Below are 63410 nucleotides of genomic sequence, written 5' to 3'. Positions count from 1 at the left end.
ATAATTAAAAAAAATTGGATAGATTGATTTGCTCCCATAAATTAAGACAAAAAGGAAAAAAACAAAAATAATCTAAAAGATACGGGTAACCAATGCAGGGATTTGAGAGGGAAGATCATGTCTCAGAGGCAAACTCAATCAGTATTGAAGATACACTGGGCTGCCAGCCGATCCAGTGGGTGCCTGGGGTCACAGGCTGATGAGGCCATCAGGGCCCCATCACCTGCTACTAGCAGTGATGAGATCCTCAGATCACCCCACAAAGGTCGACTATGCCTCAATATCCTATCCATGAATATCACAAACTGGATTGGGAACTAAGTGCAGGCCTGGCAAAGACCAACACCCACCGGGAACAAAACTGACTTTCTGCCAAGAACGCGGACACAGCTGCACCCAATCTGTTCAGGGTTCAAAATTAATAAATTCAAATGATTTCAAAGTATTGTATCGTTAGCGAAGGAAGGAACCACACGGGAGACAGGTTTCAGACGTGAACTGCAGCGCTCGCGCCAAAGGGGAACTGCCTTTATTGTTCACAACACAACAGAACACACAACAAACACGGGTCTTTTTCCAGAGCACTAAGCATCTCGGTGACGCTGCCTGTTTTCCCCCAAAACTCCAGCAGGTGTCCACTGATAACTGAACCACTGCGACCACCTCATGTCAGTAGTACCGTAAAGGACCCAGGAGGGCGGGAAGGTCCAACTAATAATGGTCTCTCCCAGGATCCTTTGCGGCACTCTGGACGGGCGTTTGCACCCACAGTCGCCACCCAGCCCCAACCTAAGAGGTCGATCGTCCTGACGACCCCACAACACTGCCAGAGTGTTCAGGGGCCGGTGGTGACGGCCAGGCTGCCTGGGCAGCGTCAAGACCGCCGGTGACGCCTGGCCCCGTTCTTCTCCCCCTGCCCGGACTGGAGCCTCACGGTCTCTGTCCCGAGGGTGATGGCCGCCCCGGCCACGTCCACGCGGGCCCCCCCAACGCGTCAGCAGGTCCAGGCCGATGATGCACGGGTCCTGGAGGTCGGCGAGCCAAAACCCGTGCGCCAGCTCCTGTTCCCCCCGCCCGACGGCAAGCCGCCTCCTGCCCCTCATTCTGGCCCCCGTCTCCCGTCGCCGCCGCCAGCCGGACGCTGGTCGGCGTCCGACCCCCCCGGGAGGTCGCCGGGACGCACTAGGGAGACCGTCGACCCGGTGTCCACCAGGGCGCGGCAGGGTCGGCCGTCGAGGCTGCACTCCGGGAACAGCCCACGGGCGCGACCCGGACCATGGGGGAGGGTGGGGGGTCCCCCCCCCCCCCTAACTGGACCACATCGCCGTAGTGCTCCGTCTCGGGGTGCGGGCGCGGGGCAGTCACGGGGCCGGGTGGCCGGGCTCGCCACACCGGAAACAGCAGCGGCCGCTTGTCCCAGACGCACGTCGGTCAGGTGGTGGTGGGGGACGCTTGGGCGGAGTCCAGGCCTCCTCCAGCAACGCCTCTGCGTGTTCCGCCACGTCGAGAGCCCCATCGAGGGCCCCATCGAGGGCCCCATTGAGGGCCCCATCGAGTGTCTGGGGCCCGCTGAGCCGGACGTGCTGCCGCAGACACTCCGGCGCAAGACCCCGGAGGAACGCGTCTAGGGCCAGCTCCTCTCTAGCGGTAGCAGGAAACTGGGGGTACCCACGGTTGGCGTAGAGCTGGACGTCCGCGCCCCAAGGCGCTCTCCCTCCTGGGGCCAAGTCGAGGGGTACACACACTCCCATGGGTTGCCGACTCCTTCGCATCCCATCCGTTATGCCAAGCAGCGAGCCAGAACTGCGCCAGGTAAGGCTCTAGGGGTGTCGCCGCAGAAAACTTCGGCAGTTTCACGGGAGTCCTGAGCATCAGATGGCGTTCGACCGCCACTGCTTCCATAAGTGCAGTTTAGATTCACAATATTGGAGAGTTGTCTCCGCTTGTCCCCTACGCAGACAGCCAATAAGCCAATATTTACTTAAGTCATTGAAACATTGTTAGCAATTGTTCATATCTCAGGTGATCAGTTCGTTATCCTGCTTCTATGGCTGCAACACTCTGTAGCTGTGTGCGCCGATTTGTTTCTTCTCCTTCTCCTTCTCCTTCTCCTTCTTCTTCTTCTTCTTCTTCCTCTTCTTCTTTAGGGTTTATTGGCGGTTGAAAAACAACAACTTGTAGGTGCATTACCGCCACCTACTGGACTGGGGTGTGAACGAGCGATATTGCAGCTAATAAAAAGGAAAAAATTAAATGAAATATAAAATAAATATGAAATAAAATAAAACAAACAAACAAAAAAAACTCGATTCTTTCTGCTACATCAATTTCGCTCTGGAACTTAATAATGCTGTGATAGGCATTGCCTGCTGTTTTCCCCAAAAGCCCTGATAAGGAAAAGTTGTTGTGTTCTGCCTTGCTTAGTGTCTGAAAAAGGTGGTCTCTCTGGATATTGTACTCATTACAATTAACTAATAAATGCTCAACAGTTTCTGGCTGGTAACAGTGTTGGCATTTCCCAGTTGGATGCTTGCCTATTTTATATATTGTAAGGAAGTATATTGTATATTGTATATTGTACAAATGTCTATCTGTTTCACTCATGCCCCAATGCTCCTGCCATGTATTTGGTTTATATGTCCTGATGACGGATTTTACTTCAGCTTTGCTCAGAGGAACCTGTAGGTACATCATCTTGAGTGCTTGTTTGGCCAGAATATCCACTTGCTCATTTCACTTCACATCAACATGAGCAGGAACCCAGATAAAACGTGTGAATATGCCCTTAATTTGCAGTCTGTACATTATAAGAAATACTTTATTTATTAGATCCATTCTAAATAACGACCTTCCTGACCTAATGCTAGATAGAGCTGAAAAACTCTTAGGATAGGAATCACAACAAACAAGCCAAAACAAAGACAAACGTACCGACCCGGAACGTAAGCTATTTATATGGATAACATTGCCATTCAACATGTTTCTTTAATCTATGATGATAATGGTTAATTAATAATTTAGTAAAATACATTTGTTACATATATAGCGCCTGTAAAACAAAAACAAATATATAAACAATATATTATGATATATGAGAAAAATAAGTATATTATAATATTTTCTGTGTTTCTGAATATTAAGTATCATAAAGTAGTAGACTATTTAGGTAAAATCGACAAATGCTCCTCCTGAGTCATTGGCAATGACTGCGCAGCTTTTCGGGTTTAGTTTTATCAGGACGTTCTCCTGCGTAGCAGGAACTTTAGAAGGGGAAGAATTATGAAGGAGGACAGGGATTCAATTATGTCCGATGTCCCCAGCAATGCGCCAGAACGTGAGTATTAAATGCAATTGTTTGTATTATTTAATGTCCAAAGGAGAGCGTCTTTTGTTTTTGGGAGATTTTAATTAATTGTTAACATTTTGTAGTTTACTTTGCCGGTTTCACAGATCAGCAAATTATAGCGATATGTCATTTCTCTTGCGTCATCTCCAAGCGTTTCGAGAAAGTTATTGTTGAAGCTTGCTGTGAAGTATACACCTGTAATACATGTGTGTATATATATATACATTGAATAATAGCCTAACCCTAATGTTATAATGTGAAATAAATTCGGCCAGTTGTCAATGACCTCAAAAGTTATTCATGATGGCTTACTTAGGAAGATGATGTTACGTATGAACGTATAACGTTATTGCCTCTCTGTCTATAAATAACGTATGAAGTTATTTAAACATTTTATTTAAGGGTCTAAAATAATAAATCTGTGATCTAACTAACCCTACAGTTTAGTTTATCTGGCTTCTCTAAAAATGTTCATTCAAATGTTTTCAGACTGTCCTGGAACTACCAGTGAAAAGGCAGGGAAGGGCTCAGCATGCCAGGGCTGCCCGAACCAGACGCTCTGTGCCTCCGGTGCCACCAAGGCTCCTGACCCCGGTAAGACTACGGACTCTTTCTTCGGCCTATAGGGCTTCACTCTCACAATAATGCAGCCGTTGTTGTCAGTGGTACATATGCGATGTGCCGTTATTGATCATAAATCCTATTTAATTGTAATCTTAACCAGTCTCCTCCACCATGAGTAACCTGTTGTTTGAATGCAACTTCGGTTTCTGCGTAAGCCAAAGTACATTAGTACATAATTGGCCCGCCAACGGCATTATATTTAAAAATCGCCTATGATACTACTTTTCTGGTCTTCATTTCTTATTAATGCCTCCTATAGAGCAACCTGACACGGATCAGAGCACAAAAAACAATGTAGATTTTCGGGAAACTCTTCCTCTCATCTGGGCGCTTTCAGCATTCTCTGTCGACACTCCGACCCCTCGCCCCCCATTATTTGACACTTTAGTAGGGTTAAACATGACTCTAAATCATTATAACAACGTTTATAGGTCATAAAAGTCGATGTGCGCTTTAAATTAAAATCACAAAATTGCGTAAGCTCTGTGTGTCCATGACGTCGGAACATTTTAAAAGGCAAAAGAGATTTTTCTTTGAGGGCCCGACCCACCGGGTCCCTAACCCACTCCCTCTCTGTCCCCCCAGCCATCGCGGAGATAGCGGAGAAGATGCTGACGGTGAAGCACAAGATCCTGGTGCTCTCTGGGAAAGGCGGGGTGGGGAAGAGCACCTTCAGCGCCCACCTGGCCCACGCTCTGGCCAGCGACGTCAGCAAGGAGGTGAGGGGGAGCACGGCCGGCCTGGGCCTTTATACAAATAAACGTGAACAACAACATTAACATTATCTCCAGATTAACTCAGGCTGCCTTTAAATGATGACGGTCTGAACAGAAGACGCAAAAGTGGCGTCGCGTCTTCACTTTTTATTCCGCGTTTAGACGAACGTTTTCGGGAGGAAATCTGCGTGCATACGGTGACGCAGAAGTGTGGAATTCGATTGGGTGTGCATGCCAGGCGGCTAGGTGGTGCTGGGATACACTATCACACAACACCGCCATGTCTGAGCGCATGCGTAGAATCTTCCTTCTTTTATCTGCGCCGCGAAAACCAAAACATAATTACAGATCCTTCTCTGTTCAGTAATACTACACATATCCACATATCGTACATTTCGTGGAAAGACTCCTGTAAGTTTATTAGAGCTGCCAGAGCAGCTTGACGGTCCGACGCATGGAAATAATCCCAACATGTATGTGACGTAAACGCGTACACGACGTGAGCAGATCCGAGCAGAGTTTTGCGTCTTGGCAGTGCAGACGGAAACGCTACGGCGGAGCGTATTCAAGTTTTGCACTCTGGAGGGTGGTTTCAGATTTTTGCGTTTTCAAGCCCAAAAAACGCATCACCGTCTAAACAAAAGGCACTTCCGATCAAGTATTTTGTCGTTTTTAGCCGCAAGCGTCCTCGTGTAAACGGGGCCTTAATCGGTCACTGTGCACTGAACTCTAGCTGGCAGCCTAGAGGACACGTAAGACCTGTTCGGATTCAGATCCACTCCTGCTCCGAGTCTGACTCGGTTACGGCAGAGCCTCATTGTATAGCGGGTCACACCAGACGCACCAGGGTCACATAGTAGAACGACAACACGTCTGAACATTAGATTCTAGGTTCTGTTCTGTGTTCAATATTATCAGTCCCAGTGGACGATGCTGCGAGGCGTGCCAAGGTGCGTTTGTCTTTTAGCGGGCGTGTGCCCCCCTGGCCATGAAAACAATAGAAGTCTCCCTTTGGCAGCAGCATGCTACTGCTTGCCTCCTCGTACACTAATTCAAACTGATGTTACTTTATGCTTTTGGTAGCCCGCAGGGAAGGTTAAAGAAGGAATTTTAATAACTCAACATTGTAGAAATGTCACACAAAAAAGTGCTGCTGCTATTGCAAATATCATTCTGCAAGTCATGGTGAGTATGCTAGCCAGCATTGGGATAAGATGCAAAACATTTGTCTTTCGTCACAGGAAGTTCAGGCTTTATTGTCTCATTGTTAAATGTTCTACTGACAAAATGGTTAAGTGTGTCTACAGACTAAAATCATGCTTGATCTGAATAGCGTATCCTTTTTTAGGTTATAATGGTACGGCAATTGTTGCTGCATGGTCTGTCTTCATGCATCACTGATGTATTCACCACACACCTACCAAATATTCTGTTAGATAACCTGGAATTATGTGAGATTGCAGTGGAGGTTTCGAACGTGAGGTTCGGGTGCTTAATGCACACCCAGATCAACCTTAATATTTTAATTGTAAGTAAAGTACAGATCTCTGTTGTCCATTACTTTAAGTAACAAATCCCTCTGTGGACCTTAATGGGGACGGCCTTGGTCTGGTTTATTATCTCATCATGAAGACAGAGAGGCAGTTATTGTGTTTTTTGTCATCAAGTAAGAAAATGACAGCAAACGGTGAGAAGAACAGACATTGACCCCCCCCCCCCCCCCCCCACGCATGGTCCTCTCTCCCCCATCTCTTCCATCCTCTTCTTGGGAGGGCATGGGAGAATGGATGAAGGGTCAAATACATCCGTCTGTTGTGAGATAGCAGCCGACCGTTGGGAGGACACACCCACGCCACACACAGCTTCAGTGGGAGGGAAACCGACTTTTGGTGGCTTTTGAGCTGGTGTGTGGTGTGGTGACTTCCTCGCGTGTAGCTAGAGTTTTCCAAGGAACGCTCAGCGCGTGGAACTGTTTATTCAAATAGACTTGTGTGAGCCATATCATCTTGGTTATCTTAGCTATTGCAGTAACATATTTACGCAGCACAATGTGTAAACCTGTGCAAAATCTTTGCTTACTTATGAAAAGACTGTTGGGGCAAAAGCCAGTCAAGCAACTTTTGTTTCATTTCATTCCTTCATAGCGCTGAGCTTGCTGCTGTTGTGGCTTATTGGCCCTCCAAAAGAAAAAGTCCCCATTTCCTGTCCAGACCAAATGCTACGGTTACAAGTTGGATCTGCTTGTGACCTAGTTCTTTACTCTCCCAATAGTTCCACTGTGTACACACACACACACACACACACACGCTCACGCTGGAACTTTTTAATAACTTGAAATAAAAAATAAATTGGCAGCCGGTCGTTGCAGTCTGAGGACCAACTTGTTCTTAGACACACTCTGCATCACTCTGCCTCCCTCTAGTGCTGCTCCTTCCATGTAGCACAAGAACACATCCACGTTTACATTTATATTTTTGTCATTTAGCAGACGCTTTTATCAAATGTGACTTACATCCACATGCACAAAAAAGACTACAATCCTACATGCATGTATACTGTATGTAAACAAAAAGGATAATAATAGTCCTATAATGCACAGTTACAATGAATTAAGAACAAGGGTATTCATTGAATACCTCATTTGGGAAAAATCACTTGGATCTCTGTGTCTCTCTCTCTCTCTCTCTCTCTCTCTCTCTCTCTCTCTCTCTCTCTCTCTCTCTCTCTCTCTCTCTCTCTCTCTCTCTCTCTCTCTCTCTCTCTCTCTCTCTCTCTCTCTCTCTCTCTCTCTCTCTCTGTGTCTCTCTCTCTCTCTCTTCCCCCTCCCCCCCTCCCTCTGTGTCACTGCGACTCCCTCTGTCTCCCTCTCTCCCCCTCTGTCTCCCCTCTGTCTCCCCTCTGTCTCCCCTCCGTCTCTCCCCCCCTCCCTCTGTGTCACTGCGACTCCCTCTGTCTCCCTCTCTCCCCCTCTGTCTCCCCTCCGTCTCACCCCCTCTCCCCTGTGTGCCAGGTGGCCGTGCTTGACGTGGACATCTGTGGGCCCTCTATCCCGAGGATCATGGGTCTGGACGGAGAACAGGTCAGTGCCGGGACGCCCACACCACCGTGCACAGGGCAGGCTACCTCCGTGCACCAAGCCTGACGAGAAACGTAACATGTTCCTTTGTCGACATAGTCTTCTAGGTTTTCCCGTCTACATGTATCGGGCGGAAATGGTATGATCTCAGTTACAGAAAGTATCCTCGATGAGATCACGTATAGTACCATTACCATCATTATTGAAATGTACTTAAAATGTGTGAAAGAATAAAATGAATTTTAGGTAAATCAAAATATTTGACAAGTCCCCCCTGGAAGCTCCTCACGTGCCCCCCTAGTTTGAACGGAGCTGATCTTAACCTCTTTGTTTCACCTCCAGGTCCATCAGAGTGGCTCGGGTTGGTCCCCTGTGGTGAGTCTTCCCCATCCCCCCAGAAACTGTAGCAAAGCCTTCTCAATGGGGGGTTCTCTGTGCTAAACCTCTGCGTCTGATTGGTGTCCCAGTACGTGGAGGAGAACCTGGCCGTCATGTCCATCGGCTTCCTGCTCAGCAGCCCGGACGACGCCGTCATCTGGAGAGGGCCCAAGAAGAACGGTACTGTCACGCTCAGAGTCATACACGTTGATTCACGTGTGTGTGTGTGTGTGTGTGTGTGTGTGTGTGTGTGTGTGTGTGTGTGTGTGTGTGTGTGTGTGTGTGTGTGTGTGTGTGTGTGTGTGTGTGTGTGTGTGTGTGTGTGTGTGTGTGCCTACCAGTTATTCTCTGTGGCCGCCCCCCTGTTCGACCAATCAGGCATGATCAAGCAGTTCTTGAGGGATGTTGATTGGGGGGACCTGGATTACCTCATCGTGGACACGCCCCCTGGCACCTCAGACGAGCATCTGTCCATCGTCCAGTACCTGAGCACTGCTGGCATTGATGGGGCTGTTATCATCACCACACCTCAGGTAACACAGACACAGACACAGACACACACACACACAGACACACACACACACACAGTCACACAGTCACACTCCGTGCTTCCCTCTTCGATGTCCTTCAGGAGGTGTCGCTGCAGGACGTGCGCAAGGAGATCCGGTTCTGCCAGAAGGTCAAGCTGCCAATCATAGGCGTGGTGGAGAACATGAGTGGCTTCGTCTGCCCCAAGTGCAAGGTGATTGGTGCCCTTTGGACACTAGGGCCCCGCCCCCAACCCCTCAGTCCTGTCGTTTTCACTCATCCACCTTTTTTACTCAATATGTATTTTTGTATATGTATATGTATATTGTATCTACACATTACCAGCCTATCGATAAACGCCTGCACGCACGCACGGGTGAAAAAACGACAACGTTTGCCAAGCCAAAGGAGGGTTAATCGCGCGATAACATTATTAACGCCGTTAAAATTGGTTTGCGTCAACGCCATTAATAACACGTTAAACTGACAGCACTAGTATTGTTATAGGATACACGGCCCTGTCAGTTCTAGTAAGTAGTAGTGAGGCTTCTCACCCTCGTGAAGAAGACACGGCCCTGTCAGTTCTAGGTACGTAGTAGTGAGGCTTCTCACCCTCGTGAAGAAGACAAAGAGACAATGAACTGATGTCATGGTTCATTGTCTCCCATCACCTCCTCCATGGCTATCAGACCCGTGTCACGCTTCTATTATTGACCTTAATGCAGATTTGATCATGCATACAACATATGATAATATAATGTACATAAATCTTATGCATTGCATGTCATGCGTAGAACCCCATCAAATTCTTGAATGACAAAGCTTAAATGACCTCTGACCCCCCCCGTGTCTCGCTCTCCTGCCCCAGAACACGTCGCAGATCTTCCCTCCGACCACCGGGGGCGCTGAGCGTATGTGCGAGGAGCTGGGGCTCCGCCTGCTGGGCAAGGTGCCCCTGGACCCCAGGATCGGGCGCAGCTGCGACGAGGGGCGGTCCTTCCTCGCCGAGGTGCCCGACTCCCCCGCAGCCCTGGCCTACAGCCGCATCGTGAAGAGTGAGTCACGCCAACGCCGCTCGCCTCAAGTGTCGACTCGCAGCTAGAGCGTCCGACCGTGAGGAGAGCTCCACTGTGGTTCTCGATGGTCACCTCCCAGCTTGTGTCTGATATCCCGATGAGAAGACGATAGGCTCTTTGTTCCTGCGTGTGGCCGCAAGAGGCCGGCCACATGATGGTATGCATGTTCTGCATATCGGACCATCCGTCGTGACTTTGTATTAATAATAGGTGCTGCACACTACTTATTCAAGAAGTACGAGCAACGGAGCTCTAATTATGAAAAAGTTGCGTGGAAATGCAGTACCATCAAAAGTTGAACGGGTCCATTTGGTCATCGTCTCTGTGTCTGTGTCTGTGTCTCTCTCTGTCTGTCTGTCTGTCTGTCTGTCTGTCTGTCTGTCTGTCTGTCTGTCTGTCTGTCTGTCTGTCTGTCTGTCTGTCTGTCTGTCTGTCTGTCTGTCTGTCTGTCTGTCTGTCTGTCTGTCTGTCTGTCTGTCTGTCTGTCTGTCTGTCTGTCTGTCTGTCTGTCTGTCTGTGTCTCTCTCTCTCTCTCTCTGTCTGTGTGTCTCTCTCTCTCTCCAGGCATTCAGGAATATTGTTCCAACCTCCTCACCGAGGAGCAGAGACTGGACTGACACAGCGGGCCTATTGCACTGGTAAAGAACACACGACATGGACACGCATGTTAAAACAAACGCCAGAAAAGAAAAAATATTGGCGTCCTGGCAATGCATTGGCTTCCGTCATGGCGATGCATTCTCAAACATAGACAGAGTTGTTGTCATGGCAGCCTTGGCGTAGCTGTGAATTGATTGGTTGAATATCAGGGCTGGGTACTGCCAGGTACCTCACAATTAAATTCCATTCTTTAGGTCTTGATTCGATTCGATTTTGATTCGATATTGATCCAATTGCTTCGATATCGATTCAATAATACTCGCAGATGACATAAATGCCTAAATATTATTTAGAATGAACCATTTCAAAATGAATTAACCATTTCATTGTGCTTTAACTAGCAAAAAGGGAATACACCATTGTATAGTATTGTTCCTGAGCTAAACCTGCAGCATTAAAGTAATAATCATAACATGGACAAATGTAAAAAGGCATGTACATTTAGACAAATTCACTTCTAGATTACAATGACTGAGTATGCTTTCTGAATCAAAATTGAATCGAGAACAAATAAATCGCAGTGCATTGATGAATCGATATTTTTTCCCAGCCCTATTGATTATATGTTGTTCCAGGACCCAGGGTTTGATTCCCTGGACTCGGTAGGAGGGGACTACAGTGCAGCTCAGTCATTGGCCGAGAGAAGACGAGACTCATCGATAAGCTTCAGCAATAGACGGATAGATGGACATTCCTTTATTACATGGATGGTAAATGTTTTTTAAGGATACTTGCTGGCTGTGAATCCATTTTGATCAGTGTTCTAAAGTGACACACACTAGTGTTTATGTCACTTTAATTATGTCTATCATTCTTCATATTTTTATATGAATTTGTGTATAGGTTTTTTTTTTTGTATGATTCACCTGTAATTACTGATCAATAAAGATATTGTATGATTTATCTAATGTATTTAGCTTCATTTTTTTTTGCGGAATAAAATACCTATAGCTTTTGACAATTAGAACTAAGCCTACCCATTGAAATGACTCAGCTTGAGGCACATATACAGTAGGTCTAATTGGATCATCAAGGAGACTTTTAGTCTGTCGTGACGTTGGATCGAAATGATTGCCACCATTTCTGGAGAAATGGAATACTGGTTATTAAATTGGTAGCAATGTTTTTTCATGTTTGGATTCCCCGGGAGGACTAAACCAGAATGTCCTCAAATCTAGTTATCCCCCTGGTAATTACCGCGTCTAGTAATCTTTTTATTATTTTCTACCATTGAGTTTCGTTTTCAGTGAATGCGGTGCCTTCCAGGAATTCCGGGTTTATAGTTTACATACATTATATTTTTACGATAACTTACAATTCAAAATTAAATATTATCTGTCCAACTTAAACATACACTCAGCCGTATATAGACAAAAATTATAGCAGCAACCTTAATAGTGTGCATTGAACTATTTTAACACACTTTGAAGGACCAGGCCAGGATTCACGTGTTTGATTATTTTAAGAGTATGACCCGATTTTTATAATCATGTCGCCTAGAAGGGGTAGCGTCCAGGGTCAAGGGGTATGTTGTGTTCAGGTTCACCTATCTGGCATAAAAAATGGCAGGAGTGGTGCGGTTTGGCGGTTTGTATCCCTGGAGGGGCCCCGGTGTTCTTATGAGACAATGGAACGGTAGTTAGGTACTTACCAGCCCAACAGCCATATACGGCTATGCGCACCGTTCACTCACATACTCTTCTCAACCAATATGAAGTAAGTAACAACTATCAGTATGACTTTTTCGTGAGCTGCAAATACAGTTCGAACCCATTGACATGATGTCCCTTTTTGTATACGCGATATTTCAATAGTTTATAAGTTGACATTTCTTTCCAAATATCTATAACCATGCCCTTTGTCTGAAAGGAAACCGAAAGTAGCCCGGTGTTTGTGTCAGTGCGCTGCCTCGCTCCTCCGCAGAAGCCGTTTGAGGACAGCATAGAGGGGAGCGCCTCGGCCGGATGACAACATACAGGATCGATCATATAGCGCAGCCATGCAGGACTGCCCGGCAGGTGATAAACTTACACATTACATACACATAAACGTTGCAAACGCTAGTGGCCAGTAGCGCTCGGTTTCTTCCCTTGGCGCAAACAGTCATTGTCCAGTCTGCGTCACTGTAAATGTATTATTTATTGAGACATTTCATATCGCCTACTCGTATGTGAATTGATTATGAAAGTATCTATAAGTTTTAGTTTCATGTTTTATATTTTTATTCGATTTACAAAATACAACGTGAATAATCTCCCACACATGTGCTTTTGCATTGGTCTACCTATATAAATATTTTTAATGAGGTCTTAAAATAATACCAACACACAGAAAGTGTGATGAGCCCACACACCTAACAAACTAAGAATTCAATTGCTCAAATAGTAACATAAGACCGCCAAAATCAATAGATGTGAAAAATATTGCAATATATTAGTGGAAAATAATGTCACAACACAATGCACCTTCTCAACGACTGCTGTTGGAGGAAGTTAGAAACGGAAATGTATTCGACAGAGTGTGTGCATAATGTTTTGACTATCTTGAAATCTTGTAACCGAAAGGTTGCTAGTTCGATCCCCAGCTCCTCCTAGCTGAGTGTCGATGTGTCCCAGAGCAACACACTTAACCCTAACTGCTCCTGACGAGCTGGTTGTCCCCTTGCATGGTTGACTCTGCCGTCGGTGTGTCAATGTGTGTATCAAGTATCAACCGATCTAAGTCGCTTTGGGTAAAAGCATCTGCTAAATGCCTGCTAAATCTTGAGTTTCCTTTAATTTTTGACCTTCTTGAACCTTTTACCTTATGCCCCTTGTGTATATACTGCTCTGCTATTGCTGCTATTCTTTGTTCAGCACTTAAAAATAGCTAGATAGATAGATAAATATAATTAAAAGGTGCTATAGAAATAAAGATATGCTAACTTATTATAGCCCTTCTCTAACTTGATAGGATAGGGTAAGGGCTCGCAGTGATCGAGAGGCACAGGACTGTGGTCTGATCAATTACTATTTACAATTCATGAGTTTAAATTGTATCAGTAGTCTGCTGGTGCAAAGGCTACTCCAAGTTGCATTTGATGTCAATATGAAGTTGAAGCTGGCCTTGAATTGGCTATTTAAGTACACGTGTGTGTTGTCTTGAGTGTTTGAGCATTACCTGCAGCCTCATCATCCAAATGATTAGTGGGTGTTCACATTGGGTTATGGGTTTAGACTTCTTCATTTGCAGCTTCCGGTTGGTTTCCCCTGATATCCGATGTAGCGTGTAAAGAATGAGACTGAACCCTCTGAATGAAGTCATACTTATTTCAGGGCTCAGCGTTCATGTCGTTACATGTGGCCAAGGAAGCCTGTTGAGACATTGAGGGCTTTGCAAATGTGTAAATACAGCTCAATCAGAGGGATAGCAGAGTATTGACCCTCCAACATGCCCTCGAGGTCTTTAACTCTGAGCCTAAGAAGGTCTGAGGTAACTTTGCTTATGGTTTGAAAGTGAAGCCCCTCATTCTGAATGAAAGGCGTTCCCTCTCTCCCACCAGGGGATGGGGAGCACGGAGGAGAACCAAACCAGCCCTCTGACATCGAAGAGCTTCCAGGTAAACACAGCAACAAACAAAAGGGAACATCCCTATCGTCCACAATGGTTGGCAGCTAACCTCAAGTTCTGCTCTGTGTTTTTATTGTGTCAGCGGTCAAGGTCTCTGCACGAAATGGTGTCGACTTTAATCTGACCGTAGCCCTCACTTCCGTGATGATTAAAACGATGATCCGTACATTCATTTTAGTTGACTGGGGTAAATTAAAAATCTAACTTCATTTTCTATCGTCTCTTCAGCATTTGAATGCTATAATCGAAAAGTGCTAGATATAGCACAGGAGTAGGATGTTCCAGCAAAAGAGGAGGCAGTTTCAGTCGTATTAGGGTGGAAAAACCACAGGCACCTTATACCTAAAAGTTATTTGACAAAGTAGCATTTAAATCTATAAAAAATAATGGGGTCCCGGTTATGCAGTCCTAAATCCTCATACCGCAGAACTTAGTTGAAGAGTGAATGATGATAAACGTAGTGTGAGGTAACCAGAAAGCAGAGACTATACTACAACAACTGTTTTGATATTACAACACTTGCCTTCATCATGTTCTTCCTCTCCTCCTACCTAGATGTTGAAGAAATGGAAGAATTCCTGGCTACATTCACAGGTGAGTGGAAATTACACACACACACACACACACACACACACACACACACACACACACACACACACACACACACACACACACACACACACACACACACACACACACACACACACACACACACACACACACACACACACACACACACACAGAGAGTCGAAACACATTACTCACAAGTAATTTCTTCTTTCACCCTAGACCAAGATTCCCTCTTTGAGTTGGCCAAGAGCAACTCTGTCTCCACAGAAGTCCAAGAAACCCCAGACGCCAACGGTAAGCATCTCTTTCACTTTCGTTTCCTCCCCGTTACTTTGCTCAGCAGTGACGTTACCCCAGAGGAAGCGCATTGTGTTAAAGGAACGGAGCCCACCTTCCTAGCAGGTCTCGCCGGCGGAGATGCAGTGGTTTCGGCGTCCGATCCAGAGAGTGCATCGACTACCTCCACGCCTCCCTCTAGTAGCCTGCCGCTCCATCCACCCCTCCAGATGCCTCTTCAGTTCATCACCCTGGGTCACGCAGATGGATGTCAGCGTCCCACTTTGACCATTTCTCAGCATTCCCTGATTGCCCTTGCACTGTCCGGTTCGGCCGCGAGCACAACAACATACATTTTGGGTGAGTGCTTCGTTGCTGTGTGAGGAGTTGTATATAATGTGACTCTGTGTGAGCACTCTGCAGGATATATGAATACTAATATGTTAAATGGATCCCGATGGAGCTAAATTACCGCAAAATTGTCTTGGCCTGGTCTTGAAGTCTGCGGTGCGGAACAAATATACCTTTCAGGACTTTCATTTATTAGCGGTGTCCTGCTTATAACTAATTATAACTGCAAAGAAAACAATCTTTGTTTGATTACAAAGTTGATTCAGCGCCTCAGATAGGTTTCATGTGTCATGCTGTACTCTCGTATGTTTTAAGGTTCTTGAAACCTGTCCTTTTCATACTAATCAAAAAGGTAAAGGTATGCATGAGGCCACATTGTTTCCTTTCTTCAACATGTATTTCCCTCCTCAGTGCCGACTACATCACCGCCCCCTGTCCCGACCCCTTCCCCCGGTGAGTACAGACGCGTGACGGTATTGAATACCACACATGGATTTTGATAACGTCAATCTGGAGCACAAACGAAAGACGTCGTAGATCTGATGCTTTGCTGCACACCACTACATTATCATTGTCCGCTGATAACAGGGAACCTAAACAAGTATACTACAGTACGGCAAAGTCACAGCTGTTTGAAATGTGATCTACAAGCCACGTCAGGCCTGGTTCTACCGCCGACATACGGCGCCGACACGAAACAGCAGCATGCTGTTCTCCTTGGCCTCTGTGGATGACAGAGTGAAGGCGTGCTCCTAACACGGGTTTCCCTCCGTGTATAGCGAGTGATGCGGTGGCTCCACTCCTCCTGGTGTCCGCTCCACAAGGGTCCATCTCAGGCGATGCTGGGGCAGGCCCGGCCCCCCAGTTCCCCCCCACTGGTGGGTCCAACATCCAGCCTCATCTCCTCTTTGGAATAAAGACGGGAGCAACGTTTCAAAGGGTTTCGTTCCAACCTGTACTTGTGTTCTAAAAAGTATAAATTATTATAATCAGCTATTATTGATTTATTACCTAGTAATGGTAGTAGAGATTGAGGATACAATATTATTGGCTTGGCAACAAATGAAATCACAGTGTGCTTGTGAAGCGAACGTCATAACCTCTGTCTTATTGCCTCAATTTAATTTTCTCTTAAATACATTGCACTTTCTATTTTACTCATTTCTTGCATATGTTTTCTTTTACTTATCTATTATTTTATTTTATTGTATGACAATGTTTATATGTGAAGCACTTTGAGTCTGACTTGTGTATGAAAAGTGCTATATAAATAAAGTTGCCTTGCCTTGCCTTGCCTAGAACGCGTTGAGGATTACATCGTTAAGGCAAAAGCTCAGATGGAGAAAACCTGCCTGCAACTGGAGGGGGGTCTCAACCTGCGCTCCCATTACGTGGACACACTCCTGGTCCGGAGGGACGTCCTGCGCTTGAAGAAGAAGGGCAGCGCGTGCCTGGAGGAGCTGCTGGCCCACATGGGGGACACGGCCAGGCAGAAGGCCTCCCTCCGGCGGAGTCAGGTGAAGTCCTGGAGGATCACATGTTGAGACCGAAATGTGGCATGTATCAAATTTAAGCTTTTAAAAAAATACCTCTTTGGCACCTCAACACTATCGCTTTTTAAAATGTAACATTTTGAAGGTTTATAATTTGACATTTTTATTAGCTGCTATGTTGGGATAAGCAAGGTGTAGGTGACTTTTAGAGATAGTGTTGGTCAGAACGGTGGAAGGTTTCTATTGTGTTCTCAATTTTCTACAATGTTTCACCTCAGGGGTGGGGCTGGCAAAGTAATTCGGGCCCTGGACTGACGCACACTGACTGGCCAGGGGCCGGTCAGTGTGCGCCAGTTAGGTTGGGAATATACGTGATCATGCCAATCAACATGTGCCTCTTTTCCTCTGTCCGTTCCTCAGATCTTTGGGAGCTCGGCTGGATCCAAACCCAACCGTTCGGTACTGGTCCTTGGCCACGCCGGGACAGGGAAGACGGCCCTGATCCAGAGCCTGGGCCTCGACTGGTCCACTGGCTCCTTCCCCCAGTTTGACTTCTTCTTCGTGTTGGACGGTAAAGGCCTCGCTCTGACCAAGCCCGCCTTCAGTCTGCCGACCATGCTGCTGGGGGGTCTCTTCCCGGGGAGAGCCTTATGCCTGGACCCCCATCAGGTCTTCAGTCGGGTCGCCGCGGCCCCCGAACGGGTCCTCGTTGTTTTCGACGGTTTCCAAGAGGCTTGGCACCTGGAATCTCTGCTGCAGCCTCTTGACAAGAGCCTCGTGGCCGACCTCCAGAAGGACTCCAGGAAACAGGCCTTCACCGTGAGGGAGTTGTACTGCGCCCTGCTCCAGAGGGCTCTGCTGCCCGGCTGCACCCTGATGATCGCGGCTCGGCCACGGGGAGCCACCGGCAATCTCAGGCGCTGGGCTGACAGTCTCTTTGAGCTCGGCGGATTCAGCCCTACAGAGGCAGACGGAGCTCTGTCCCGGTACTTCAGCGAACCCACCAGCCACGACAACGCCCTGACCCGGCTACGGAGCAGTCCGTATTTGTCCAGCCTTTGCTGGAACCCGGCCCTCTTTCGTCTGGTGTGTTTTGTGCTGGAACATTGCGACCATCGCGAGACCCTTCCCGACACACTCAGCGGACTTTGCCATCGAGCCTTGAGAATAAAGTTGGCGCGGCAGTTTGAGGACAGGAGTAGCCACGATCCGTCGCCGGCCCCCTCGCGGGTCAAGCTCGAGAGCGCCGTACCGGGGGGAAGCGGGAGTCTCAAACACGGCAAAGTTAAGAAAGTCAACCAAAAGAGGCTTACCCGCTCCTGCAACCGAGAGGCCGGGACTACAGGCGACAAAGTAAAAGAGAAGGGGACGTCGGAGCGAAAGAAGATAAAATCGAACGGCGGAAGAGACGAGGAAGGGCTGTTGGCTGAACTGAGCCGCTTGGCGTGGGAAGGGGTCCGACAGAATGACCTTCCTCCAGGAGGAGGCTCCACGGCTACAGCGAGGGAGGTCGGCCTGAAGGCTGAACTCTTCCACGCCCTCCATCTAGGGGGGAAGCCGAAGGGAGACTCACGACAGGGGGAGGGAGGAGTGCAGGCAGGGCAGATGGAGAGTGCAGATACAGAGGGCAATGCAGGAGGGGAAGTAGGAAGAAGGGGGAGCGAAGAAAGGAAAAACCCCAGACGAAGGGCGAAGAGCGATGAGGATTTTGAGGATGTGAGTGATGGTAGCCACGTTCTGTCATGGTCGAACCCTTTCCTCCAGAGCTTCCTGGCAGGTCTTCACATATCATCCACAAGGTAAATTGGAAATTAAGAGCTCCAACGATAAAGGAGATTTGTTTGTAGGTTGTTTAAGTTAATCCATTGATATTGCTCCACAAAGACGTCAAAGTGTGGGTGGACAACAGAATCTAAACACATGAAATAATCAACATATCACACAGGGATGTATCTAATCCACACTTATCAAATATCTTGTCCTTAATTATTGTACATGTCAAAGTCAGCTTATAGACTTGAAAGGACTCATAGTTCTATGGGTATGGCCTGAATCCCCACTCTCGCTGTTTTGAATAATATTTTTCTGATGCTTAATACAAACCTTGATAACCCTTAATAACATAATAAGAAGTAGATTCTCGATGTCAGATGTTCATCCCTTTATTTAAGTGGTTTGTGGCACATTTGCATTATTTGGATAAGGGTAAGATCCCTCTCTCCTTGTCTCCCTCGCTCTCCTTCTCTCTCTCTCTCTCTCTCGCTCTCGCTCTCTCGCTCTCTCGCTCTCGCTCTCCTTCTCTCTCTCTCGCTCTCGCTCTCTCGCTCTCTCGCTCTCCTTCTCTCTCTCTCTCTATCTCTCTCTCTCTCTCTCTCTCTCGCTCTCTCTCTCTCTCTCTCTCTCTCTCTCTCTCTCTCTCTCTCTCTCTCTCTCTCTCTCTCTCTCTCTCTCTCTCTCTCTCTCTCTCTCTGTTTTCCTGTCACCTTAGGAAGACGTCTGGACTCCTGAAGACCTTCCCCATGCAGGTCGGCCTGGGGAGGGGTCGGCGAAGGACCCACAAGGAGGAACTGGACCTTGTGCAGAGGTTCGCCATCGGCACTCTCTTTATGCACGCCAGCGTCTCCCGGGAGTCCCCCTCCAAGCAGTCCGTCCTCGTCAAACACCTCAAGGGGCACCTGGGCCAGGCTGAGCATGGCGCCGCCCACCTGTTGGAGGTGTGCCACTGCATCTACGAGACCGGCATCAGCCGCGCAGACACCCACTGGGGCACACTGCTCGCCGGGGTCCTCCCAAAGGAAATGAGCTTCCGGGGAGTGAGGCTGTGGCCGTCCGATGTGCATGTGGTGGGGAAGGTTCTGGAACTTGTTGGAGCTGGGACAGGAGGGGCGGGGATCTGCCTGGGACTTGAGGATACTGGGATACGGACGTCTGGAATTCTGTCGCTACTGGGGCTCAGCAACATCGCGTCGTACAGGTATGTATACTGTTTCAGCTGGCAGTAAGGGGCAGTGGTGGTTGCTCGGGAGGTCAAGGTTAGGGTTAGGGGTAGTTGCCAGAAAGCGACTGACCCTCTCGTTCTGCTCTGTCTGGCAAACAGTGCCGTTGCGTCGTTAAATGAGACATTAACCCTTCACTGAGTCATTAAGGATGTTCTGATTATGTGAGGGGTGCAGCTTTCTTTTATCAGCTTGTGAGTCTCTTTTGCTAACTTTGAAAACCCTTCCAACATTAAGGCCATACACCCTCAGAGTTAAGGAATCTAAGGCCCCGTCCACACGAAGCCGATTTCATGGCGAAACCGCAAAGGTCTTGTACGGTTCGGCCTTCCGTCCACACGAAGCCGGCGAATCCGCTGACCGAAACCGTAAACTTCTGAAACCACCCTCGGAGGTGGTTTCAAATCCACCCGGTTTCGTTTTGGATTCGTGTGGACGCCTGAAACCGACTGAAACCGCAAACCATGACGTCATCGCCCCACTCCTCGACCCTCTAGCCAATGACTGTTAAGCCCGCAGAGTCTCAGAACTCACAACAAAAAAGATGATGGCGTGCTACAGGCTGGTAATCGTTCTGCAGCAGATCATGTCCCTTGTTGGGTTGCTAAGCCATTATTTATTGAGACTGTTGACTGACTGTTTGTTTGCGTTGTTAGTGGTTCGGGGGGCAGCCTTTATGCGCATGCTCGCCTCTTCTTATTTATTTTTCTTCTGGATTTCTGTAGCAGAAGCAGCGCCCCTCATGGGCCTGGCATGTGTACTACAGCATTTCTACAGATCTACCCGGTTTCGCTTGACTCCGTCTTTACGGAGATACTCCGAAACCGGATAGATCGAAACCGGAACGGTTTTGCCCGTTCCGGCTTCGTGTGGACGGGGCCTAAATGAACGGAAACGAGCGTTAGTAAAAAAAACTGCTACTGCTCTTCCTGCCCGATGTTCAGGGCATGCACCGCGGACGTCATCTCCATGTGGGAGGAGCTGGAAGGAAAGGAGGAGCTTAAACTTAAAGGAGCCATGTCCAAATTCAAGCTGAACACAAAGGCTACCCAGGTGTGTCATGTTGATGACCTAGCACGGCTGGTCAGCATGCACAGGAGGCTGACTGACAGGTAATGTGCCAGAATGATCCAAACTGCTTAATTACACACTTTTATTTTTAGTTCTCAGAGGTATTGGAGCAGGGCTCAAACACTCTCACATACCCCTCCCTGTCTACTTCGAGTTCTATAAAAAAATATCTCCAAAGGGCTTTACTGATCTCAATCTCCGTTAATGAATCAAGCCAGACCAAGCTTTGATTTGGTGGAAGGGCTTCTGAGTTAGACTATTCTCCAACACAATGATACAATGATCACACAATAAATACATGAATCAACAATTAACAACATTAAAGGTATAATATGTCATCTCTGTGTTTATGAAGTGAAGGCTGTGCTCTCCTTTAGCTCCAGCCAATCGGATTCGCTCCTGGTGTCCGGGGTTCCGGCAGTGAAGGAACTAGACAAGCTGGAGTTTGAGTAAGAAGGCTGTGCAATCAATCAATGAAGCCATGCTTGGGGTACAGAGGTTGTCAATGAAATGAATCAAATGATGGTGCTAGTAATGATGCTGATGATGAAGGTACTCCTCCTCCCTAAAGGCTAGGTCCAGAGGATTGCCCCCTGGCTCTGCCTAAGCTGTGGTCACTCCTGCCCGGCCTCAACAACCTACGCCATCTTGAGTCAGTATAAGTGTCAACACATACAATCCCCTTTGTAACTTGCGGCATTGCTGTGCATTGATGTGTGTTTCTTTGCGTTTGTGTAAGAGGATGCTTTGTGTGTTTGTGTTTGTGTGCTTTATCTTTTGCGGCCGCTCACCGGCAGTCTGGAAAAAAGTGAGCTAGGAGATGAAGGAGCTGAGGCACTGGCTGAGGTTCTGGTTTCTCTCTCCCGACTTGAGATCCTAAAGTACGTCCCTCAACCAGGCCACACGTCCCCAGCGGTCACTTTGGCGTCAGTGATGAGCACTTGTAATTATTTCTAAGAGTTCACTTGTTCTACAAGGATAACTCTGTGGAAGATCGGTTTTATGATGCTTGGCGTACACTACACGATTTCACATCCAAGTTTGAATGTCCAACACTGAGTTGGTCAATCATTGTGTGTTTGTGTCGCCACGTCTTTTTGCCGGTATTTTTGTTGTTGTTGTTGGCCCAAACAAAAATGGCGGCCGGTGGATGTTCCTTGATATTTATTATGGTATCTTGCAGCCTAATGTTAAAGCATGTGCACTCGGAATCGAGCGAATCGGACTGTGAGTGGTGATCGGTACAGGTGGAATGAACTGTGACCTTGACCGAACTGAGACCATGTGTTGGTTGTTTTAGTCTATCCCAGAACGGTATTGGAGACACAGGGATGTATGAGCTGTCTCTGGTCCTGATGAACCCAGCGTCACTGCGTTGTCTCAGGTAGACACACACACACACACACTCACACTCACGCACGCACGCACGCACGCACGCACGCACGCACTCACATACACACGCACGCACGCACGCACTCACATACACACGCACACGCACGCACGCACGCACGCACGCACACACACACACACACACACACACACACACACACACACACACGCACACACACCTGATCTGTCATCTGATATCTGATGTCTTGTGATGTTCTGGCGTCTGTGTGTTGCTTTGTGTTTGTCTCTCAGTCTGTACAGTAACATCATCTCCGACGTTGGTGCCCACTGGCTGGCCACAGTCCTGCCTCTGATGGTGTCCCTGACTGACCTAGAGTAAGGATCAGCTTTCATTTGACTTCTTGTGAATTATTTTGCTGCATTGACAATGTTACCCTTTATGGCACGAAAATTATGTCTGTGCACTCTCAGACAAACACATTCCCCTTAAAATAGTGTTATTCCTGTGGCTCATTTATTTTGGAATCTCACCAGGGTTTTTTATTTTTGCCACACTCCAAAGCCTTGGTTTAGTATTTTGGCAGCACGACTCCTCGTCCGCAGTGGCTCTGTTCAATGCTGCGTCACACGCTGGGGGTGCCAGCACACCACCTTCTGATGTCACATGGACATATGCAAACGTAGAAAAAAGCCTTATTTGGGTATACAGCCGTGCCTGTGAGCTCGCCAGTGCAATCACAGCAGCCAGAAGACGCAATGATGGATACAGTGTCTGTAATTATTCACTGTTTTGTAATCAGAAGTCTGTGGGTTTCTAGAGAGCTTCTAGAGGTGTGCCACATAAGAATAATCAAAGATCCTGGCATACTAGATCAGAGCCAGGATGTGGATTTACATAAGCCATTTACTATGTCCTGTAGAGACTTTGCCTTAAAGTATAATTTTTAAGGATTTCAACAACACCCAGAATTTGACTTTAAATCACTTTAGGTAGAAGTAATAGGCAAGCAAGTGTTGTGATGTTGTCAGTTTACCTTTAGATTTAGAAGCACACAAGAGGCTTGGGTGTGAGCTTAATCTTTGTGTACACGCGTTAAAAGCCCCTCTCCAGTATTTAAAAGAACCAAAACGTCTAGTTTTGGTTCTAGTCGGCGACTCTGTCTAGTCGGCAACTCTGTTCTTGCAGATGTATTCAATAAAACCATTGGTTATAATTAAATGTTTCTAGCGTGAAGTACAACAACCTGACGGACGTCGGGGCCCAGAGCCTTGGAGCCGTCCTGAAGAAGTGTCCCTCCGTGAAAAGCCTGAGGTGAGAATGAACCGTTCTTCATTTTTCAAGCATCAACAATGAATTTGTAGAACAATGACGTACAATCCTAGTTGTTTCTCTCCCCACCAATGAAGTAATTTGTCTTTGAAGACGACATAAAGCAATTATTTAAGAGCTATTGTTTGAGTGTAATTTGTTAAGAGACGCAGAGCCGTCTGTCAGCTATTGGTGAGTGAAATGCGCTGTGGGAATATCTGTTTCCAGTTTACTGCGCCTCCCTATGTTGGCTCATTTTAATAATCTTGTTTGCTTTGGCTTGCTTCTCAAAAATTGCCTACCCTACCTTTGATCAATCACCTGGCGTGGCCGTTACATTTGCATGCCCTTATCAAAACCTGAAGGATCGAATGCCCAAAGATTATATCCTGTTTTTTTTGTTTTTTTTAAAGCCGCCATGATAATACAATTGAGAGCGGCATTAAAATAAACAGGAACACAACATTGAAAGGTGCTTTCTCTCTCCCTCTGTTGTTGTTTTGCCAGGATGTGGAACACGTGTATCTCATTTGCGGTATTTGAACGACTTCAGAAACAGGACAGCAGGATTGTGTGCCATTAGAACACACCAGATATTGAACCGCTTCGATTTACCTAATGTTTGCTGTCAGCCTGGGGGTTGCACCACAAGATAACCAAAAGTGAACATTTCAAGCATTTGCATGTTTTGCACTGTGAATAGGTCAATGCACTGGCTGTATGTGAATAGAAACAGGTACTATTTGTAAGTGAATAGGTCAATGCACTAGTGTGTGAATGTGAAAAGGTCAATGCACTGTCTGTATGTGGATAGTCCTATGAACTGTGTGTAGGTGAAAAGGTAAATGCACTGTCTGGATGTTAAAGGTCCCATGGCATGGTACTTTATGGATGCTTTAATATAGTAATTAATTAATGGGCCCCTAACACAGTATTTGAAGACGTTCCCGAAATTCAGCCGTTGTGCAGAATTACAGACACTGCCAATCGCACATTGAGCTTTCCCAAAACGCGCCATTTTGGTGTCTGTAGCTTTAATACAAATGAGGAGGAGAGAAGCGGGTCAAGGAGGAGGGTGGGGGTGTGGCCCTGAGCAGCTTTTGGCCACGGTACCATGCATAGGTCATTATGTGAATATGTATATGAACTGCATGTATGCGTGAGTGTGTTAGGTCGGTTGCTATAAAACCTACCTGAGTTTGACTTTAGTGTTCGAATTCAATCATGGCTTCCTCGTCTCAACGCTGCAGTGTGATAATATAAATACAAAAATGCAATGGTGGGAAATTTCTTAAGGCCCGGTTATATACGGAACAAAGAGCTTGTAAACATAGTGCTGTTAAATACCACAGAGAAGATCAAAGTGATCTTACTTTGGTAAGAAGTTAACAGACACTAGTTAACTACGCCTTTCGCTATTTATTAGTTTTATGTTTTATATTAACCAGCAGCAGCAAACAAGTTTTAATATCTGTGAAACACACTATCATTGAAATAAATAGAAAGGGTCAGAACAATTTAATAGCAGCAGTAATTATTAGAATAATACTATGAGTAATAGTGTGATGTGCAAAGGATTAGGGACAGGCTGCAGGCAGAACATATTGTGAGCGGTAGATAATAATGACCTTGTTTTATTAAAAGATAGCTGCACCAGTAATAGGAAGCAAGCCAAGCAGACACTTGTAGATAAATCCAACGAGTGTAAACACATGCAGTGACAGCCAACATATAAAATGATATACAGCCAAGAGAAAAGGCTTAAGGTACAGTGATATATGGTATTGATAGCTTGTCAACAGTGTGCAGTAGAATTAATGAAGATAAGATCATCTGAATGGGGGAAAAAAAAGAGATAGACACCATCTCGGCTCCAGATGAGAAGCATGCATTGTAACATGCTTTAGATTGAACTTGGTGACCTTTCAAGATCATGTTCAAAACATAATTAGAAGTGAATAGATTGGTGCACAGACCTCGAAGATCGCTTAATATTTTGGATGAAGACGCTGTCAAAATATACATCCTCATTTGACGTACATTGAACTACCTCTAATACGTATTAAAGGACTTGTAGTTACCATATCTAACTATGAAAAACGCGAAAGTAGTTGGCTTCATACAAAGACTACTACATACAGTTGACCATTTTTGTAGTTGAACTATAGATGACCACATTTGATAGATCACCAATGTTGAAGCTCTGACTATGAAGTTCTATGCACATTGGTAGTTTCACTGACTGTGTTGTATCTTTTAAATTGGTTTTGTCTGTTACAGTACCGTAAGCTGTCTTACGCTACTGTCTAATTGCAGGCAACACTGTGGTACGATGTATTTTTTGTATAAAGTGTTGTTGAAATTTGTTGTGTACTTTGCTGTATTTTGACACTTGAATAAATGCAATAAATTATTTTTTACCCATGAGGTTACCAATATAATTGATTTCAAATGTGATTTACAACATCACCTATGATCTTCGATGTAATGAATGTGTTATAAACGTCAGTCTTTAAATTAAGCATGGCCACTGGGAATGCATTGATATCAACAACGAGGACAGACAGAAGTGTGCAGCCTTTGCAACCAGTTGCGAATGAAGTACACGTTTGAAAATAAAACTTTATTGATATTCAGATACATCATTGTTGACATGGGGGGTGAATGAGTGGTTATGCTGGAGAAATATCATTAGTGTGTACTGGGGGCTGTGGGTGACATGACGTCGATGTGGTTCACGATAGCAAACCGGCAAGCGTCATCAAAAGGGTAAAGGCAGGATATGGCAGCAAGTATAAAGTCATGTGTGTGTGACTTAAATTTGAATGATAAGGCAGGTTTCTGTGAAAACACGTCAAACCATCAGAATATTTAGATCCTCTAAGATATGGTCCTTCCTAAAAGTGGGCTAGTCATTTTGACTTCCGGCCTCTTGAATTGCATGTGCCATACCACTGCTGCCCTACCCGATTGGCGCCCGCCAGCAGCCTAATCTTTATAGGTTCCCTGTTGAGCAGCTAAACTTGATCACAGTTGAGTTTTCTTTTGAGTATTGCTAGAAAATAAATCCTTACCACCGGCTAGTGCTTGCACAACAGGGTCTTGCTTGGTTCCACTTTGATTCCCAACAACAATGAAAATCTGGATGAAATGTTACATGCATGTGCAAAATGGCAAGAACAGAGGATTATTTTGAAAATTAAAAAATAACTTCTGGTGATAGTTGACTGACTGAGACTTTTACATAAACTCGTCGTTTGCCTAAGGCTTTGGGTTCCAAGCCATGTTTAACCTGAATTGTTACATTGTCTATTCCCCAACTGCCTGGATGCAGATTATATTGCTGTCAAATTGCCCAGTAATAAAGAGATTTGGCTTGACTTGATAAAGGGGACGGGAAGAAAGTGCATATGATACTTGAGGATGAAACAAACAAACTTGTAATATATTAAACAAAAACATGCAAAAGAATGTGATTCAACGAAGGCTTATCCACACAAAACCACAGGACAATGTGGGAAGGCACAACCCACATTGAATCGATTTAGTGTAGAATATGTCTAAAAATCACTGTTTAAATGAAACCAACAATAAATTTAACATTCAAGAAACAGATTTTCCACTTAAATCCCCCCTGAAATCTGTCTGGCACTTAACAATTATTATGAAACTGATGTAAAAACAGTTGCTGTGACTTCTATTTTCCAGAAACCCCCTTCAGAATCTATAAATAACACAACACAAGACAACATGAATGAAAACATACGTTTTGGGTATCCATTGGCACACTTCAAACCATTCCCTTTCACATATCCCGTAACATCTGATGCGTGTACCTTGCTATCAAATAAGGTCCAAACTGGCCACTGCAGCTCACAGGTCATAGGTCAGAGAGGGTGGCCTGCTGTGTTGGGCCACACTGTAACATATTGAATATAGAACTTTGCAAATCCCCAGCATTTGCTTTAGTTTTCATCTTCACGACAACAAAACTAGGGCTTCTAGACGTTGAGCCGATATAATCTCCCTGGTTAGTAAGCAGTTGTTCATGGTCAACTAAATCTGGTCATACGCAGTGGTTTCGGTCGGTCACTGCTGGTCGCCAGCACACAGCAAAGTCCTCAGTCTTAACTCAGTGTCCGTCATCTGGTGTGTGATTCTTCACCGGACCCATGCGTCCAGGGGAGACAACCTGCATGGACCAAAGCAAACGACTGTTAGGATGATATCATTAAAACAACTTCCTCATTAAATGACATATATTATGCAAACCATCCACAGCACTTCAGAGTTGAAAAACCGATTTTGTGATTCATATTTCCTAATTCCAAGCCATCTCCCAACATAATAGACTGCACTTATGCATGTAAATATGTCATGAGAAACACTAGCTAAGTTTACCTTTTCAATCACATTGTTCCCGTCTCTGATTCTGGCGTGTTCCGTCCCATAACCAGCCCTCCCCAATTCACTCCAGGTAACCATGATCGAACACGTCCAGCTCCGTGTCCGTGTCGTAGGGCACAGAGGCGGGATCGGATAGCACCCCTAGATCCACCAGCGCCTGGTCCATGTCCTCGGGCAGAAAAACTATGCCGACGTTCAGCACGATGTACTCCATCAGGAAGGCATAGTAGAGGATCAGGACGTTCACAAAAAACAGGCCCAGATAAAACATATATGGAAGTTCCTCGAACAGCGATTCCACCGCATCCAGACGAGCGTAGATTTGTTGGGTCATAGAAAATATAGAAATCCACGACCTGGATGCATGCGTTTTCGTGCAGAATCGACAGGGTTTAGGTATCCATTTCAGTCTAGAATAAACCCAGCCTCCCGTCACCTAAGAAGTTTTGCCTAATGGGCCTGATCCAAAATGCACTGCTTGTATCTCTAACGTTACGTACCACGTCCACACGAACAGGTTAAGAAGTGTTGTAGCATGAAATACCCGACTATCATCGCTATTAATATTCAACGGTTATGGTACCAGTTCGCTGCGGTCTTGGTGTTGATTTCGTGTCTTGGGGTTGCAGAATTCGCAGCTTTCCAGGTTGCTGGGTCTAAACACAATGCCGAGAAACGTTAGGAAGAAGTACGGATAATTCGTCAAAGTATTCTGAGTCAGACCCCACATAAACTCGCACCTGTGCGATTATTTTAGACGATGTGTGAACAACCGAACGACGTTCAGGACGGCCTGTATTTTTGCGAAGTGCATCAAAACATTGCCCCCCCCCCCCACGAGTAAGGTCTAGTTGCAGGCTGTAGGACATGGACATCCAACGTCCAAGTGCTGTCACGTGACGACAAGATGGCGGACGCGGTGAGAGTCCTTAGCTGTGTCCCTATTCCTCTACGAATAGTCAAATCTCCTATCCTTTACTTAACCTTTGTGGAAAACGTCATCGGGTCAAGGAGAGATGAAAATGTGCTTCCTTTCAAACAGGAAAAGACAGCGCTGTTTAAAATGAATTCGACTCCACTTTTCCTAACCGACGTCATTGCGCGACGGGGAGTATTGCTGACCTCTAGCGTTTCTATGGTGGAACTACAGTTTTCCGAAGTTGGTCTACAACAGGGGTTCTCAAAGTTTTGACAGCTGAGGGCCAATTTAGGAACCCAAAATTTGACTGAGGGCCGCCAAAGGATAAAAAATGTAGGCGGGTAACGCCGTCAGCATCCCAGTGGTGAAAAAAAACATTGCACCGTGGACCTCTGGGAGCGAGGTCATTGTTACGGTTGTGTTAATATTGGAATTCATAGCACATCTGCTTCAGAATAACTATACCCTTCAGTATGAAGATTCTCCAACAAAGTGGAGCACTACCACTTCCTGAGATGTGTTATGTCATGCTGTGGAAGATAACAGTATATCAGTCAGAATTTACTTCCAAAGACTGCAATGAGAGTAGACTGTTTGTACTCGACTACATCATAATTTTGCATTAACTTTAGCCATTTCATTTTCGTATATATTCCTTTATATATATTTGTATGTATCTAGTATACTATTAGAAATTTGAAATAATTTGCATGTAATTATAACTATTATTTAAAGTGTCTGCTATCGTGGATAAATATGTTAGCTTAAGGCAGTGGCGTCCCTATGCTGTTTTATTTGGGGATAAAGCCTCGGATGTTATTTAATTAGCCCCGAATAAGATCTTTGGGGAAAAAATAATAAAATAAAAATAAAAATATTCATAAACATTTATAAGAAGCCTAGTCTAGATAGACATAGTCCTTCTGGCAGGAGAATAAACAACAACCTGTTTACCACCTCAAGTGTATTAACCTATCCCATCCCCAGTCAGATCGAAATGAAAAAATCTCTATTAAGTTATTCTTTGGTGTGTGTCTATTTGGTGTGTTTATCTTTATGGTGTGTATCTATATGGTGTGTATCTATGGTGTGTGCATATCTATATGGTGTATACCTATGGTGTGTGCGTGTATATATATATATGGTTTGTATCTGTCGTTTGTGTGTGCATATGGTTTGTATCTATATGTTGTGTGTATCAATATTGTGTGAATCTATATGTGTGTATCTGTGGTGTGTGCGTGCATATGGCGTGAATCTATATGGTGTATTGTGTGTGTCTGTATGGTGTTTGTCTGTATGGTGTGTGTGTGTGTGTGTGTGTGTGTGTGTGTGTGTGTGTGTGTGTGTGTGTGTGTGTGTGTGTGTGTTAACGTGTGTGGTGGTAGGCGATGACTCCAGTTTAACCAGTGAGTTTCTCTGGTCTCTTTGATGAAAGCTTCCTTCTCACACACACACACGCGCACACAGTAAGGTGAATTGAATGAAGACTTTTTTCGTTTTGAAGTTTGAATCTAAATCAGTCAAATCAGACTCATCCCTTCAATTAAAATGAGGGAGGTCATTTAAGATCAAACACAGAGCTGAAATAGCCTCTCACTGGTACCAAGAAGACCACAGGGTGCCGAACCTGCCAGGTGTTTTTCTTAATTAGTTAATTGGTTGCATCTGGTGCGTTTCACTTAAAAGGGAACCGGACACTACATGTGTTTGTATTGTCTCTTCCAGTTTCATAGGTTAAAGACTTTTTGAAGTAAAGAGGAGCATCTCATCTGAACCTGATGTGAGTAGACGTGACTTGTATGTTGAATATAAATCACTGATAATGTGTGAAGGAAATCGGGGATTGTGGTGGTTTTACTCTCATTTGAAATGTGGACCATGAGTAAACTGTTCCTTCCTTCAGAGGTTTATCTTGGATATTTAACTGCAGTTCTGTGAGTATCCCAACTTAACCATGAAGATGAACTGCAAACTGTAAGTCATTAATTTCTCATTAATCTTGGGCACATTGATGTATTTTGGCTTCCTGGTGGGTTAACCTGTTACCTGAAGGTTGATCTGAGTAGTAAGGATGTTTTATTGGTTCATGGGTTACTTAGGTGTTTGGTTTATGTTGGTTTTAATGATTTGTTAAAATGGTTACAGGCTCCAAGTTATTGTTGTAAGATGGAGTAATGGGTTTGGTTCTGATATTTTTAGTCTTCTTTCATTCTACTCTCCTGAGCTCTGCATCTTCATCACATGAGTGTTGCTCTACTGTGAGGGTGTGGTCTGAGTGAGCAGAGGTGCATACTGGGATACAGAGCTGTCTCGAATCTACAGGTCTGTAGACACGCCCCCTCAGGGGAAACCGAGTGTTTGAGAAACTGTCGTGACGTCAGTTACATGGACTGGAATGTTCTTAAAGATGGAGACGGGGATTCAGAAGGAGAAACACCAGGGGGAGATGAGGGGGCTCCTCATCTCAACGACTAAAACACAACTTCAGTCTGACAAAGAGAACCATGGAACACATTCAACCGTCCCCTCCAGGCATCGTGACTCCTCAGGAACAGTTTCATTTCCAAGAAGGTCTTATTTGGGGCCATCCCCATATGGATCCTGCTCCTCAAGAGCCACACCCCTCCACTGGGTTGTCTTCTGAACAGATGATGTCCTTCCTGTCCTCAGGCTGACTAAAGCTGCACCGTTTGCATCTGTGAAGGCCCCTCAATCACTAAACCACTGGACTACAAAAACATGACTTCAGAGATGTTGAATCAACCTGGGACACATTTTGGAGACGCCAAGCATAATCCATCACCAATGTGGGACGCCACTGAAGAATGCTGTACATAATTTACGTCTCTGGAGACATTGGTTGTTCTGTTCTGGGTGCCCTGGCAGGAGAGCTGGGGGTGGATGATGGAATGTTATTTGCTATGAGGTTTTTACCCTACATGATTGTTTGGCCTTTTATGGCTCAGTGGTGTGTGTGTGTGTTTGGGTTTGACATGAGATGGAAGATTTTTGAGCATCTCTAGGGTTCTACTGTGTGTGTATGTGTCTCCCACTCACACCTGGCATGGCGTTCTACGTGCCTGTCCTGGATTCTGGACACTGTCCTGGTGTGTGTGTCCGGCTTGCTTTGACAGGGATAATGTTTATACAGGGGTCTGTGTGATTGGCTTGGGATATTGGAATGGTCAACTAAATCATACCTGATGGACGGCCACATGTTTACTGAAGGGCCTCCAGTAGACATGAAGAGCCCTGAGCGACGCTCCGGAGCGATATCCAACACACTGGGCAGGAAGGAGAGTGTCCAACTCAAGTGTAAAAGGATGCAAGCGGCGTGTTCAGATCAGTGACTTCAAACTAGGACTACACCAATCAGGATCAATGGAGGATGGACACCTAAAGGAATTCCACAAGGAGAGTCTGACGTTGGAAAGGGACCTCAATGGATGTTCAAGATGACCTTCAGACCTGTAATGAGACGGCTCTTCCTACCTGGCTGGATTGATGGAGAGCCCTGTGGATCTTGTCTTGCTCTCAGTTGCACTTCTTCTCAGGCTGAACTGTAATTGTTTCGGACAGGACTAGCTGAAAGATTGGTTCCCTTAAATCAGAACCAACCCGGGAACTCCAGCTAGTGCGCTCTTCGAGCTGAAGTTGTGCTCTTCAGTTGAGGCGGTAAGGAAACCTTCACTGGGGCTTCAAGGTGTAAAGAGGAGAATGTTTCAAAGTGTTCCATGGTACTCTGATGAAGACCATTGTTGTGTTCCACTGGCTGCGAGGAAGAACCCATACATCTTCCTCTTGGCCTTTCTCCTCTGAGAATCCTGGCGCCATCTTGAAGAATATTCCAGCTCATGTAACTGATGTCACGACAGATTCTCAAACACTTTGTTTCTCCTGAGGGGTGTGTCTATGGAACTGAAGACTTCAGACAGCATTGTATCCCAGCATGCATCTCTGCTCACTCAGACCACACTCCCATGAGTAGGATGCAACACTCTAGTGATGGAGATGTAGAGTTTTATAAATAACGAGGGAGGAGACTAAGGTGATTGGAACACAATGGAATGTCAAGTCTGTACATTTTTAAGCCATGAAGATGGTTGGATAGTTCAGGAATTGGGCTTTTTATTATGGGCAGTCCTTTCACTCAGATGCCCACTTCTCACTGGAGCTGTACATGTGTTGGCTGGCATGATTTGCTGTTGGTGATGAGGCGGTCAGGGTGACGTTGCAGGGCTATGGTCGGCTCTCTGTGAGCTCAACGTTTAGATTTGCTCTGTATGGTTTGTACCCTGAATAATCTAGATAATTGTAAAATGTACACAGATTTGTATTGAATGATTCCCGGTTTTTAGGTTTAAGGTTGTTGTGGGACGTACATGGTAGTTTGGTTCTTCGTATGGTTTTGAGTGATATAACTTGTACACACTGGGTGCATAATAATGTAAAGGTACACTGAATAGTATTAATGACCAACAGCAACAAACAGATCTCCTCAAGGTAAGTCTGTTGGCTGTGTTTTAATGAAGACCATCGCTGGACTTCAGGATCTTCCTCCGTTCAGCTCAAGGTGAGGCGCTGGTTCTGTTTTTTCTTTGGTTGGTTCCGGCCGGAATGTTCGTATTCCAGTCGGACGGTTTGTGCTTCCCGCCGTGGAAGGTTCTGAGTGCGGTCACTTGATTTAGTCCCAATGGTTAGCATAGAATGTTGTAGTCGGTTTCCATTGGGAATTGTCGCCCCTATCTTAAACAACTAAAGTTTGATATTAAATACATACTGAGGCGTACGTCGTACAATATGTTGATAATTTCCGATGGTTGCGCCGTACTTTTAACCACGACGACGTTGCGGGACTCTCACTGCGTATAAAACGGCGTTCTACTTGCGGGCCCATTTTTGATATCAGGGAAGGCTGAAAATCATTTCAAGGTGGAAGATAATTTGACATTTCTTCAACGGAACCCAGCACCTGATATGGCTGAGTATATTTTTATTTAATATCGATACTGCTTAGTGTTCTTTGTTACTTCAGCTTTTGTACGTTCTAAATATCTGCTGTCATTAATTGCCACAGAAGTTAAACCCTACCCAATGGAATGACGTTAAACAACGACTTTGGTGCAGAGTTACCAACTGGATAATATCAAAGCTAAAATAATGGCCGTCATTCCCACATGTTACAATAGAAGATACTCTAGAACTGTACAAGGTTAAAAAGGTAACGTGTGGTTTGTCCCAAGGTGTCTGCCTCCTCACCCAGAGCAAGCCCTCCACCTCCTCACCCAGAGCCAGACCTCCACCTCCTCACCCAGAGCCAGACCTCCACCTCCTCACCCAGAGCCAGACCTCCACCTCCTCACCCAGAGCCAGACCTCCACCTCCTCACCCAGAGCCAGACCTCCACCTCTTCACCCAGTGCCAGACCTCCACCTCCTCACCCAGAGCCAGACCTCCTCCTCCTCACCCAGAGCCAGACCTCCTCACCCAGAGCCAGACCTCCACCTCCTCACCCAGAGCCAGACCTCCACCTCCTCACCCAGAGCCAGACCTCCACCTCCTCACCCAGAGCCAGACCTCCACCTCCTCACCCAGAGCCAGACCTCCACCTCCTCACCCAGAGCCAGACCTCCACCTCCTCACCCAGAGCCAGACCTCCACCTCCTCACCCAGAGCCAGACCTCCACCTCCTCACCCAGTGCCAGACCTCCACCTCCTCTCCCAGAGCCAGACCTCCACCTCCTCACCCAGAGCCAGACCTCCTCCACCTCCTCACCCAGAGCCAGACCTCCTCCACCTCCTCACCCAGAGCCAGACCTCCACCTCCTCACCCAGAGCCAGACCTCCACCTCCGGTCAGAAATCCTCCAGAACCGGTCAGTGCTCTGTGTGAGTAGAGTCTTCTCAGGTCAGTTTCAATGCATGGCCTGAACCACTTCTTTAAACTTGTGGACTGCTCTGTCTTCATTCCCAAAAACAGGATGCTCATGTCTGGTCTCAAGTCTTTTCTAGCCTTGAGTTATAAAATAATAGTTCAATTAATTGTAACTCGGTTTCGGATGAGTCAAATAAGTTTATTGTTGGGCAAATGCTGATATAAACCTGCTGCTGTAGCTGAAAGGCGAGGCTGAGAGGCTGGGGACCGGAGGCTTGTGGTGCCAGGGTGGACCGGAGACTGAGGCTGGAGACCAGGGGCCTGCAGCACCGGACCAGAGGGTAACCATCACCAAGCTCATCTGAAACACTAAAATCCACGGTAGTTTAGGTCTGGTTTTGATCATCTTATGACTTTAAATCTGTGCCAAGCTGTGAGTTCATTCATACGGGGGTTAACCAACTACCGCTGTGTTTACTTACTAGAACGTGTTTCTGGAGCGGAGGCGAGCTGGTAGGGGAGCCGTGAATCTGGAGGATGACATCACTCTACCAACCAGGGTTGTAAGTTTGTATTAACCAAACAAACTGGAAATAAAGGGCTTAAAAATGAGACAAACTACATGTTTGTTACCAGTCTTTAGGGCCAGACTCACGCTGTTTGTTCCAGACTACGACTCGGGCTGAGGAGAGCTGATGGAGGAGCCAAGACTCTGGAGGACGACATCACTCCACCAACGAGGATCCTCGTAAGTTTGCTGTCCTGGGTCCTTTAAATAAACAGTAGACTTGTTGCACGCAGGATTACTTTGTCCAGTACAAGTTACGGCATACTATTGTGGTTGTTTACCAGACAAACTACAGCTGCTACTTTGTTACGTGCCATTAGAGCCCAACTACTCCTGTGTTTGTGACCTTACATTGGAGACAAACTACTACTGTGTTTGTTACCTGATATTAGAGCAAACTACTCCTGTGTTTGTTACCTTGCGTTAGAGCCCAACTACTCCTGTGTTTGTTACCTTACATTATAGACAAATTACGTTTGTAACCAGACCAGGAATCTGGAGGACTGATGGAGAAGCCGTACATCTGGAAGGCAAATCCTGAGGACCACCAGGAATCTACCATCAAGGATTCCTCATAAATGTGCAGTATCTGGACATAGTGGACTAGGTAGGGGGTTGGGGGTTCAACTCTCAAACCAATGGTGCCGGGTTCAAGCCCTCAGAATACAGTGATGCGTCCTTGAGCAAGGCGCCCTAAAGCCTGCCTGCTCCTTAATGACTTATCTTTGGTTCAGATAATGTTGCATCTTTTGAATATTGAACCTAATCATTGTCCTTGTTTGGTCCGAGCAGACACACCTGAACTGAACCTCACCTGATCCTGTTTGGTAGGGGGCAGACACACCTGAGCTAAACCCGCCCTGATCCTGACATCCTGCTGGTCCCGTCTCCTCAGTTCATCTGAGCCTCGTCCTCCAGAAGACCTGCTGAGCTCAGCAGTCTGAGGCTGATGGATCAATGACCTCCAGTGGGAGTGATCTTCTTGACCCCACATGTAACCGTGTGCTTCCACACGCCTTTCCCTCACGTCTGTCACTAACTTCACTACTCTCTACTGCTTCCTCCTCTTTTTCCTTCTCTGTGGTTTGAACCTTTACACGGAAGGCGCGTCTTCCTGCCCTCAGAGGGTTTAGCGTTAGGGTTGAGTGTCAGGGTTTAGAGTCAGGGACAGAGCTGGTCAGGGAGGACTGCTTTTACAAAAACCTCTTCACTTGCTTTCGGAATGGTGGTGACATTTTGAAAAGATTAATTTGGGAGAATGTTTTCCTCTGCTTTCCTTTACAAAATTGTATCAAACTTATGTCAAGTGTTTATATATTAAAATCCCACATTGACTTCTACATGTTTGTGACGGTTCATTTAATTGTCCTTTAACTTGGTTAATGTCAAGCTAAACTCCCGCAATACATTTAATATACATGATTGTTATTCTGCAATGTTCACATAATCCATTTTGTAAAAATATGAAACCTCCATATTAGCCTACTACTAAATTCAGGCCTATTCATGTATTTAACAATGTACATACTGCCCCGCAGGCCATTCTCTGCTACTACGACACGTTAAATCCACCAACCCGTCTCACATCAATGTACTATAGCTACGTTGGTTCAAACGGAAAATGTAGTTTGGTGTGAGACTGTTGTCCAGCAGAGGGAGCTGTTATACACCTTAATTATACAGAAATGTCTGTATTTACATTTTAAAATGTTCATGGGCTGGTCTAGTTTTTCTGCAAATAACTCTGCCTCCAGCAACAGGATTGGTTGAAACATATGAAGTGAAGGAAATAAAAGCCCAGTTCACCAGATCTGAGGTCAGCTGCGGTCAGATTTTGGATCATGAATGTATTGAGCTCGGAGGAGCTCAATACAATCTCAATTATTAATATTATTATTAATTCTCAATTATTATACCCATTGTAATGTCAGTTGGGAATCAGTATTGTCACCTGTCTCCTTTCCTAATTGGAAATCATAAAGATAACATTATTCATTGACCTTTAAAGATTATTTGGACCCTGTAACGGCTAGGTAGACGTAGAACCCAAGTGCACGGACAGGCGACAGTTGAGGACAGTTTGATTTCATTCGGTGCAGGATCGGGCTGGCAGAGAGCAAACAGTAAGGCCACCGACAGGCGGGCAGGGAATCGGCGGTGGGTCAGACAGGCGAGGGGTCGGCAACGGGAGGGCAGACAGGCAGGCGAGGAGCAGGAAACAGGGAATCAGACAGGCCGGTGTTGTGCCGAATTTCGACCCCCCCCCCCGCATATTACGACCCCCCTTCGCGTGAACGCGCATTCGCTTATTGTCAACGCCCCATACTTTCACTTAGTTCGAGGCGCTCTTCCTTCCGACAATATTAGTCTAAATTAGTGTTTATATTCTATCACAACGTCACAAGTTGAGCAACTTATCACAGAAAGCGATGGCATATTTTAGATTGTAAGTTTGAAGACGAACACATCGCAATGGAACCTCCGACGGCGACGACCCATACGCTACAACATTCACGATAATGAACTACGAGAGCACTTGCATACGTAATAGTTAAAAGTAATACATTGATGCATTATGTTATTTACTCATATTAATTTTGACAACCTCGTGGTAGCCTACCCTGGAAAGCACATTTAACTGTGACTGATCCAAAACTAAGGAAATCCTTTACTATGTACAGACTCAGTGAGCACAGCCTCGCCTTCGAGAGAGTGAAGGATATGGGATATATTGGATATATATTGAATATATCCAATATATATTTTCGATATATTGAATATATACTGGATATACTGGATATATTCAATATCCAGCCAATTTAGCCTGCCATATTCATCACCCAGCCATCTCCTATTTCTTGTTTGCAAAGTCTGAGAAACGTATTGACGGTCGAGTGTTGAGTGAAACCATGAAACAGCCACACGATCTTGAACAAACAAATATTAATATTTCAACAAGGCAGGTAAAGCCAACGTGTGGATAATAACTAGATATAGCCTACATAACGTAGGCCTAATTACCAGTACAAGTCATTTTTGTCCTGTCATTAAATTTGCTATTTCAATAGGATCAAAAGATCCCGCAAAGCACTTCCTGGACGGGTCTGAAGACTATCCACGTAAGAATCGTATAGGTTTACATCGTTGACGAAAGAGAAAGTAAGGCCTATACAATGGACGGTGGCGGAGATGAAATATCAGGTAAGTGTGTGTCTACAAAACGAGAAGGATATGATAATAGTTACATTTGGTGTTTTGGCGATATACATTACTTAAGTCATGTAAGTGGAGCATCCCCAAAGTGTTCAAGACCGCTATAGAAGCGTAACGGAGATAAGAACACGCAACGCGTGGCGCCTATCCATTTGGCGATTCGGCGACTTGCATTACTTTAAGTTACAAGAGTATGGCTACAAGAGAGGCGGCGTGGCGAAACTAACTGGCGCGGGTTTATAATTAATATAAACCAGCGCCGCTTGTTGTTTGACAATGTTAATCGTTTCTCAACAGATGAACGGATAGCGGAGGCTTGTCTCAGAGGGTAAGCTTGTATCAAAGTTACAAGTTATAAATGTAATAGATACGTTAAAATGCCATGCTCATTATTCAACTGCTAATATAATTCTTGTCCTTTACACATAATTAGTAATAAACGTAGGATCAGAGGTCTGTGAGCTTTTAAGAATTAATAAGCAGTGTGATCATCGCTAATGGTTCTGTGTTGAGGCGACGGATAACCCCCAGCATGTCTTAGGGTCATGGAGGAGGAGCTGAGGGAGGGTCACCTGGACGTCGAGGCTCCGGCGCTGCCATCGGGCCCCGAGCCGCAGAGTGAGGCGGAGAGAGATTTGATGGATGAGTTGGGCCGAAGGGTTCGCCAACAGAGCTCCCTTCTCAAAGGCAACCAAGAGTTACAAGAGTATGTTATTTACATTGGCTCGTTCTTTTTCATAATTTTCAGTGCACTTCAAACCAGCACTTTTCTTGCATCCAAATTCATCTCGAAATCATGCATTCCATAATCCATTTATAATGCCTGCGGCTTCTGTTTTCCTCTCTCAAAGCTCCATCGATGGGGTGATTCGAATGCCAGGTTCAATGATGGACAAGTTCTCACAGCTGGCAGGCAAAGTGTTTAAGAATGGAGTGACCTGGGATAAAATCATATTGCTGTTCTATGTTGCCGGAAGGATGGCAATAAAGGTGTGTGTTAGTGTGTGTGCAAACAACACTGATCAACCCCCTGCTTTACACAGACCAAAAAAACAACACAAATCTGCCCACAACCACCCAAACTATATGGTTCACAATTATTTAAATGTGTGTGTGTGTGCGTGTGTATGTGCGTGTGTGTGTCCCTGTGGCTTCCAGGTGATGGAAGATAATCTGCCTCTACTGGTGATTGAGATCTTCAAGATAGCGTTGAATTACTTCAAGGAGAAACTACTGGGCTGGGTCACTAGCCATGGAGGATGGGTAGGTTAAGCCTTTCCCACACACTGGAGTCTTACTTTAGTCTGACCTTAGATACAGAACACTACAGCAAAGTTATACTGGTGGAATAAGAAACAGGACGGATATTTGTACAGAAATAAGTCTGTACACAAGACTTAATTAAACTAAATTAACTTCCCATTTACTTTGCAGATTTAGATTATCAATACAAAATATAAATCAATTTAAACATCATGATAAATTATTACAGGTTATTAGCTAATTACAAGCTATCCCTATTTATATTCCAGGGATTACAGACGATTCTTAAATGGGCCATTCTTAATAAGTACTTACTTTTGGTACTTTAGGTATATTTATTTTTAACACACTTATGTGCTATTAAATAAGTACAGGACTTTTACTTGATCAGTTTGTTTACACTAATTGCTACTTTCACTTCATTAAAAGATCGGAGTACTCCTACCAATGGTTTAATTTCATTCCCTCAATGTGAAATTGTTCAATTAAAAATAGCAATTCACCTGAAATCACAATTATGTACTTTAATTGTGAATCATTCTTTTCCACTTCTCTTACATCATAGCTAACATATGGCTCATATTAAATTCTGGCTTAACATAATTTATCGCTCTCTCGCTCTCGCTCTCTCTCTCTCTCTCTCTCACTCTCTCTCTCGCTCCCTCTCTCTCTCTCTCGGCCCCCTTATCTCTCTCTTTCTCTCTCTCCCTCTCTCTCTCTCTCGGCCCCCTTATCTCTCTCTCTCGGCCCCCTTATCTCTCTCTCTCATATCAACAGAGCAACAGTCTGTCAGAGCTAAGTGGCCGTATGCAGGGCATGCCACTCACCACCATGCAGACACTCATCATCATCACCGGCCTGGCCGTCCTAAGCATCGTCGCCTGGAAGCGGACACGGAGGGCCTGAAGCCAGGGCCACGGAGGGCCTGAGGCCAGGGCCACGGAGGGCCTGAGGCCAGGGCCACGGAGGGCCTGAGGCCAGGGCCACGGAGGGCCTGAAGCCAGGGCCACGGAGGGCCTGAGGCCAGGGCCGCTGCCAGCCATTTGGGTGATTGCTTGGTGGTAGTTATGACTCCATTTCACCTACAGATTTTGATCTTACTCTCATTTTGACAGAGAAATCGGTTATACCAGCCTGTTATCAGTATCAGTCACATTCAGTTACTCAGTGGTGTAGTGTAAGGATAGGTTTCTTCAGATTGCAAAATTATTTTTACAAACAGATTTTTTTATATTTGTATATGACATAGGGCAAAGAAAATAATGCATGCTCCGCAAAAATAAATAACTAAATAAGCGGGCCTCGTCCATGCAGTATATGCTCTGGCTCCGCTGTATGTCTGACACAGCAGAAGTCGAAGAGCTCGTCCCTCGTTGCGGATCATCGTCCGTTATCTGGAAATATTTCGGATTTGGGGCAAGCGATTTGAACCAGCATCAAACAATCTTCAAAGTGTGCCGTAGAGCTGTGTCAGCGCCGCAAGGCAACACAACTAATTCATTCGGCCACCTGAACACACACCCCAAAATAGACTGACGAATGCATGATTGCTATGAAAGTCTTGCATCGGCTGCTAACACGAGTTGTCCCACGTCTAGCCAGACGTCCATAAAATCGAGCCTGTACAGCATGACACCGTATCGAAATGTAGCACAATGGTTCACGGTTGTTAAAGCAGTGTTATGTTAACATGATCGTTCAATAAAAATATTTGTCAATCAAATGAATAGTCGTGGTAAATAATCGGGATATCAGTATTGATCAAAATAATTGTGATAATCATGTTGGCCATAATCCCGCACCCCTAATATGACATGTGACAATAAATAAATCATCTTAAATCTTGAATCTTATTTGGTAAAATGCTTGCGTTATTACAGCATGTTATTTATGTTGTCATAGGTTGTGCAGTAATGTAAATTGTGAATACGTTTACTTTCCATTGCAAATAATAAAGTGCAATAAAAAGGTCCATAGTCCCTGCAGCCACCATTAGCTAGCGTAGCGACCAATGGAGCTACAACATGTCTATGGAAGACGTTCGGTTGAAGGACATATAATGGGAAATAACAATATTTTCCGTTTGGTGGTATGGGGCTGTTTTGGTGAACCTCTGGGGTGGGTCGAGAAGCCAGGGTTCCATCTGATAAGGCACGGCGTTTACCCCCCCTTAGGACATCCACAGGAGGTTCATCGATGGATTACAATATGGCTTAAACAATACCATATTTCTATTGGGGGGCACAGCTGTTCTCAGCATCCTTGAGGCCTGTCTGCCACTGTATAAGAAGTCCTTGCTTTTGTCAGTGGATTGGACTTCTCCTTGCGGAGCTCCCGGAGATGCAGGGGGACTTCCCATCTGGGGACCTTTCCTTGCGGAGCTCTTGGAGAGACGCAGGGCGAACCCACCACTGACAATCTCCCAAAACCTGAAAAGGACAGGACAGACTGGATTCATTTTTTGAAGGGCAGAGTCCCGGCTACAGTTAGCTCTTTCTATGTGTGTGATACTTCACGTCTGGATTCGCATCTCTGTTGACGCTTATACATGCAATTCTGTACGAAAAGCCACCAAAGGGGGATGTAATTTCTGCCTTAGTTCCCGCTTCGATAATGAGGCGGTCTGAGTCAGATGTATAGGCAGCCCCAGGTAAATAAAATATTAAACTCGAAGTACAACAATTTAAACACAACACATGAAAGATTTGGGTAGTGACCTTTTAATGAACACCTCACAGGTTACAGAATTTATAGAATGTTTATGTGACCCTTGCTACCTAGTATAGACAACGCCAGCCCCTGTATGTCCAGAGGCACCCCAACCCAAGAAATCTACCTCCCCGCTGGTATCGAAGGATTGTATCGGCACAGGTGATCTAGTACAAAATTATTTATTTCTTGGTTCTTTTGGTTTTAAAAGTAAGGCCCACAGGCACACAGGATGATAAGGGAAGTATAAGACATGCACAATTTGATAGTTGACAGAACAGGGGACCACTAGCCTCACAATAATAGAACTGTAGCATATGGTCAAAGCAAATCACAGCACTCATAAAATAAAGAAAAGAAAGTAACAAACCAAACATAAAGCACGCAAAGCAAAACACTCCAAAACAGTATTACTCTACAAACCAAACACAAGGGACCACAAATACAGCCTATCGAATAAAGAGACCAGAGCCTAACTGCCCATCCCACCCAATTGTACTTGCCCAATAAATAACCCCACCTTATCCCTATATTCTCCTACGGACACGGTCCTTCACACGCACCAACCCGCCGGTATGCGGCCACAGTCACTCACGCGCACCAACACATTCCCACTCGCCGGTATGCGCACGCGCACACACGTAAACTATAGAGAGGGAGAGAAGAAAACAGTGGCCACACGCTGGAGCTGGAGTCAAGGGTCGGTGCGTGTCTGTCGTTCCCCCTTATCCCCGCTGCACGCCCGCCGATCGCTCTGATTCCCCGGCTGCAGCAAACGTCTCCGATCCCCCAGCTGCGGCCAACGCCTGTCACAGGCTGCGAGGATCAATACACGCAGACACCACTGATCACATTGTCAATCCAGCCATGCAAGAATGATTTGGGGATAGGGTGAAGACACTACATTACCTTGAGTCACGATGTAGTTTAAATTAAGACAGACACCCGACGTCGCTCTACAGCCCCAGCGTTCTGAGTTCCCTGCTCTCGAAAGCCCCAAAGAGATCCCACGTCATGGAAGCCCAGGTGTATTTATAGACATCCTAATTACATCCCATCAGTGCCCAATTGTCAAACACGTATTGCTTCCTCCCCTACTTTACCGTGTTTTCACCTTTCTGGTCACTCTGCTCACATATAGAACATAATAGAATTGAAAGGGAACTCCGCCCATATCCCCAGCACCACTAGACAAAGCATCTGTATGCTATGAACCGGTCAGTCGTTACAGGTTTAGATATAAGACCTCCTTTGGTCAATATTGGCTTCATTAACATTGGTCTTTCTACTATGCAAACATGCCATGATTTTCGCCCCACAGCTGAGCGTCGAATGAACTTCCTTGCTTCTAAGGGAAACACATCCTGGCTAGTGGACATGGGACATGCCTTGTTCTCTGGATACATCCTGTCTACAATTGCAATCACCTGACCATGTAGCGACCGCATGGTGAAATATCAACAATTCAGATAAAATTCCATCAATGCATATTTTTTTCATATCATGCAAGACGTAGGTCCTACGGCTGTTCTACGCCGTTCTCTCCAGTTCACGCGCGTTCCCATTTAAACAATGAAGGCTTCTGTTCTCAGGCCACCTGGTTCAGGGCTTGGGCCGCGTAATCAAGTTACGACATGGATAACAGCACGGAGCTCTGGAACAATAGCAAAACCATGGACTTTGACAACAACATTTAACAAACTCATGAGGCAAAGGAACGTTTGAAGGAGGTCATGCTCACGGGTGCCTGGAGGTGGAGGTTATTTTCCACAGATCAAATCCGTGGACTCTGGGCAGTCAACACGAATGGAGCAGTGTCTGACGGAGGAGGTGAAGGAAGTGGCAGAGATTACAGCGAAGGGAGGAGTGAAGGCAGAGGGGTGTGTCTCGGTTGAGCAATGGGGGACAATAGAAATCCCTGCAAATTAGACGTTCCCCAGCCCTCAATGGTTTATCAGTTACTTGAGTCCATATAAAATGGTGCTTTCTCATTTTTGCAGTAGTCCTACATATATAGTAGAAACTGTAATCCTATAACTATCCAATATTTCTTTTTATGAAATCTATTATATTGGAAACGTCTGGCCATAAAATAATACAGGGTTTGTTGTTGTCAAAGTATTTAACATCACTGTTGCACAAAAATATCTTATAGCTTATATTTAAAAATCCTCATGCATAGCTTCATTACATCATTCTGCATCAAGCAACAAGCAACTTCATAAATAAAGGTATTTGAATATAATTGGTGTGCATCCTTGTCTTCCTTTGTACCACTGTATACTATGTTAATAGGGACCCTGGATTGTTGCTCAGAGGGTCCCCGGCTGCTGCAATGTAATGTTCTGGTGCCGGCTGATCCGGGGTCAGATAGACAGATAGTCAGTCTGAAAGCCAAAAAGGAGTCAAATATGGATATGCCTTTTGCGTTTTTCGTCTGTTTGAAGTGTGAAATTATTTTGAAATGTATGGATTCTAGTTCACTTCACATAGGATAGTCTCATCCAATCAGGTCTATATTCTCGCGCAAAGCATCATGGATAGGATATTCCATCCCTTGATTCACTCTACCACAAACGGACACTACGCAGAGCACGGAAAATCATCTCCGACCTCACCCTGCACACTATGCCTTCCAGCCACTGCCCTCTGGGGGGCGTTACAGGACGATTGCCTCCAGAACAACCCGGTTAAAAAACAGTTTCATCCCAACTGCAATAAACTTTCTTAATTCGGAACGTTAAGGATTAAGCATGGCGCTTATGTATTGTGTAGTGTGTATTTCTGTATGTATATCTGTGTTATATGTTTTGTAAGTTGGAACCTGTACCAAGCTGACAACAAATTCCACCAGCCTGGCTGTGTGGTCATTAAAAGAATCAATCAATCAATCAATCAATCATTACCCAACAGAAGAGGAAGAAGGGCAGTGAGAGAGTGTCCGGCCGTCTGTCTGTGGTTTCTTTCTACAACCGACACTGAGGCATTATTCACTAATAAAACAAGAAATCATTGGCTGAACACATGAGAACATTCAGTTGGATCCACTGAGTTGTTTATTACAATTATGCTTCATTAACAAAAAAGACAGAAAAATAGTCCCTTACATGTACACAATAAACACGAGGACTAAAACAATAGAAGCAGCAGACTTTACAAATCATCAACAGGTGAGCACATATCTTTAATAACTGAACATGTTCTGTGGCCGCTTGGTTCCCAACAGAGCACAAAAAATCAAGATTCAGTTTAAGGTCATTTACAACATGCAACATTATCCCATAGACATCTTGGTTATTATGAATAAAATATAACATCTGCTTTAAATCAGGTCGTATATCAGGATTATGACCAAAATGATGATATAAGAGCCCTTAAGACTTAAATTGTTATATATAAAGATTGACCATCAATAGGTATTTTATGTACATTTCAAATAATAAATGTGCTTATCTAACTATGGGAGATCTTAAAAGCCTTTTCATGGTTTATCATGCTATACCAGAAGAGAGAGAGAGAGAGAGAGAGAGAGAGAGAGAGAGAGAGAGAGAGAGAGAGAGAGAGAGAGAGAGAGAGAGAGAGAGAGGGGGGGGGGGGGAGAGGGGGGAGGGGGAGAGGGGGAGGGAGAGAGAGAGAGAGAGGGAGGGGGAGAGGGAGAGAGGGGGAGAGAGAGAGAGAGAGAGAGAGAGAGACAGAGACAGAGAGGGAGCGGCCCCGCCGACCCCCCTCAGCACCCTTTGTGTGTGTGTGTATGTGTGTGTGTGTGTGTGTGTATGTGTGTGTGTGTGTATGTGTGTGTGTGTGTGTGTATTTACGCAGGGGCCACGTAAATACCGCTGATGAGCCCAGAGCCCCGGAGGAGGTCCTTTTGTTTTCTACACCCGACACAGAGAGGCTGAGGACCCCCCCGACCATACCCTCACCCCCGGGAGGAGGTCCTCCTGGGTGAAGGAGGACCAGAAGGTGTGGAGGTGTGTCAGTGTGTCTGAGGACCCTCCTCCACCTGGGGACACTCTGTAGAAGGACAGAGAGCCAGCAGGCCGGTCCAGATACACTCCTACTCTGGTGGAGCCAGCGGGGGGGAGAGGGAGGGCTGTCTGTCTACCGTTGTACCGGGCATAGTAACTATCATCATCACAAAGAAGAACCCAGGACTTGTTGTTCAGTCCAAGCCTGCTGTCAGCACCCCCTCCTCTCCTTGTGATTCCTCTGTATGTCACTCCTATACCAACCCCTCCTCTCCTCTCTACCTCCCAGTAACAGCGGCCAGTCAGAGCCTCTCTACCCAACACCTGGTCCCTGGAGTCAAATCTGTCTGGGTGATCCGGATACGACTGGTCCCCTCTAACCCACGTCACCTTCCTGTTGTCCTCAGACAGAGAGAGTTCTCCGTTGGCCGTGTTGGGGTCCAGTGTGAGGTCACAGGCATCTGAGGGAGAACCAGACATGATGAGCTGCTGAACCGCTCTTCATCCTCATCATCATCATCACTAGTACTGTTCTCCTGCGCTCTGTGTACATATACATAGATATGAACACATACATACATATACATATGTACACATACATAGATACACACACCTCAGCAATAACGTTATGAAAACATCAACAACAATATTATGAATACATCAACAACAATGTTATGAAAACAATCAGAATCAGAATCAGAAAGGATTTAATTGCCAAGAAGGGTTTTACACCAACCAGGAATTTGGCTTGGTGAGTAAGGTGCATACATTAAGACAATAACAATGAACTAAGAACAAACAGTGACATACATATAACACAATATAAACAAGCAGGGAAATAAGTGATCAATTAAAAATAGGATGAATATATCAACAAACGTCTCTCCTTGGATCCAGGACTTACCAAAGACAAGCAGCTCAGCGCTGTGATTGGCCGTGCCAGCGCTGTTGCTCGCCACGCAGCAGACCGTGTTCACGCCATACCTCCCACCTCTAACGAAGAGGAAGCCCCTCTCCACCCAGGCCTCTGATTGGTCGTCTGTGCCGTCCCTCTCCAGGGGCCTGCCGTTGTGGAGCCACTCTACTGTGGGCTCCGGCGTGCCGCCGGCGTGGCAGGTGTAGCGGGCCGTTTGGCCCACGGGCAACACGTGGGTAGAGGAGTGGAACTCTGTGATGCTGGGGGCCTCCTCCTCCTCCTCCGTGGGCATCACTGAACCTGAAGAAACCAGGAGGAGAGGAGTGAACGTCTACAACACGGATCTAGAGATGCAGCGTCAGACACTCCCTTCACTCTCTCCTAACACCTGTCCACTAGAGGGCGACCAGGGGATTCACACCCAGTATTCTGACCTGCCTTTTCATACATGATTGAGTATCACAGCAGTGTCTACAAAGATTACCCAGGGAGGGGAAGTCACTCCACGAAGAGATTAACGAGTCGGGGGCGGAGCTTGTGGAGGAGAACGCAAAACCGTTCAGCAGCTCCAATAGAAACTAGTGCAAGTGAACCCGGAAAGGGTTGACCCTTGTGACCTGACCTCAGTAGACCACAATAGAAACCTGACCTCAGTAGACCACAATAGAAACCTGACCTCGGTAGACCACCATAGAAACCTGAATTTAGTAGACCACAATATAAACCCAGACCTTGGTAGACCTAAACACATCCAACAACCTTTCAACTCTTAAAGAGTGTATTTACTGTATCTACGGCACAGAGAACAGAAAGGAGGATCCGTTCTCCACTCATGAACACAAACAAAGTCTACGGACCCTCTTTGTTCCGCTCAGCCTCAAGATGATCCAGGTCTACGCTCTTCTCACAGATCCAGTGGTGCAGTCTGTTACACGGCTCTTCAGACCAGCCGTCCTCCCCTGCTACGACACAGTCTCTTGCTCCGCCGTCATCGCGTGGTTTAACGTGTCTCCAACTGAGAACCACGAGGAGGAGACAGTGGAGGTCAGTCTGTCACTCTCAGAGAAGAGATAATGCTGAACAGAGTCTTCAGTCTTACCTTGAGGTCATGGGGGTACCATCCACCCACTTGTGGGTCCCCTCTTTCTCTCGATCACTCAGTCCAATCCAGGAAGAACCCACCAATCTGCTGACAAACCTGGAAACCTGGTTCTAAAGGTAAATGCATCTGTTGTTATGACCACACACACACACACACACACACACACACACACACACACACACACACACACACACACACACACACACACACACACACACACACACACACACACACACACACACACACACACACCAGTTCTTCTCTGCTGTTGATGACCACCAGGTCTGCCTTTCTCTTCTGACAGTCTTCTCTACTGGCCCTCCAGCCCTTCTTAGTAGTAGAAACAAGGTAGAGACTCTTGTCGTGAAGCAACCAGCCCTGAAGTGTCAATTCATCTGTTGAATGTAAAAGAACATCCTGAACAAACAGAGAACGGCTTATCTTACGGTCTTGGTTATGGACACACAACCCTGAGACCTGACCTTAACAGACCACATAGAAGCATGACCTTAATAGACGACAATAGAAACCTGACCTTAGTAGACCACAATATGAATCACAGAAGCAGAGGGTGTTTTTGAAATGAATGTTGATGACGCGATTGATTTAATAACTTTGATAAAACCCTCACCGAGTTCATCCAGTAAGTTCTCTCTCCCCTCTATCCAGGGTGACGGTGAGTCTAGGACAGGACAGAGGAATACAGAAGATATGAGCTCTAAAACAGAACGACATCGTCTCTAAACATCACAGGACCCACAGCCAACCAAACACAAAGTCCATAATATTAATACTAATTAAAATAGCAATAACTACAGTTATCAATATCATTATTGCTATTGTTACAATTATTCATATTAGTAGGCCTAACACAAATTCTAACAAATACAATAATGATCATTATCATTGCTATCATTCCAGGTTGAGCGCGCGCATTGCAAACTCAACCTCTAGTTGTAATTAAACCCATAGCTATAATGTGGAAACCCCAGTCGATAATGTAACACATTTCTGAGCACATAATATAATAACATATTGCCTATAATGTTACAACGTATAACATTTAGGTTCAGCTATAACGTAATGAAGCAAGCATAACTAGAACTGCAAGCAGTTATGCAGGGGTCCAAGAAGTGTGCATTTCGCCGGCACTACGCGAAGCATGTGTTCGAAACTGAGAAACGGCGTATGCCAAAAGATGCAGCTGACTCCAGTGAATCTGTGGATACAAAGGTTTTGACTGTGGGAGGTTCGGTGTGGGAGTTATAGCCCAAAACGCGTTTTCAGAACATTCCATTGGCGATTAGGAGATGTATTATTTCGTCGTTTTTTTGCGCCCTCTTGTGGCGAAATTTTCCAAAGACAATTTTCCTTTTCCAAATAACTCCCGCCCACATTAATAATTCTTGACCATAATTTTTATATAGACTCGGGTTTGCCCCGTGATGGTTTCCCTTGAGTTTGAAGAACATTCCTTTGGCCAATTAGAAGATATACAATTTCCTCGTTTATTGCGCCCCCTAATGGCGAAATTTTCCGAAATTTTTATCGTACGACATTAAGGTTAGCACCAACATGTCTGTAAAATTTGGACTTGTTCCGATGTCTAATTTTGGATTTCTTTGGATTTTTGATTTTCCACGTCTAATTTAGCTCATAAACCAATATTCAAAACGCTACCGTTTCGTCGTCGAAGGTCCGATCAAAAAAGTGTCTATCAATTCTATGCGTGTGCGTCTGAAGATGCCGTGTGCAAAGTTTGGTGTCGATTGGTCAAGAAATGTGGGAGGAGTAGGGAAAATACAGTTTTGCGGTTTTCGCGATTTTGCGAAAAAAAATTATAGACGCAAATGGGCGTGGCCTATGCCAAAAGTTGCAGCAGACTCCAGTGAATATGTGTGTACAAGTTTTTGGACTGTGGGAGGTTCGGTGTGGGAGTTATAGCCCCAAACGCGTTTTCCCTTGGTATAGCGCCACCTAGTGGCCGGCGTGTCTGTATTTTGCCCTCTGCATAGTCTTCAGGGACCTGGATCTATTCATGCAATTGGCGTGTCGGCACCATTTACGGTCTGGGCTGTGGTACCACTTCTAGCCGGGAATAATAATAACTAGAACTGCAAGCAGTTATGCAGGGGTCCAAGAAGTGTGCATTTCGCCGGCACAACGCGACAAGAAATGTGCATTTCGCCGGCACAACGCGAAGCATGTGATCAAAATGCTACCCTGAACCTGTGGATACAAAGGATTTGACTGTGGTAGGAGTAGCGAGAAGTCAGTGTAGCGTTTTCGCGGCTAAATTTTGTAGAAGATATACAATTTCCTCGTTTATTGCGCCCCCTAATGGCGAAATTTTCCGAAATTTTTATCGAACGACATTAAGGTTAACACCAACATTTGTGTAGAATTTGGACTCGATCCGATGTCTAATTTTGGATTTTTTTGGATTTTTAATTTTCCACGTCTAATTTAGCTAATAAACAAATATTCAAAACTCTACCGTTTCGTCGTCGAAGGTTGGATCAAAAAACTGTCTACCACTTCTTTGCATGTGCGTCTGAAGATGCCGTGTGCAAAGTTTGGTGTCGATTGGTCAAGAAATGTGGGAGGAGTAGGGAAAAAACAGTTTTGCGGTTTTCGCGATTTTGCGAAAAAAAATTCTAGACGCAAATGGGCGTGGCCTAGGCCAAAAGATGCAGCAGACTCCAGTGCATCTGTGTGTACAAGTTTTTGGACTCTGGGAGGTTCGGTGTGGGAGTTATAGCTCCAAACGCGTATTCCTTGGTATAGCGCCACCTAGTGACCGGCGTGTCTGGATTTTGTTATCTGAGTAGCGGTGCCGGACCTGGATCCAGTCATGCTATTGGCATGTCCGCACCATTTACGGTTTGGGCTGTGGTCCCACAAGTACGGGGGGAAGTATAATAATAGGAAAAATCCTTACAAAAACAATAGGGATCCAACCTGTTGGCTTGGACCCCTAACTAGAACTGCAAGCAGTTATGCAGGGGTCCAAGAAGTGTGCATTTCGCCGGCACAACGCGACAAGAAATGTGCATTTCGCCGGCACAACGCAAAGCAAGTATTCAAAACGCTACCGTGAACAACATGTGGATATAAAGTTTTTGACTGTGGGAGCTTCGGTGTGGGAGTTATAGCCTAAAACGCGTTTTCAGAACATTCCATTGGCCAAATAGGAGATAGACAATGTCGTCGTTTTTTGGCGCCGCCCTGTGGCGAAATTTTTAATTTTCCAAAGACAATTTTCCTTTGCCAAATAACTCCCGCCCACATTAATAATTCTTGGCCATATTGTCTATGTAGACTCGGGTTTGCCCCTTGATGGTTTCCCTTGAGTTTGAAGAGCATTCCTCTGGCCAATTAGAAGATATACAATTTCCTCGTTTATTGCGCCCCCTTATGGCAAAATTTTCCGAAATCTTTTTCGAACGCCACTAAGGGTAGCACCGACATGTGTGTAAAATTTGGACTTGATCCGATGGCTAATTTTGGTATTTTTCTGGATTTTTGATTTTCGACGTAAAACGTAGCTAATAAACAAATTTTCAAAATGCTACCGTTTCGTAATCGAAGGTCGGATCAAAAAATGTTCGAGTTTTTCTTTTCGTGTTTGTCTGACGATGTCGTGTGCAAAGTTTGGTGTCGATTGGTCAAGAAATGTGGGAGGAGTAGGGAAAAAACAGTTTTGCGGTTTTCGCGATTTTGCGAAAAAAAATTATAGACGCAAATGGGCGTGGCCTATGCCAAAAGATGCAGCAGACTCCAGTGAATATGTGCGTACAAGTTTTTGACTGTGGGAGGTTCGGTGTGGGAGTTATAGCCCCAAACGCGTATTCCTTGGTATAGCGCCACCTAGGGGCCGGCGTGTCTGGATTTTGTCGTCTGCGTAGTCCTCACGGACCTGGATCTAGTCATGCAATTGGCGTGTGTGCAACATTTACGGTTTGGGCTGTATTCCCACTTTTACGGGGGAATAATAATAGGAAAAATCCTTACAAAAACAATAGGGATCCAACCTGTTGGCTTGGACCCCTAACAATAGGGATCCAACCTGTTGGCTTGGACCCCTAACTAGAACTGCAAGCAGTTATGCAGGGGTCCAAGAAGTGTGCATTTCGCCGGCACAACGCGACAAGAAATGTGCATTTCGCCGGCACAACACGAAGCAAGTATTCAAAACGCTACCGTGAAAAACATGTGGATATAAAGGTTTTGACTGTGGGAGCTTCGGTGTGGGAGTTATAGCCTAAAACGCGTTTTCAGAACATTGGCCAAATAGGAGATAGACAATGTCGTCGTTTTTTGGCGCCGCCCTGTGGCGAAATTTTCCAAAGACAATTTTCCTTTGCCAAATAACTCCCGCCCACATTAATAATTCTTGGCCATATTTTCTATATAGACTCGGGTTTGCCCCTTGATGGTTTCCCTTGAGTTTGAAGAACATTCCTTTGGCCAATTAGAAGATATACAATTTCCTCGTTTATTGCGCCCCCTAATAGCGAAATTTTCCGAAATTTCTATCGAACGACATTAAGGTTAGCACCAACATGTGTGTAAAATGTGGACTCGATCCGATGTCTAATTTTGGTTTTCTTTGGATTTTTGATTTTCCACGTCTAATTTAGCTAACAAACCAATATTCAAAACGCTACCGTTTCGTCGTCAAAGGTCGCATCAAAAAAGTGTTTCGTGCATTCTTTGCGTGTGCGTCTGAAGATGTCGTGTGCAAAGTTTTGTGTCAATTGGTCGGGAAATGTGGGAGGAGTAGCGAAAAAACAGTTTTGCGGTTTTCGCGATTTTTCGAAAAAAAATTCTAGACGCAAATGGGCGTGGCCTATGCCAAAAGATGCAGCAGACTCCAGTGAATATGTGGGTACAAGTTTTTGACTGTGGGAGGTTCGGTGTGGGAGTTATAGCCCCAAACGCGTTTTCCCTTGGTATAGCGCCACCTAGTGTTCGGCGTGTCTGGATTTTGTCGTCTGCTTAGAACTCAGGGACCTGGATCTAGTCATGCAATTGGCGTGTCGGCACCATTTACGGTTTGGGCTGTGGGCACACTTTTAGGATTAGCACGTCGGAATAATAATAACTAGAACTGCAAGCAGTTATGCAGGGGTCCAAGAAGTGTGCATTTCGCCGGCACAACGCGACAAGAAATGTGCGTTTCACCGGCAGAACGCGAAGCAAGTATTCAAAACGCTACCGTGAACAACATGTGGATATAAAGGTTTTGACTGTGGGAGGTTCGGTGTGGGAGTTATAGCCCAAAACGCGTTTTCAGAACATTCCATTGGCGATTAGGAGATGTATTATTTCGTCGTTTTTTTGCGCCCTCTTGTGGCGAAATTTTGCAAAGACAATTTTCCTTTTCCAAATAACTCCCGCCCACATTAATAATTCTTGACCATAATTTTTATATAGACTCGGGTTTGCCCCTTGATGGTTCCCTCATAGTTTGAAGAACATTCCTTTGGCCAATTAGAAGATATACAATTTCAACGTTTATGGCGCCCCCTAATGGCGACATTTTCCGAATTTTTTATCGTACGACATTAAGGTTAGCACCAACATGTGTGTAAAATTTGGACTCGTTCCGATGTCTAATTTTGGATTTCTTTGGATTTTTGATTTTCCACGTCTAATTTAGCTCATAAACCAATATTCAAAACGCTACCGTTTCGTCGTCGAAGGTCGGATCAAAAAAGTGTTCCAGCATTCTTTGCGTGTGCGTCTGAAGATGCCGTGTGCAAAGTTTGGTGTCGATTGGTCAAGAAATGTGGGAGGAGTAGGGAAAAAACTGTTTTGCGGTTTTCGCGATTTTACGAAAAAAAATTCTAGACGCAAATGGGCGTGGCCTATGCCAAAAGATGCAGCAGACTCCAGTGAATATGTGCGTACAAGTTTTTGACTGTGGGAGGTTCGGTGTGGGAGTTATAGCCCCAAACGCGTATTCCTTGGTATAGCGCCACCTAGTGGCCGGCATGCCTGGATTTTGTCGTCTGCATAGTCTTCAGGGACCTGGATCTATTCATGCAATTGGCGTGTCGGCACCATTCACGGTCTGGGCTGTGGTACCACTTCTAGTTGGGAATAATAATAATAATAAAAATCCTTACAAAAACAATAGGGATCCAACCTGTTGGCTTGGACCCCTAACTAGAACTGCAAGCAGTTATGCAGGGGTCCAAGAAGTGTGCATTTCGCCGGCACAACGCGACAAGAAATGTGCGTTTCGCCGGCAGAAAGCGAAGCATGTGTTCAAAACGCTACCCTGAACCTGTGGATACAAAGGATTTGACTGTGGTAGGAGTAGCGAGAAGTCAGTGTAGCGTTTTCGCGGCGAAATTTTGTAGAAGATATACAATTTCCTCGTTTATTGCGCCCCCTATTGGCGAAATTTTCCGAAATTTTTATCGAACGACATTAAGGTTAGCACCAACATGTGTGTAAAATGTGGACTCGATCCGATGTCTAATTTTGGATTTCTTTGGATTTTTGATATTCCACGTCTAATTTAGCTAATAAACCAATATTCAAAACGCTACAGTTTCGACGTCAAAGGTCGCATCAAAAAAGTGTTTCGTGCATTCTTTGCGTGTGCGTCTGAAGATGTCGTGTGCAAAGTTTGGTGTCGATTGGTCAAGAAATGTGGGAGGAGTAGGGAAAAAACTGTTTTGCGGTTTTCGCGATTTTGCGAAAAAAAATTCTAGACGCAAATGGGCGTGGCCTATGCCAAAAGATGCAGCAGACTCCAGTGAATATGTGGGTACAAGTTTTTGACTGTGGGAGGTTCGGTGTGGGAGTTATAGCCCCAAACGCGTATTCTTTGTTATAGCGCCACCTAGGGGCCGGCGTGTCTGGATTTTGTTATCTGAGTAGCGGTGCCGATTCTGGATCAAGTCATGCAATTGGCGCGTGTGCACCATTTACGGTTTGGGCTGTAGTATCACTTTCAAGGGGGGAAGAATAATAATCCTTACAAAAACAATAGGGATCCAACCTGTTGGCTTGGACCCCTAACTAGAACTGCAAGCAGTTATGCAGGGGTCCAAGAAGTGTGCATTTCGCCGGCACAACGCGACAAGAAATGTGCATTTCGCCGGCACAACGCGAAGCAAGTATTCAAAACGCTACCGTGAACAACATGTGGATATAAAGGTTTTGACTGTGGGAGCTTCGGTGTGGGAGTTATAGCCTAAAACGCGTTTTCAGAACATTCCATTGGCCAAATAGGAGATAGACAATGTCGTCGTTTTTTGGCGCCGCCCTGCGGCGAAATTTCCCAAAGACAATTTTCCTTTGCCAAATAACTCCCGCCCATATTAATAATTCTTGGCCATATTTTCTATATAGACTCGGGTTTGCCCCTTGATGGTTTCCCTTGAGTTTGAAGAACATTCCTTTGGCCAATTAGAAGATATACAATTTCCTCGTTTATTGCGCCCCCTAATGGCGAAATTATCCGAAATTTTTATCGTACGACATTAAGGTTGGCACCAACATGTGTGTACAATTTGGACTCGTTCCGATGTCTAATTTTGGATTTCTTTGGATTTTTGATTTTCCACGTCTAATTTAGCTCATAAACCAATATTCAAAACGCCACCGTTTCATCGTCGAAGGTCGGATCAAAAAACTGTCTCACGATTCCTTTGCGTGTGCGTCTGAAGATGTCGTTTGCAAAGTTTGGTGTCGATTGGTCAAGAAATGTGGGAGGAGTAGGGAAAAAACAGTTTTGCGGTTTTCGCGATTTTGCGAAAAAAAATTATGGACGCAAATGGGCGTGGCCTATGTCAAAAGATGCAGCAGACTCCAGTGAATATGTGGGTACAAGTTTTTGACTGTGGGAGGTTCGGTGTGGGAGTTATAGCCCCAAACGCGTATTCCTTGGTATAGCGCCACCTAGTGGCCGGCATGTCTGGATTTTGTCGTCTGCCGTCACCTCACGGACCTGGATCTAGTCATGTAATTGGCTGGTGTGCACCATTTACGGTTTGGGCTGTAGTACCACTTCCAACGAAGGAAGTATAACTAGAACTGCAAGCAGTTATGCAGGGGTCCAAGAAGTGTGCATTTCGCCGGCACAACGCGACAAGAAATGTGCGTTTCGCCGGCACAACGCGAAGCAAGTATTCAAAACGCTACCGTGAACAACATGTGGATATAAAGGTTTTGACTGTGGGAGCTTCGGTGTGGGAGTTATAGCCTAAAACGCGTTTTCAGAACATTCCATTGGCCAAATAGGAGATAGACAATGTCGTCGTTTTTTGGCGCCGCCCTGTGGCGAAATTTTCCAAAGACAATTTTCCTTTGCCAAATAACTCCCGCCCATATTAATAATTGTTGGACATATTTTCTATATAGACTCGGGTTTGCCCCTTGATAGTTTCCCTTGAGTTTGAAGAACATTCCTTTGGCCAATTAGAAGATATACAATTTCCTCGTTTATTGCGCCCCCTAATGGTGAAATTTTCCGAAATTTTTATCGAACGTCATTAAGGTTAGCACCGACATGTGTGTACAATTTGGACTCGATCCGATGTCTAATTTTGGATTTTTTTGGATTTTTAATTTTCCACGTCTAATTTAGCTCATAAACCAATATTGAAAACGCTACCGTTTTGTCGTCGAGGGTCGGATCCAAAAAGTGATCAATGCATCTTTGCGTGTGCGTCTGAAGATGCCGTGTGCAAAGTTTGGTGTCGATTGGTCAAGAAATGTGGGAGGAGTAGGGAAAAAACAGTTTTGCGTTTTTCGCGATTTTGCGAAAAAAAATTCTAGACGCAAATGGGCGTGGCCTATGCCAAAAGATGCAGCAGACTCCAGTGAATATGTGCGTACAAGTTTTTGACTGTGGGAGGTTCGGTGTGGGAGTTATACCCGCAAACGCGTATTCCTTGGTATAGCGCCACCTAGTGACCGGCGTGGCTGGATTTTGTCGTCGGCGTACACATCACAGACCTGGATCTAGTCATGCAATTCGCGTGTCGGTACCATTTACGGTTTGGGGTGTGGGCCAACTTTTACGGAAGGAAGTATAACTAGAACTGCAAGCAGTTATGCAGGGGTCCAAGAAGTGTGCATTTCGCCGGCACAACGCGACAAGAAATGTGCGTTTCACCGGCACAACGCAAAGCATGTGTTCAAAACGCTACCCTGAACCTGTGGATACAAAGGATTTGACTGTGGTAGGAGTAGCGAGAAGTCAGTGTGGCGTTTTCGAGGCGAAATTTTGTAGACGATATACAATTTCCTCGTTTATTGCGCCCCCTAATGGCGAAATTTTCCGAAATTTTTATCGTACGACATTAAGGTTAGCACCAACATGTGTGCACAATTTGGACTCGTTCCGATGTCTAATTTTGGATTTCTTTGGATTTTTGATTTTCCACGTCTAATTTAGCTGATAAACCAATATTCAAAATGCTACCGTTTCGTCGCCAAAGGTCGCATCAAAAAAGTGTTTCATGCATTCTTTGCGTGTGCGTCTGAAGATGTCGTGTGCAAAGTTTGGTGTCGATTGGTCAAGAAATGTGGGAGGAGTAGGGAAAAAACATTTTTGCGGTTTTCGCGATTTTGCGAAAAATATTCCTAGACGCAAATGGGCGTGGCCTATGCCAAAAGATGCGGCAGACTCCAGTGAATCTGTGTGTCTAACTCTTCTGACTGTGGGAGGTTCGGTGTGGGAGTTATAGCCCCAAACAAGTTTTCTTTGGTATAGCGCCACCTAGTGGCCGGCATGTCTGGATTTTGGCGTCTGCCGTCACCTCACGGACCTGGATCTAGTCATGTAATTGGCTTGTGTGCACCATTTACGGTTTGGGCTGTAGTACCACTTCTAACGAAGGAAGTATAACTAGAACTGCAAGCAGTTATGCAGGGGTCCAAGAAGTGTGCATTTCGCCAGCACAACGCGACAAGAAATGCGCGTTTCGCCGGCACAACGCGAAGCATGTGTTCAAAACGCTACCCTGAACCTGTGGATACAAAGGATTTGACTGTGGTAGGAGTAGAGAGAAGTCAGTGTGGCGTTTTCGCGGCGAAATTTTGTAGAAGATATACAATTTCCTCGTTTATTGCGCCCCCTAATGGCGAAATTTTCCGATATTTTTATCGAACGTCATTAAGGTTAGCACCGACATGTCTGTACAATTTGGACTCGATCCGATGTCTAATTCTGGATTTCTTTGGATTTTTGACATTCCACCTCTAATTTAGCTAATAAACAAATATTCAAAACGCTACCGTTTCGTCGTCGAAGGTCGGATCAAAAAAGTGTCTATCAATTCTATGCGTGTGCGTCTGAAGATGCCGTGTGCAAAGTTTGGTGTCGATTGGTCAAGAAATGTGGGAGGAGTAGGGAAAAAACAGTTTTGCGGTTTTCGCGATTTTGCGAAAAAAAATTATAGACGCAAATGGGCGTGGCCTAGGCCAAAAGATGCAGCAGACTCCAGTGCATCTGTGTGTACAAGTTTTTGGACTCTGGGAGGTTCGGTGTGGGAGTTATAGCTCCAAACGCGTATTCCTTGGTATAGCGCCACCTAGTGACCGGCGTGTCTGGATTTTGTTATCTGAGTAGCGGTGCCGGACCTGGATCCAGTCATGCTATTGGCATGTCCGCACCATTTACGGTTTGGGCTGTGGTCCCACAAGTACGGGGGGAAGTATAATAATAGGAAAAATCCTTACAAAAACAATAGGGATCCAACCTGTTGGCTTGGACCCCTAACTAGAACTGCAAGCAGTTATGCAGGGGTCCAAGAAGTGTGCATTTCGCCGGCACAACGCGACAAGAAATGTGCGTTTCGCCGGCACAACGCGAAGCAAGTATTCAAAACGCTACCGTGAACAACATGTGGATATAAGGGTTTTGACTGTGGGAGCTTCGGTGTGGGAGTTATAGCCTGAAACGCGTTTTCAGAACATTCCATTGGCCAAATAGGAGATAGACAATGTCGTCGTTTTTTGGCGCCGCCCTGTGGCGAAATTTTCCAAAGACAATTTTCCTTTGCCAAATAACTCCCGCCCATATTAATAATTCTTGGCCATATTTTCTATATAGACTCGGGTTTGCCCCTTGATGGTTTCCCTTGAGTTTGAAGAACATTCCTTTGGCCAATTAGAAGATATACTTTTTCCTCGTTTATTGCGCCCCCTAATGGCGAAATTTTCCGAAATTTTTATCGAACGTCATTAAGGTTAGCACCAACATGTCTGTAAAATTTGGACTCGTTCCGATGTCTAATTTTGGATTTCTTTGGATTTTTGATTTTCCACGTCTAATTTAGCTCATAAACCAATATTCAAAACGCTACCGTTTCGTCGTCGAAGGTCCGATCAAAAAAGTGTCTATCAATTCTATGCGTGTGCGTCTGAAAATCTTGTGTGCAAAGTTTGGTGTCGATTGGTCAAGAAATGTGGGAGGAGTAGGGAAAAAACTGTTTAGCGGTTTTCGCGATTTTGCGAAAAAAAATTATGGACGCAAATGGGCGTGGCCTAGGCCAAAAGATGCAGCAGACTCCAGTGCATCTGTGTGTACAAGTTTTTGGACTCTTGGAGGTCCGGTGTGGGAGTTATAGCCCCAAACGCGTATTCCTTGGTATAGCGCCACCTAGTGACCGGCGTGTCTGGATTTTGTTATCTGAGTAGCGGTGCCGGACCTGGATCCAGTCATGCTATTGGCATGTCCGCACCATTTACGGTTTGGGCTGTGGTCCCACAAGTACGGGGGGAAGTATAATAATAGGAAAAATCCTTACAAAAACAATAGGGATCCAACCTGTTGGCTTGGACCCCTAACTAGAACTGCAAGCAGTTATGCAGGGGTCCAAGAAGTGTGCATTTCGCCGGCACAATGCGACAAGAAATGTGCGTTTCGCCGGCACAACGCAAAGCAAGTATTCAAAACGCTACCGTGAACAACCTGTGGATATAAAGGTTTTGACTGTGGGAGCTTCGGTGTGGGAGTTAAAGCCTAAAACGCGTTTTCAGAACATTCCATGGCCAAATAGGAGATAGACAATGTCGTCGTTTTTTGGCGCCGCCCTGTGGCGAAATTTTCCAAAGAGAATTATCCTTTGCCAAATAACTCCCGCCCACATTAATAATTCTTGGCCATATTTTCTATATAGGCTCGGGTTTGCCCCTTGATGGTTTCCCTTGAGTTTGAAGAACATTCCTTTGGCCAATTAGAAGATATACAATTTCCTCGTTTATTGCGCCCCCTGAGGGCGTAATTTTCCGAATTTTTTATCGAACGCCGTTAAGGTTAGCACCAACATGTGTGTAAAATTTGGACTCGTTCCGATGTCTAATTTTGGATTTCTTTGGATTATTGATTTTCCACGTCTAATTTAGCTAATAGACCAATATTCAAAACGCTACCGTTTCGTCGTCGACGGTCGGATCAAAAAAGTGTATACGGTTCCTTTTCGTGTGTGTCTGAAGATGTCGTGTGCAAAGCTTGGTGTTGATCGGGCTAGAAATGTGGGAGGAGTAGCGAAAAAACAGTTTTGCGGTTTTCGCGATTTTGCGAAAAAAAATTCTAGACGCAAATGGGCGTGGCCTATGCCAAAAGATGCAGCAGACTCCAGTGTATATGTGGGTACAAGTTTTTGACTGTGGGAGGTTCGGTGTGGGAGTTATAGCCCCAAACGCGTATTCCTTGGTATAGCGCCACCTAGTGGCCGGCATGCCTGGATTTTGTCGTCTGCATAGTCTTCAGGGACCTGGATCTATTCATGCAATTGGCGTGTCGGCACCATTTACGGTCTGGGCTGTGGTACCACTTCTAGTTGGGAATAATAATAACTAGAACTGCAAGCAGTTATGCAGGGGTCCAAGAAGTGTGCATTTCGCCGGCACAACGCGACAAGAAATGTGCGTTTCGCCGGCACAACGCGAAGCATGTGTTCAAAACGCTACCCTGAACCCAAGAAGTGTGCATTTCGCCGGCACAACGCGACAAGAAATGTGCGTTTCGCCGGCACAACGCGAAGCATGTGTTCAAAACGCTACCCTGAACCTGAGGATACAAAGGATTTGACTGTGGTAGGAGTAGCGAGAAGTCAGTGTAGCGTTTTCGCGGCGAAATTTTGTAGACGATATACAATTTCCTCGTTTATTGCGCCCCCTAATGGCGAATTTTTCCGAATTTTTTATCGAACGACGTTAAGGTTAACACCAACATGTGTGTAAAATTTGGACTCGATCCGATGTCTAATTTTGGATTTCTTTGGATTTTTGATATTCCACGTCTTATTTAGCTAATAAACCAATATTCAAAACGCTACCGTTTCGTCGTCGAAGGTCGGATCAAAAAAGTGTTTCATGCATTCTTTGCGTGTGTGTCTGAAGAAGTCGTGTGCAAAGTTTGGTGTCGATTGGTCAAGAAATGTGGGAGGAGTAGCGAAAAAACAGTTTTGCGGTTTTCGCGATTTAGCGAAAAATATTCCTAGACGCAAATGGGCGTGGCCTAGGCCAAAAGATGCAGCAGACTCCAGTGCATCTGTGTGTACAAGTTTTTGGACTCTGGGAGGTTCGGTGTGGGAGTTATAGCCCCAAACGCGTATTCCTTGGTATAGCGCCACCTAGTGACCGGCGTGTCTGGATTTTGTTATCTGAGTAGCGGTGCCGATTCTGGATCTAGTCATGCAATTGGCGCGTGTGCGCCATTTACGGTTTGGGCTGTGGTTCCACTTTCACGGGGAGGTAGTATAAAAATCCTTACAAAAACAATAGGGATCCAACCTGTTGGCTTGGACCCCTAATAATAAGAACTAGAACTGCAAGCAGTTATGCAGGGGTCCAAGAAGTGTGCCTTTCGCCGGTACAACGCGCAAGAAATGTGCATTTCGCCGGCACAACGCGAAGCAAGTATTCAAAACGCTACCGTGAACAACATGTGGATACAAAGGTTTTGACTGTGGGAGCTTCGGTGTGGGAGTTATAGCCCAAAACGCGTTTTCAGAACATTCCATTGGCCAAATAGGAGATAGACAATGTCGTTGTTTTTTGGCGCCGCCCTGTGGCGAAATTTTTAATTTTCCAAAGACAATTTTCCTTTGCCAAATAACTCCCGCCCACATTAATAATTCTTGGCCATATTTTCTATATAGATTCGGGTTTGCCCCTTGATGGTTTCCCTTGAGTTTGAAGAACATTCCTTTGGCCAATTAGAAGATATACAATTTCCTCGTTTATTGCGCCCCCTAATGGCGAAATATTCCGAATTCTTTATTGAACGCCATTAAGGGTAGCACCGACATGTGTCTAAAATTTGGACTTGATCCGATGTCTAATTTTGGTATTTTCTGAATTTTTGCGTATCGACGTAAAACGTAGCTAATAAACAAATATTCAAAACACTACCGTTTCGTAGTCGAAGGTCGGATCAAAAAGTGTTTGAGTTTTTCTTTTCGTGTTTGTCTGACGATGTCGTGTGCAAAGTTTGGTGTCGATTGGTCAAGAAATGTGGGAGGAGTAGGGAAAAAAAAGTTTTGTGGTTTTCGCGATTTTGCGAAAAAAAATTATAGACGCAAATGGGCGTGGCCTATGTCAAAAGATGCAGCAGACTCCAGTGAATATGTGGGTACAAGTTTTTGACTGTGGAAGGTTCGGTGTGGGAGTTATAGCCCCAAACGCGTATTCCTTGGTATAGCGCCACCTAGTGGCCGGCATGTCTGGATTTGGTCGTCTGCGTAGTCCGAAGAGATTTGGATCTGGTCATGTAATTGGCGTGTGTGCACCATTTACGGTTTGGGCTGTGGTACCACTTTTAGGGGGGTAAGTATAAAAACTAGAACTGCAAGCAGTTATGCAGGGGTCCAAGAAGTGTGCATTTCGCCGGCACAACGCGACAAGAAATGTGCGTTTCGCCGGCACAACGCGAAGCATGTGTTGAAAATGCTACCGTGAACAACATGTGGATATAAAGGTTTTGACTGTGGGAGCTTCGGTGTGGGAGTTATAGCCTAAAACGTGTTTTCAGCACATTCCATTGGCCAAATAGGAGATAGACAA

General features: G+C 45.4%; 4 protein-coding genes and 2 long non-coding RNA genes across 16 annotated transcripts; 4 read left to right on the top strand and 2 right to left on the bottom strand.

Annotated features, from left to right (window-relative positions):
- Window positions 1-3228: 3228 nt before the first annotated feature.
- Window positions 3229-11307, top strand: nubp1 (nucleotide binding protein 1 (MinD homolog, E. coli)). 2 transcript variants are annotated; one of them, XM_030376278.1, is made up of 11 exons: window positions 3229-3334; window positions 3836-3940; window positions 4556-4689; window positions 7697-7765; window positions 8105-8137; window positions 8230-8320; window positions 8519-8673; window positions 8772-8882; window positions 9537-9723; window positions 10309-10382; window positions 10955-11307. In XM_030376278.1, exons 1-10 carry the CDS (start codon window positions 3280-3282, stop codon window positions 10359-10361), a joined length of 993 nt encoding a protein of 330 aa, XP_030232138.1. In that variant the 5' UTR covers window positions 3229-3279; the 3' UTR covers window positions 10362-10382; window positions 10955-11307. The 2 variants fall into 2 exon arrangements, with proteins under 2 accessions (XP_030232138.1, XP_030232130.1); XM_030376270.1 differs by having other exon boundaries at window positions 10980-11303.
- Window positions 11308-11827: 520 nt separating this feature from the next.
- On the top strand, window positions 11828-25856 carry ciita (class II, major histocompatibility complex, transactivator). 6 transcript variants are annotated; one of them, XM_030376134.1, is made up of 20 exons: window positions 11839-12120; window positions 12274-12422; window positions 13946-14002; window positions 14096-14200; window positions 14569-14607; window positions 14803-14877; window positions 14986-15219; window positions 15622-15663; window positions 15990-16088; window positions 16510-16727; window positions 17124-18502; window positions 19192-19677; window positions 20644-20811; window positions 21148-21219; window positions 21342-21422; window positions 21568-21651; window positions 22071-22154; window positions 22412-22495; window positions 23349-23432; window positions 23937-25856. In XM_030376134.1, the coding sequence occupies exons 2-20, from the start codon at window positions 12404-12406 to the stop codon at window positions 24010-24012; spliced, it is 3486 nt and encodes a 1161-aa protein (XP_030231994.1). In that variant the 5' UTR covers window positions 11839-12120; window positions 12274-12403; the 3' UTR covers window positions 24013-25856. The 6 variants fall into 6 exon arrangements, 5 of the variants coding, with proteins under 5 accessions (XP_030232003.1, XP_030231994.1, XP_030231985.1 ...); XM_030376125.1 differs by having other exon boundaries at window positions 14983-15219; XR_003979307.1 differs by lacking the exon at window positions 23937-25856 and having other exon boundaries at window positions 11828-12120; window positions 14983-15219; window positions 21568-21713; window positions 23349-23403.
- Window positions 25857-26033: 177 nt separating this feature from the next.
- dexi (Dexi homolog (mouse)) lies at window positions 26034-28855 on the bottom strand. Its single transcript, XM_030376467.1, has 2 exons — window positions 27831-28855; window positions 26034-27621 (listed from the first exon to the last, which is right to left on the bottom strand). The coding sequence occupies exon 1, from the start codon at window positions 28168-28170 to the stop codon at window positions 27898-27900; it is 273 nt and encodes a 90-aa protein (XP_030232327.1). The 5' UTR covers window positions 28171-28855; the 3' UTR covers window positions 26034-27621; window positions 27831-27897.
- An 8183-nt stretch (window positions 28856-37038) lies between these two features.
- On the top strand, window positions 37039-41524 carry LOC115558347 (apoptosis regulator BAX). Of its 5 annotated transcripts, XM_030376399.1 has the most exons (8): window positions 37510-37646; window positions 38071-38163; window positions 38269-38401; window positions 38711-38741; window positions 38955-39119; window positions 39265-39403; window positions 39572-39676; window positions 40454-41524. In XM_030376399.1, the coding sequence occupies exons 3-8, from the start codon at window positions 38374-38376 to the stop codon at window positions 40580-40582; spliced, it is 597 nt and encodes a 198-aa protein (XP_030232259.1). In that variant the 5' UTR covers window positions 37510-37646; window positions 38071-38163; window positions 38269-38373; the 3' UTR covers window positions 40583-41524. The 5 variants fall into 5 exon arrangements, with proteins under 5 accessions (XP_030232249.1, XP_030232259.1, XP_030232270.1 ...); XM_030376389.1 differs by lacking the exons at window positions 37510-37646; window positions 38071-38163 and adding an exon at window positions 37039-37323; XM_030376410.1 differs by lacking the exon at window positions 38071-38163.
- Window positions 41508-44473, bottom strand: LOC115558400 (uncharacterized). The gene is made up of 2 exons (XR_003979321.1): window positions 44127-44473; window positions 41508-42105 (listed from the first exon to the last, which is right to left on the bottom strand). It is a non-coding gene; the product is annotated as an uncharacterized LOC115558400 (long non-coding RNA).
- On the top strand, window positions 43754-44630 carry LOC115558408 (uncharacterized). Its single transcript, XR_003979329.1, has 2 exons — window positions 43754-43834; window positions 43978-44630. It is a non-coding gene; the product is annotated as an uncharacterized LOC115558408 (long non-coding RNA).
- The last annotated feature ends 18780 nt before the right edge of the window (window positions 44631-63410 follow it).

This window comes from Gadus morhua, chromosome 2 (assembly GCF_902167405.1).
Source record: "Gadus morhua chromosome 2, gadMor3.0, whole genome shotgun sequence".
Taxonomy (NCBI): domain Eukaryota; kingdom Metazoa; phylum Chordata; class Actinopteri; order Gadiformes; family Gadidae; genus Gadus; species Gadus morhua.
Note: the sequence above shows the minus strand (reverse complement) of the source record. Positions and strands in the feature narration are given on the sequence as shown.

What these genes read in the sequence shown, in the direction of transcription:
- dexi (XM_030376467.1), bottom strand. Translation starts at nt 28,170, where the DNA reads ATGACCCAACAAATCTACGCTCGTCTGGATGCGGTGGAATCGCTGTTC.
- LOC115558347 (XM_030376389.1), top strand. Translation starts at nt 38,374, where the DNA reads ATGGACGGTGGCGGAGATGAAATATCAG. An exon ending in GCGGAGGCTTGTCTCAGAGG is followed by an intron (nt 38,742 to 38,954) that starts GTAAGCTTGTAT and finishes AGCATGTCTTAG; the next exon opens with GGTCATGGAGGAGGAGCTGA. An exon ending in TCACTAGCCATGGAGGATGG is followed by an intron (nt 39,677 to 40,453) that starts GTAGGTTAAGCC and finishes TCATATCAACAG; the next exon opens with AGCAACAGTCTGTCAGAGCT.
- nubp1 (XM_030376278.1), top strand. Translation starts at nt 3,280, where the DNA reads ATGAAGGAGGACAGGGATTCAATTATGTCCGATGTCCCCAGCAATGCG. An exon ending in CCAGCGACGTCAGCAAGGAG is followed by an intron (nt 4,690 to 7,696) that starts GTGAGGGGGAGC and finishes CCTGTGTGCCAG; the next exon opens with GTGGCCGTGCTTGACGTGGA. An exon ending in TCGTCTGCCCCAAGTGCAAG is followed by an intron (nt 8,883 to 9,536) that starts GTGATTGGTGCC and finishes CTCCTGCCCCAG; the next exon opens with AACACGTCGCAGATCTTCCC.
- ciita (XM_030376125.1), top strand. An exon ending in CTTCACATATCATCCACAAG is followed by an intron (nt 18,503 to 19,191) that starts GTAAATTGGAAA and finishes CTGTCACCTTAG; the next exon opens with GAAGACGTCTGGACTCCTGA. An exon ending in GCGTCACTGCGTTGTCTCAG is followed by an intron (nt 22,155 to 22,411) that starts GTAGACACACAC and finishes TTTGTCTCTCAG; the next exon opens with TCTGTACAGTAACATCATCT.